This window comes from Kogia breviceps, chromosome 16 (assembly GCF_026419965.1).
Source record: "Kogia breviceps isolate mKogBre1 chromosome 16, mKogBre1 haplotype 1, whole genome shotgun sequence".
Taxonomy (NCBI): domain Eukaryota; kingdom Metazoa; phylum Chordata; class Mammalia; order Artiodactyla; family Physeteridae; genus Kogia; species Kogia breviceps.
In genome coordinates, this window is record NC_081325.1 from 18,351,559 (window position 1) to 18,423,647 (window position 72,089).

General features: G+C 39.2%; 2 long non-coding RNA genes across 2 annotated transcripts; both read right to left on the reverse strand.

The window, feature by feature from the left end:
* Positions 1-6,977: 6,977 nt before the first annotated feature.
* Positions 6,978-19,396, reverse strand: LOC136792779 (uncharacterized). Its single transcript, XR_010837166.1, has 3 exons — positions 19,295-19,396; positions 7,393-7,464; positions 6,978-7,077 (listed from the first exon to the last, which is right to left on the reverse strand). It is a non-coding gene; the product is annotated as an uncharacterized lncRNA (long non-coding RNA).
* Positions 19,397-35,416: 16,020 nt separating this feature from the next.
* LOC131743193 (uncharacterized) lies at positions 35,417-57,708 on the reverse strand. The gene is made up of 6 exons (XR_010837154.1): positions 57,340-57,708; positions 52,522-52,558; positions 48,524-48,636; positions 44,428-44,551; positions 39,342-39,506; positions 35,417-38,243 (listed from the first exon to the last, which is right to left on the reverse strand). It is a non-coding gene; the product is annotated as an uncharacterized lncRNA (long non-coding RNA).
* Positions 57,709-72,089: the final 14,381 nt, after the last annotated feature.

Genomic DNA, 72,089 nt, shown 5'->3' on the forward strand with positions numbered 1-72,089 from the left:
GCAGCAACGAAGACCCAAGACAGCCAAAAATAAATAAATAAATTTATTTTTTAAAAAAGACAGACTAGGGCTTCCCTGGTGGCGCAGTGGTTGAGACCCCGCCTGCTGATGCAGGGGACGCGGGTTCGTGCCCCGGTCCGGGAGGATCCCACATGCCGCGGAGCGGCTGGGCCCGTGAGCCACGGCCACTGAGCCTGCGCGTCCGGAGCCAGTGCTCCACAATGGGAGAGGCCACAGCAATGAGAGGCCCGCGTACTGAAAAACAAACAAACAAAAAAAGACAGACTAAATCCTAAGAGTTCTCATCACAAGGAAATTTTTTCTGTTCCTTTAATTTTGCATCTGCATGAGATGATAGATGTTCACTAAGCTTATTGTGATAATCATTTCACAATGTAAGTCAAAGCATTATTCTGTACACCTTAAACTTATACAGTGCTGTGTGTCAATTACACCTCAATAAAACTGGAAGAAAAAATAAACTATGCACCTGTGATGCTGCCTGAAAAACCACACAGTGTAAAATGGCTTGAGTGGAATGACCTTATTTAAGAAAAAAACTCATACACACAGACATACATATACATTTATATACTTACACTTTTTAATGACCATAAGAATATACCCCAAGCTTTAAATGGAGTTGCCTCCAGGGAATATGACCGAGACAAAGTAAGTTGGAAGTGTGTGAAGAGAGAGAAAGTTTAATTTTCTGCTTTATAAAACTAGTTATTGCTTAAATCTTTATATCTGGTAAATATATGTTTTATAGTCACAAAAATAAAAAGCTTTCAAAAATCATGTTTCACAATAAGGACATGGGAAGCAACTCACAATGTTTTCTCAAGTGAAAAAAAATACAAAATAGCACAAACAATGTAAAAATATTTTACAAACTTTGTAAAAATAAATCATATATGGCATAGAATGTAAGAGAAATATAAAGAGCCAAAAGGAATGAAAATATATCAAAATATTACTGGTTAGTTCTGAGTGGTGAGATTAAGATCAATTTTTTTCTTTTTTTCTGAATTTCGTAAATGTTCTACAATGAACATGAATTACTAACATAACAGAAAAAACATTAAATGTTATTCTTAATACATTAAAATATTTCAAACTGTCAGTTCAATAAGTTAATGGTATTTGCTTTTCTAATGCTAAGATTTACACATTCTGCCAACATTGACACTCACTTTAAACGCTAAGCAGTGTTATTCTGAAGCTTGAGATGTCTAATTTCTACAGACGAGTATCCTTGTAGCTCACTTGTAATGTGCTTGTTCTAATAAAGACTTAAAATATTAAACAAAAGAAGTGACCTTACGTGACAGACCAACACGCAGCTGGCAAAACTGAGGTCCAAAGAGTTAAAGTGGTTTTCCAAAAGCTCAAATCTTTGCATTTAAATGGAAGGACTGAGACGAGACTTGATTCTCCCAGTCCAGTGTTTTTCCATGACATGAGGCTGCTATGTTTTTGGATGAGAATCACTGAAACCACAACAAAAATAGCACTTTAAGAAATATACAGCAAAAGGGCAAATGAACAAAATTTGTATGTAGCTTCATGGAGAACTGTTAAATCCAGCAAAACTCCAGGTTCCACTCTCAAAATGCCATTGGCCTTTCCAAGAATTCTATGTAGAAAAAAATGATTAGATTGGACCTAGAAGAATACTTAAAGAAACTTGATTTTTATTTTAATAGTAACACAATTCAAAGCTTAAATGAAAACATCTGGTTTCACTTTCTTTACTGATTATGATAGCTAGAGATTCTGAGACTAGAAGCATGACTCTGTCATTTATTTGATATGCAAATAAAGCTCTTGGCTTGAGTGTACATCTTATACTTTCAGTTGTGCCCCTTTTAACTATTTATTTTTTATATCCCCTCTTGGGTCCAAAAAAAGTTTGAGGTAGAGTTAGTCATTAAGAAATGCATCCTTCCCACAAAATGCCAACAGGCACAATTCCCCCCAAAAGAGTAGAATAAAGTAGACCTTAATTTACTAGAATCCAGATCACTGGGATAACTGCCAATTCTGCTTTTTTCCACCCTTTCACAAAGGTTGTGACCCAAATCTCAAGATGAAAGGCCAAATTTGGGGGCAGGCTGGTGGAGATAGGGAAGAGGTGGACCACATGGTAGAGGGATCGATTTCTATTGCAGCTATGAAACAGACCCATTTATTAAGAGCCAGGTACTGTGCTGAATGATAATCAAAGATTACCAGGGTCAGATGAGAAACTTGGGGTTGTTCCCAAAGGAATCAGACCCCCAGAACTGTTCTCACACTGCCTGGCTCTCACCAAACACCCTCTTCACATACACACACACCAAAACAAACAAAAACATCCAAAACTGTCAGCCCTCTCATTAATCAACTAAGTTTGATATAACAGAATTAGGCACTTTCACCTTTGCTAATGAAAGCCTCACTTTGGTTCCATGTATCACAAAACCAAACGTGTAATCCTGGATCTCAACGATGAACTACTTCTGGGACTTGCTGCAACACATCCTCACACTTAGAGGGCCTTAGGCCTATCTTTTCCTCACAGGGAATCCTCTCCTAGTTGGGATCTGTGCATATATTCACTGACAGTCCCAGGGTTCCAGAGTTTGACTGTGTATTCATTCATGTCAGGCAACATGACATTTCAGAAGATGGGGGCCTGGGAGGCCCCTCTCCCTCAGTTTTTATTTCACCAGACCTAGATATAGAATTGATAATTCCATCTGAACCAGAAAGAGACACTGAGGGCTTCCCTGGTGGTGAAGTGGTTGAGAGCCCGCCTGCCAATGCAGGGGACATGGGTTCGTGCCCCGGTCTGGGAAGATCCCACATGCTGCGGAGTGGCTGGGCCCTTGAGCCATGGCTGCTGAGCCTGCACATCCGGAGCCTATGCTCCGCAATGGGAGAGGCCACAACAGTGAGAGGCCCGCGTACCACAAAAAAAAAAAGAAAGAGACACTGAGAAGAGAACCCAGGTAATACGGTGCAAATATATACCTTTCCATAGTCGAGTGTATTAGTCTCACTTCACAATACTCCTAAATTTGAGATGGAGAAGGAGACATCCAGAATACTCATTCATTTATTTAAGGAAGCAGAGATTAAATGCATGGGGGGAAAAGAAATGACCCACAAATCACAATTAACTACTGTTTAAATTTTTTTAAATAACCAGTTCATATAGCTAGAATTTTTAAAAATATGTCCTGCAACCTACTTTTATGAGATGAGGGTAAATGAATAATATTTCAACTGGCAACAGGATATTAAACTAGGCAACTGCCAGGTTATACCACTAAATTTGTATCTATTAAGTCCAGTCCTCACATTTCCATGTCCAATGCTGCATAGTAACAACTGTTGCTTCTAAGCCATTGAAGTTCACAGTAGTAACCGTGATGTCCTAAAATGCCTACTAAATAAATCAACTAAATTAAATTCTATTTAGTATAGTCATGCTAATCAATAGATCTCATATTTTTTTCTCATATTTTAACTGATTATAAACTGGCAAGCCACATGATAATATAGTCCAGTTAGTTAAAAATAGCCCAATCCTGAACATTTGAAACCACACTGACTTTACCTACTACAAATATGACAAGTAAAACAGAAGAAGAGACCAAACCACACTGACAACCCAGGAAGCTATAAATGCTGCACCGTCTCATCATCTGATATTACATATTGAAATATTTAAGAATGTCCCGATTTTTATATCCATCCAGATCTCACATCCCTAAATAGACATAAACTATTTTCCAAGTGTAGAAATCAAGCTGGGTCCTCTCACCCTAGCTTTCTGAGAATTCTGACCGCTACTCCACACCTCCCTTCACCACACATGCATTTTCACCACTTGAGACATTGCAAGGTGAGGGAAAGAAAGAGAAAGAAAGAGAAGTCTCATGACCTCAGAAATTGGAAAGAGGAATTAAATTCTTTAAAGGAGAAAAGAACGGAAGTTTTGCTTAATTCAAGTATTGAGCAAAATATTGCTGCTTAATTATTTTTTAAAAGATACACTAGATCTTTTTAGCTATCTATTTCTTTATTTGACTTATAAGAAGTGAAACTATAATGTAATGAAACTTGACCACACAAAAATCACTCTGCCCCACACACCTGATAACATCCCACTCCCCCTTGCCCCCCAAATGATAGCTCGAGCGATAGGGCCTTAATTTGTACTCTTAAATATCAAGCAAACTAAATGCTAAAATGAGGAGCCTAACACGGTTGAACTGGGAAAAACACAAAGTGGAAATTTACCCCCTCTCGGAAAAATAAGTAAAGTATATGTTAAGGAAATGGGTAATTCAGGGAACCAGAGTACTTAAATAAATTCCCAGATGTTTGTGTTGCTGTCTGAACGTTTTAAAAAGGAAACAGCTTTTCATTACTTTATGAATCCTCCCTCATTGTGAAGACAATTTCAAAGCCCCCAGCATTCAGAAGAGAAAGCCTGTTCTTGGAGTTGTCAAGTTCCTGCTGCGGCGGTCACCGCGAAGGTTCCAGGAACCCACAGAAAAAGCTCAGGCCTGCAAACATGTCTGATTTTGACGTCCCAACCCCCAAGTCTGTGTTTATATAATTCATGATTAAGGTGGATTTATGAAGCTCGATAAAATCACATTTCATATTTCCCTGATCAATATTTCAAAACAAGTAAACCAACAGTCATTTTACCATTAACAGCATGGATAGGATAGCCATAAATCCCCACACCTTCCCCTGGACATCACACGTCTTCACTGGGAAGCTTTAACTGCCTCTGGCAGTGCCAATGGATGTGGTTAAAAATCAAGCAGAAAACATCCGCATGTGCACACTCAGCCACATGATTTTCACTGTCTAAGACTCAAAAATTTTTTTCAAACAATTTTCACCCAATTTAGCTTGCCTTTCTAGCCTGTAAATTGCAATACTGCCAAGTTACAAGTTAAAGATTCTGCCAATTTTTCAGTTTTGTGAGCAAGAGAAGTCAGTGTATTTCCCTAAACGGGTAATGTGTGTGTGTCTGTGTGTCTGTGTGTGTGTATTGAATTAACACTTGGTTATAGCAGTATACCACAAGAACATATGGAAACCTTGTTCAAAATTTCCAAAATAACTCGCGCGCACGTGCACGCATACACACCCTTCGTGTATAGGTCATGAAAAAAAAAAGTCAAACCCAGACTGAACTGAGAGGGGCTGGGAGAGATATCATTTGTAAGTTATAAGTGCTAACATACACCGCTATTATTGATTCAGTTTCGGCAGAACAATTTACCACCATCCTAGATCTTTATTCTAATGTGACTCATGTTACACATGTGGGCAAGTGACTAGTTTCAGCCTCCACACAAACAAATTTAACTTCTAGAGAAGTCTCCAAAGCAAATTTATAGCCAAAGACAGACTCAGTTCAGAAGTAGTGGTGGTCATGGTGGCGGAGGTTCTTCTGGGGTAATGTCTCATTTAGGCACAACCATGAGGCTCTGAAGAAGAAAACACGCAGACCGCCCAGCAGGCATGAGGCAGCAGCCATGGAGCCAGCTAATCAGGCTTCCTTCCTCAGACTAGGCTGCTTTTTAAGAAAAAATAAAATATTGAGATAGATTTTTTTTTTTTTTTCTGCGGTATGCGGGCCTCTCACTGTCGTGGCCTCTCCCATTGCGGAGCACAGGCTCCGGACGCGCAGGCCCAGAGGCCATGGCTCACGGGCCCAGCCGCTCCGCAGCATGTGGGATCTTCCCGGACCGGGGCACGAACCCGTGTCCCCTGCATCGGCAGGCGGACTCTCAACCACTGCGCCACCAGGGAAGCCCTGAGATAGATTTTTAACTGCAAATATCTGGGAAATACCTACACTCCACCCAGGGCTTTAATACCCTCCCTTCCTTCCCAAATCTAGGAAAGTGGTGTGCTGTCAAATAAGCAGTACAGATCATAAATAGCCAGATTGTCATTGCAGTGTGAGGAGCAAGAACTTGCATCCATTTTCAGCAGGACTCCAACCATTCTGGAGGGTCAAAAGCCTTAAAAAATAGACATACCATAAACACTGAGACACAGACACACACACACAAAGATTAAAGGATACTCAATGTCACACACTTCATACTAGTGAAAAGATGGAAAATGACCCAAATGTTCAACAATAAGAAATTAGTTTGACAAAATGTGGTATATTCTTCCATAGATTATGATGTAGAAATTTTAAAATGATGTTATAGGACAATACTTAACGACATAGGAAATATTCATGTATATTATTTAATGATAAAAGCAAGTTTAAAACACATTAGGATGTGATCCTAATTTGAAAAAAAAGACTACTGTACAAAGATATGACTGGAATGATAGAAACCAATAACAGCATTATCTCTGGGTAATGATAGGGAAAGTAAATTTTATTTCCTTCTTTGTGCTTTACTGTATTTTCCATATCTTCTACAGTGAAAATATATTATTTTCATCATCAGGTAAAACATAAATTTTTTTTAAATTATTCACATGTCATTCTTACAGAGAAATGGTTTCCTTTCTTCCTTTTTGTCCTATCCTACACCTCCCCCTCCTCCCCCCCAAAAAAACAGCCTGAATTTCACCAGTTTTCCTGACTTCACCTGGGTTCTTTTCCTGATTAAGTCAAGTGGAAACAGTCCTGGAGGAAATTAGACTGTAAAGACCAAATGCTTCATAAATTCATGTTCAAAGAAGGCAAGTAAGACCATAAGTGGCCGAAAGAATTTGGTGATGAAAATAAGCCACTAAATGGATTATTTACTTTAGTCTTTACTGATAAAAAATATTAGCAAGCTTTGCATTCTTCAATTACATTTTGAAGCAGAAATGACGGCATTTTACTCATTTATTCATTCAGTCACTTTAGTCCATTTGGGCTAATATAACAGAATAGCATAGACTGGGTAACTTAGAAACAAGAGAAATTTATTTCTCACTGTTTTGGAGGCTGGGAAGTCCAAGATCTTGGTGCCAGCAGAGTCAGTGTCCAGTGTGGGTCTGCTTCCTGGTTTATAGACAGAAGTCCTTTCACTGTAGCCTCACCTGGTAGAAGGAGCAAGGGAGCTCTCTGGGGTCTCTTTTACAAGGGCAGTAATCTCATTCATGAGGGTTCTACCTTCATAAGCTATCATCTCCTAAAGACCCCACCTTCCAAATACCTTCACATTGGGGATGAGGTTTCAACATAGGAATTTGGCGGGGGGGTGGGACACATTCAGCCCATAGAAGTCATCAAACACTATGCACTTCTTAAGTGCCCACATGGTGCCAGGCTTGGAACACAAGCCTGGTCCTTGGCTCAAATCCCTCACAGGCTGCTGAATTCACAGCTGCACTTGTGGTTTTCAGGGCACCCACCTCTTCCTCACCCATCCTTTTCTTCAGCCACGGTAGCTCTTCTTTATGTGTCAGCCTTCCATTCAAGTTTCCCTGGAATAAAAGATTCCTTGGCTTAAAAAAAATAAAAGAACGTTTGGAACTCTCTGCTCTATTCTTATTTAATCAACTAGATGCTCTGGAGTTGAGTGGCAACCGCTCACCATTTTAAATTAACTCATGGGTAAGACTATTAGCCCAAATGCTCCCCCCACCCCAATATAATGTGTTATAATTGTATGTCATCATCATCTGCTTTGAAAATTTCCCATCAACCTTTCCCGCCCTTTAGCACACCAAATTCCCTAAGTGGGTTTGAATTCTTAACCTTTGCTCGTAGAGTATAACCTCATCCCAGTTAGGGACCAGGGGACTGTTTTTCTTTAGGCCACTGGACTATAATCAAGTGGTCTAGCTCTTTTCCCCAAATTCTGGTCTAGAACTAGAATAAGAACTATTGGAGAGTTTGTTTAAAATGGAGAGTCCGGCTCCACCTCCAGAAAATCTGACTCTATGAGAGTGAAGTGGGATTCTATGTTTTTAACAAGCTGCCCAGGTGTCTTCTAGCTTGATAAACACTTTTGGAGACAAAGATTCTAGCCTTGGTGAGGGAGGCTCAGAATGTTGTTAGATCTCAAGAAACCTTGGGCATCTGTTATAGCACATTTTCATAATTTACCTGTTTATATATTCTATTTCACCCACTAGATTTGAAGCCCCTTTTGGCAAAGTAACTTGCCATAGTCTCTGTATCCACTGGCTCAGTGCAATTCTACTCAGTCCAATAAATGTTTGGCATTAAATTAATTAATGAAACAAAGAACAGCTATAATTCATCAAATTCTGATCCTACTGGACTATATTTTTCCATTAATAGACTACTATTAATAAACCTGTTATTAGAGTTCATATGTTTTTTTCTCCTGTGAGATTCAATTCACCTAAACAATTAGGAACAGCTTTTTTAAAAAAAATTTCTTACAGTTTGAGTTTTAAGAGTGCTCCATGAGGTAAACAGGATAAGAATAGTTATCCAGCTGTTTTAGCTGAGGACACAGGCCAAGGAAGGATAAAATGACTAGCAAGTACTCACAGTTTTTAGTATTTGCACAGGCAAGAATGCAGTGTGTTGTAGTGAAAAAGCATACTCTTTACTGCTGCGTTTGAACTGGAGCCCTGCCATTTACAAACTGTGTGATCTTGAGCAACTTATTTAAATTTTCTGAGCCTCCTTTTTTTTGTGCATGTACTCTATACACAGGGACAGACAGCAGGTTTGTCTGAAGCACTAAATGTGTCTAGGAGAGTGTTTGGCACATAGCAGGAGCTGAGCACACATTGTATTCCTTCCTTCCTGACACACTCTCCACAGCAAGGACTTGGTTGGTCTTCGCCTGGCAGTAGTATGTGCTCAACAAATATTTATTGAATTGATTGATTAACGTAATCCTAGGATTAAAAAAAAACACTAACGTCTTTTCCTTTTACCTATCAAATGTTATCAATCTATAAAATTATAATAGTAACATAATCCCTCCCCCAATCACAAACCCCAGATGGTCTACATACTAATGACAAGCTATATTCAGTCACAACCCAGGGAGAGTGACTTAGAGACTACAAACTGTGAAATAAAGAGGGAGTTTCCATTTAAATATAAGACTATACATATGTTTCTCCATATAATAAAACAAAGCTAATACATCAGCATCTCTTTATTCTGAAATTGTTCTAGCAAGCAAGGATGGTAAAGACAAATTAATCACATGTGTGAATTCAATCTATATAAAACATTCCTACTTACTATGATCTCCTTAATTTTTATATTGGCAACCCTAAAATAACTTATAGGGATACTATAAGTTCACTCAACCCTATTTTTTCCACAGGGATTGAAAGTCCTCAAATGTGAATACTCTTAATATGATTTTCTTTTCAAGGATCATCACCCTCTGGGTTGGGAAAAGCCCTCATGAGAAGAGTGAACAGAACACAGACTTGGAGTCAGATAGCTCTGCTACTTTTACTCGCCAAGTGACCTTGCATAATAAACTCACCAGGCCTCAGTTTCCTCATCTATAAAATAGAAATATAATAGAAATATAAACATCTACTTCATGGAGTTGTTATGAGGGTTAGGAAAGGCAATGTACGTGAAGTGCCTATGAAACACAGCAGGGACTCAATTTATTTTCCCTCCTGCCCCTACCAAAATGCTAGAAATGCATTCAGTGGTTCCAATTAAAAGTACAACATCTAGGTATTTTCATAATTAATCATTAAGACATCAAACTAACATTTTTTTAAAGTCTAGTTAGTTGCAAGACTTTTCCTTTGTCCCTCTAGAGAAGAGTCATTAGCTTATAGCAGTCCTGAGACTCACAAATGTCATGAAGGCACCGGCATTTCCAGAGGGGATAAGGGCTGTGTCAACCCACGAAAGCTTTCTCTTTCCTACGAATGTTCTCCAGATTTCCCCTTTGGACTTCTTTGAGCTACTACCTTGAGCTAAACGCCTCACCCCCATGTTCTGATTTTCTGAGAGTTTAAAGCCTGCCCTGTCTGGTGCCCTTTATATTCCAGGGATGCTGAACAACTTGTATTTATTTCTCTGTATCTTCCATTGGATTGTAAACTCCATGAGGTCAGGACAGTGTCTTCTTCACTATTTTAGGTTTCATCTCAAACGTCAATTTTCTAACTGCAGTATCTTCACAAAATTTTCTGCTAGATGAGTTCTCTTAAAGTTAATTTTTAAGGGGAATTCCCTGGTGGTCCAGTGGTTAGGACTCGAGGGCCCGGGTTTGATCCCTGGTCGAGGAACTAAGATCCCACAAGCCTCACAGCATGGCCAGAAATTAAAAAAAAAAAAAATTTAATTAGTTTTTAAGTTTTTGTTTTTCTTTTCAAGGTGTGAAATATTCACTATGTAGGCAGAATAAGCATAGATTTTTTTTTTTTAATCTACACATGCCTCAGCAGATGCTGGCACAGAATACCAGGTCCTTTAATAAAATAAAAGTGAATCTTCAAATCTTAATACCAGAAGGGAAATCTAGAGGGCATCTGATCTAGTGCAGCGCCATGCCCCCCTTAGCATCATTTCCTGCCACCACCATGAAGGCCCCATGATGCACTGCTCATACTTTAAACCCCTCTTTTGGGTCCAGGTTAATCACCCAAGGCTGTCTCTCTACCCCCTCCCACCCAGTCCTCTCCCCTCTATGTTCCAGAAATGTTGAATTTCTTGTAAGTAGCCCTAAACAGCCATGCTCACTTCACCATATATAAGCCCATGTGTCCCTTTTCACAGCATATTTTAATTGCCTGGTTTTTTCTCTATAGAGGAAATTGGATTGTCAGCCCTGTGAGGTCAGGAAATGTCCTATTAGTTATCCCATTCCTATTCCCGGCATGCAGTGGGCTCTCAATAAATATCTGTTAACTGAATGACCTCCTTTTGGCAAGATTTTCGGGAACACTTGACTAAAGAGTAAACAGAAAACAAATGGTAAAGGATTAAAATACAAGGAACAGCCAGGAAAATACAGATTTGCCATCCTAGTTTGGTCTCTGGGAGCTGGAGTCTTGTGCCATCCACCTTTAGACTGGGCGTATCCACTCTGTCTTCTTAGTCCAGGCAGTAAAACTCCACAGGCCTCTTGTTCTTAGGTACAGGGCTACCCTCACCACCTCCAGCCCTCCACACACAGCTCAAGGCCTGTCTCCTCCTCCTTTCCGTGCCTCCCCTGCCGTCCTCCAGGTAGGCCTCTCACCCCCATCAGACTAGTCCTGCAGGGAAGCTCACCTCCCCGTCACAGGGCACGACCTCCTCCCCCCACCCACCCCGCAGGGCCCACCAGTGTGTGGGACACACCACGTCCCAAGAAGGAGGCACAGACTTGAATGTGCCTGGGATGACTCCTTACCAGGCCTGTGACCAGCTCACAAGAGGGAACGAGGAATGGCTCAAATTCACTTCTACAGGCAAAAATACCTATAGGCTCCTTAGAAAGCAGTCGGCCTTGAGATCACTGCAGATCTGGAAAACGTGTGTAATTCTTTTTTGGTGGAAGCAGAAACCTGACTCTGAGCTAACCCCTGCCCAGAGGCCGCTGGGGCCTGGAAATACCCTTGTGAATTCTCCGCGTCTAGGCCGGGGCCTGGGGGTTCCCTGCCGTCCCGCCATCTGCAGAGGCCTCCCTGAGGGCTAGGCCGGCCCCAACTGGATGACCTGTGGCCCGACTGCGGCCCGCACGCAGAAGGCGGAGACCGCCGCACCGCCTGGGCTGGGAGCGCCGCCGGGTCGCACAGGCCAGGCCCAGCGTGGCCGCTTCGAGCTCTCAGAATCCTGCGACCCGCACCCCAAGCGCTTCCTATGACCGACCAGACCCTCAGGAACAGAGAGTTCCTCCCCGCCAGACTTGCCTGCGCCACGAAGCTCGAGAAGCGGTTCCCCCTGCCGCGCCCCTCGCTCCAGGCCGAGCTTGGAAGCGCCTCTGACTTCGCTGCGGCGCCGGAACCCGCGTGGGCTGCCCTGGGCCGCCGCTGCTCGGTGGCCCCGGCTCAGCGCGCGAAGCCGTCCCCGCTGCCTCGCGCCCCTCGGTGCGAGGCCCAACCGGGACGCCAGGGGTCCTGGGAGCCGTGGCCCTTCCGACCCCTAGACATCCAAACCAGAGACCCCTGGCGATATTCCGGGCCGCGGAGGTGGTGGAGGATGGGGGTTCCATTCACGTCTCCGTTTGCAACAATAATGACACATCCTGGACCCACTGATGCCAGGAACCCCCCGAAGGCAATCCGGTGGCTCCGCCGGCCCTTCAGGCGCGACGTCCAGTTTGCACGAAGTAATCACCAACTTCTGCACTCTGGGAAGGATTTTGAGGGGGAGCCGGGCTGAGCCCCAGACAGCAGCTCCGGGCCGGACTTGGAATATACTTTTTTTTTTTTTCAAATCTGCCCCAGATCCGTGGCTCTGAGCTTACTGTGACCTCAGCGGCCCGCCTTGGGCTCTGCGCGAGCGGGAACCCGGTGCGGGACTCAGGATTCACGCTCGCACCCGGGGCTTGCAGACCACTGGAGGGGAGAGAGGGGAGGTATTCGTATGGGTTCATGTATGGGGTATTTTTCTAGAACGAGATAAATAGATCTCAAAAGAGTAAAAGTCCTGGTCCCGAAGCCACGACCGCGCCCCTAGGTGTCTCCAAAGATCCCCTCCGGGCGCTTGTGTAAAGAGGGGACTTTGGTGCCCTAAGTTTTCCTCAGGCGCGTTGGGTTGAACTTGGGTGCAGCTCTCACGAAGCGCGCATTGCGCCCACGCGCTCACCTAGGCGGGAGCCACGGACTAATTAGGTGCCCCTGTTCTCCCGCTCAGCCGACGGGGCAGCCCGGCTCCAAGGGGCTGAGACCTGCGGCAGACGCCAAAGTCACCCGCCGTGACCGGCCTCGTCATTTAGAAGGAGAAAGGGCAAAAGGGCTGCTCGGAACGCTTTTTTAATTCTTGACAGTTTGAGGCAGGAGCCTTGTAAGCGGAGACGAACGTGCGATAATTCTCTGCTGTTTGAAGAGCAGTGCAAAGTTGCCAAGAAACTCACTACGACGTGACTGTTTACTCCTGCGAATGGGCCGCATAGAAAATATGCTTGGACCAGGTGACCCGGCGAGATCCGCAAAGCCGCTCCCGGCGACTCTCTCCTCCAGCGAGTCCGAGACCGGGGAGACGGGAGCGGGCAGGTGGGTTTCCTCCACCCCTGAGTGCTACAACCTCCTTCTCTATTTTCTCATTTTATTTTTTAAAATTAAAAAGAGAGAGCGCGCGCGCGCACAAGTCTTAAAAGTGGATAGCTGAATAGCGTCTGATAAAATTTGCGCTATGAAAAATATGAGGTCGAGATAGATCAGTGCGTGGGTGAAGGCTGCTCTGGCAGAAACTCGAGAAGTGAGCAGGAGCCCACAGTTTTCGTTTTTACTGTAGAAATCGGTAAACGAAATCAAATGGTAATGGTTACCTATTACAGCCACTGAAAAGTTCGAAATAATTGAATGTGTTTCGGATTTATATGTATATAATCACCATACTTTTAATTTTGTCTAGCTATTTCCATTAAGTTTTAATAAGCTATCAATGTTCCCTGGATAAATTTTGTGAGGGGCTTTTTGGGGTTTTTGTGTGTGTTTTGTTTGGTTGGGTGTTTTTGGTTTTGTTTTTTTTTTTTTTTGCCTGAGTGAAGATTACATGAACCAGAAGCGAAGTTTGTGCATAATTTTCTTAGCCACTGGGAAGTCTGTATCTCCTGCCAAAATTCCAAGGATGGGGAGAAGAAAGGGAGACTAAATACTCATTGAGTACCTACTATGTGCAGACACCCTCATAGGGCTGGCTTTATAAATTTTATTTCATATTAATAATTGTTTATCAATAAGAGCTCTTTTTAAAAAGACCAAACACTTTCTTCTGCATCCGGACCTCAAAGGGACAGCTTCCATAATTTTATTTTATTCGCAAGAATTTTGTTTTTATTACTTCCTTCTTCGAAGTGACGTAACTGCTAAGGTTAGTGGAGAGATCCATGTTTAATGATATTAATGTCTGTTGGTTTAACTGATTACATCTTTTAGTGTTAATCCTGTCTGGGGCTGGGGGTTCGGGGTGGGGAAGTGAAGGTGAGTCAGCACACGGTGAATTTCTCCTAACTCTTTAGGTTCCTGTAAAAATAAAGAAATCCCGAACTGCTCGGGAGGAGAAGCAACTTGTAACTTGGAGGAGAGCACAGTCACTGAAAGCGATGCGGGGGGAGGGAAATGCAAAGCAAAACTTTTTCGTCTCTGTGGATCAAAGGAACCGAAAACATGACCCGTTTTGTAAGGGCTATGCAAACACTGTGGCTTGTGCTGACCACTGATAGAGGCTGAGTTAGACTAGAGGCTACATATGTTACAAAGAATACGATGCAATTGCGTCTGCGGAGCTTTAAAAAAAAAAAATGAGAAGGGAGTTGACAGATGAAGTGGAAAAGGAGAGGAGGAGAATACACCCAGGAGCCTGAGCAACCAGGTAAATCATCAAAAATTCAGTTCCTACAACTAATGAAAAAAACCAATCTCACTGTAGTCCAGGGGAAATGGTTCGCTGACGCAAGGCTGATGGTGAGTCCATTTGTCGTGCTTCTTTTCCGGACTATCAAAAAAGTTATTTCGAGATTCAGCCAAATGTTTTGACTGGGAGACTGAAAACGGGACGAGGCGTTTCCTGCCTTAACGTCCGAGCCCGCAGCAGGGCCCAGAGCGGAGCGCGCTCCGAATCGCGCGCTTCCCGCCCGGGGCTGTTCAGAAAGGACGCTCCCCGCCGCCCTGGGAGAAGCGAGCCCGAGGTCAGGCGGCGGGGGCTGCTCGGATTCCACGTGGGGCCTGAACTTCAGCCTTCCTCTGGGGGAATGCTCCTCTAGTTTTGTTCTGGAAGGGAAAATGGGCTCAGCTCTTCGAGAGCTATCAAGTGTCCCACTCGCTGGACAAACCTGGAAACTCTGGAAGTTCTAAACTGAGCTTCCCTCGTTCCCTGAGTCCCTTTCTATCTTCTTTACCGGCGCTAAAGGGCTGGTTGCCGAGGGGGTGCTCTTTCAGATGATATTTTTTCCACGTAGACCGGAGAAGGGCCGCCGCCCGCTCCGAACGCGACTTGCCGACCTCAGCGCCCTGGGCTCGCGCGGCGCACCGCCCGCCCCTCCACGCCCGCCCAGCCCTGCTCGCGGAGAGAGCCCGAGGGGGGAGTATCTTCTCCGCGGGCCAGAGCTCGGTGCCAGAGCGCTCTCCTGACATAACCTTGCCCAGGGTGGGCCAAGACGTGCACTAACCATCGCTTGGCTCCCCTGCTGCCGCTGCCGTCCCCACTACCGCCGGCAACTGCCTTGGACCCAACCCCCAAGAGCAGAAACTCTTGCCTCACAGCTCCCCTTGGTCCCCGCTTTCCCAGCCCTTTCCGGGATCCCACACCCCCACCCCACTTCTCCCGCCCGTCGGGGCCGAACACTGGCACCGCTCCTCGAGCCCGTTCCGCCGCGCCATTTTAACCCCTTGGACGTTTCCGCTGCGGAGAGGGCGGGAAACAGAGAAGAGCCGCCATCCTCACCTCACCTCACCCCCACGCCACCCCGCCCGGGTCCTCACCTAAGGCGGCCCAGAGGGGAGTATGAAACAACCCGGTGGTGGGCGCGGGTGGGGGACAGGCTACCTCCGGACTCCCGAAACTTTGGCAAAGTCTCGGGAACACTTGTGCTCCCCCAGGACAGTTTTCTTCGCCTCGGGGCGAGCGCGGGGTGTGCGCGAGTTTCTTGGCACTAGCTGCGAAGAGGTTCTCCCTTTCCCCAGCCCCTTTAAGGACATCTGATCTTCAGTCTCCAACTTTCTCCTCTCGTCTACAAGCTTCGTCTGCCGCGGAGAGCGACCCCAGGCGAGGACGGGAAGGGAGAGAGCTAGTGTGGGGTTAACCCAAACCAGGGCGCCCAGAGGTTGGCTGAGGCCCTGCGGGTCGAGGCCCCGCGCGCTCTTAAGCAGGAGGGAGCCCCCGGGGATCCGCGCGGGGCATGTTGCCGCGCCTGAAACAGGCGTTCCCTTTTCCAGATCATATTCCGCATAAAATCTAAAGCCAGATGCATCGCTTGGGCAAGTTACCATTTTACCGCGAAAAGCACAGATTGTTTCCAAACTGGACGCCAGATCAAGGTTTCTGGTGCGGGTTCCAGTGGCCTGCGCAAAGTTGGGCTTTCGATGCCTTAAGGGACTACCCGGACGGGTAACGTTTTAGATGCTGTAGTCTGAAACTAGCCCAAGCAAAGCATCATTTGCGAATGCGAAGATTTTAAATAAAAAGAAAAGGGGGAGGGGGTGCAAAGTAAAGACAACTGCGGGCTTTCAAGGCCGTGTGTGTACTTTTTAAGTGGGGCGGAGGAGAAAAGACCAACTTCATAATTATAGACGCCCAGTTTAGCAAGATAACCTGATGGAATCTCTGTTTCACGAAAATAAGTTACAAGAGGAAAAACTTGTAAGGAAGTGAGAACAGTGGCCACATATGAAACCAAAGGGCGAGCATGGTGAAAGCAGGCATTTTAATCAGTCTGTTGAGTCAAAAATAGCTTTTGCTGAGTTTTTTTTTTTTTTAAAGAAATAGAAGAGTCTTTCCAAAAGTAATAGCCTACGGGTCTATTTCACCTGCAGGTCTCCTCTCATCATTGTATAAAGAAATTTGAGTGGAGTGAGCCATGTTTTTCACAGAACTTTCTGGTATTTGCAGTTGTGGTGAAGAGGGAAGGAATAAAAACGAACAAAATTAGTCTGGGATTGACTGCTGCCTGTTACCGGCAATAACATTAGCAAGAAACCAAGACTGCCTTCTCGAGATTCGCTTAAAAGAATTCAATTTTGCATCTTTTAAAATTATAGCCGTTTTTGAGTCCTTTAGGTGAAATGAATAACCAGAGATGCAAAATCTAAACAATGCACACATGTACATAATTCCAAGTCTACTTATTTACAGAATGAAAGGGCGCGGTGCGAAAGCGCCCCTGCACAGGTAGAGGTGTAACAGCTATGCGCTGCGCCGTGCATTAGGTGCCAGTGAGAGAAAGCACAAACCCAAACTACTCGCACAGAAAACTATGTTTCCACATTCGACTCATTTAGGATCAAATGATTTTTTAACACTTCCCCAAACCCACAGCTATTGCTACAAGAAAGGTACCATGCAATGGAATAAAGTTAGCTGTTTGTGTGGGCAAGGTGGGGCTTTTCGGGCGTTTGGCTACACAACTGTACTGGAGTGACAAGGCGAGCATCTTGCAGGCCAATCTCCGAGTGGTTGTTCATTGCAAGGGCAGGTGGGGGAACGAGGACGCCTTTTAGCTGATCAGACTGTGGCTGTCACCCCTGAGGGGTGGTTGTGGAGGTTACCTTCACCTCATAAAGATACTCATCCTTTTCTTAACTGAAAAAGTCTGCGGCCGCTAAGGCCGCCCACACGGGCCGAGCCTCGTCCAAGTCTGCGCAGGCCGCCTTTGTCCCCGCAGTGGCAGTGACTACCGCGAGGGAGGAGGGCGGGCGCGGAGGTTGTCACCAAAGTTCCCTGAAGTCCTTATACCGCGTAGAACTCTGCTTTTTGCGGGGAAGCGGGCTGCTTATCCAACCTCAGTGGAGCAACAATTCCGTGGGCCTCCACTCCCCGGCGGCCTCTGCGCGCCCTCGCTGTGCTCCCGCTCGCCCGGACCTCTCCCCGGGATCATTCGCCGGGGGCCAACGCTCGTGCCCGCGCCACCCTCCTTTGCCTCTGCGACCCCTCCGCACGGTCCCAATCAGTATCGAATTTCAACTCAAGACCCAGACCAAACATTTCCTTCGGGGCCAGTATATTCTCACACGCGGTGGCTTTTCCCAAGGGAGGAGGAGCGATGGAGCTCCCGGCGGCTCCCAGGGGCCCTGCGGGGACCACCCGCCACCCGGTTTCCACGCAGCCCCCGCGCCCACCCTTGCCTTCCGACCCCAGACCTTGGCCTCCCACCTCCGCGCTCAGGGAAGCCGCCGCGACTAATGCGCCCCGGGTGCTTTCGTTTTGCATTCGCTCCCTTCTCTCCGCAGCTGGGAAGACTGCAGAAGAACAAAGTAGGGGTTTAAAGCGCGTGTCCTGACAAAGTGATGGGTACACCGCTGTTCGGTCCGAAGCGGGCCGGGGGGAGGGGAAAGTTCAGGCTGAGGCCTGGGTACCCCTGTCCCTTGCAGGGGCGAGAAAAGCCAGAAGGCCGTGGCTTGTTTTCTTCGCGCAAAGAAACGTGATTTGTAGATATTGATGCAACAAAATTGGCGCGGAAACGAATTTGCCTTCTTAGGACTGTGTCTTTCAAATACAGAAGAATAGGCAGGGTAGAAAGGCGGGAAGAGAGGAGGCCGGGGCCTTTCACTAAACTGGAAGGAAACCGAGAGAGAAGGCTCGACAGCCGGGATCCAGCTCCCACACCAGGCCCTGAGCACCATCAGGTGTGAGGGGACTAACGCCCAGTCCCATTTGCTGCTGGTCCACTCAGCTCTGCGCTTTGGAAACCCAGCAACCACTGCACAGACTCGCTTTTCTTCATCTCGCCTCCCTCTTTATGGCGAGCAAAGCACACGTATCCTACATCGATAAACCCATGGCCCTTATAAGGTCTCCCCCTTTATTAAAAAAAAAAAAAAAAAAAAAAAAAGCCAAACCTGGAAAGGTTTCTCAAATAGAGGCAAGCTTGCTGCTGCCCCGTGTGGCCCGTGCGAAAGCTCCCCTAGGACTGCACGCTCCCAGTGCAGGGCCAGGAAGCACGGCTCCGGGTAAGGGCCCATGCAGAGTCCCGCCCCCACCCCCGGCCTGCACTTGAGCCCAAACGAGGAGGGGTGCAACGGAAAAGTCTCTCCAAACTCTTTAGAAAATAACATAAGTCTCCCAGACTGTTTACCACACTGTCCAGCTGCCCGGAAAGGTCCGACGCGTTTCCTGCACTCGTCCCAGCTCAGCCCGGGTTTTCCTCCACCCGTGATCTGAAGGGCTAAATTATTTTATTCCGACTCTGTAAAGTTAAACTGCGATCTAAATAAATCACTTAGGGAAATGACCGGAAGCTGCGAAGATAAATTACACTCAAACCACCTACTTGCACTTGGTTTTGTTAAAATAAGGCCTTCCTCTCGTATTTACCGCCCTCCTTGTTTACATCGAGCTCAGGAACAGAGGCTTTAGGCCGGCAAGGGAGCTCAGTTTCATTTCGGGGCGTATGGCGGGGCCTATCATTTCGTCATCAGGTTTTAAAGAAAAGTTCGAATGTTGTTGTCACAGATCTAACTTCCAGTAACTCCTCGAAAACTATATTACCCCCACTGTAGCTCAGGCCTGCAAACTCCTTGGTCCGCAGATGTCCGGGAAGCAGTAAGTAAGTTCGCGCAACGCCCCGCTGCACCTGCGGAGGAGGGAAAGCGTCTCCGCGCGTCTCGGCACTGCCGCACCGTACTTCCCGCGCTCCGCCGGCCAGCCTTCGAGCTGCCGCCAGCCACCCCGGCGTCCCTCAGTCCCCCGCCCACAACCAGTCGTGCGGGGGCCTGGGGGGCCTGGCATCCCAGCTTCTGGGGAAGCGGCCGCGCGAAGGACAAGTCAGGCCCCTGTCTCCCAGCGAGGCCCGAACGCGCGCACACTCCGCGCCGGGGCGGTGGCGCTCCCGAGACTGGGCGGGGTGGGGGAGGAGGGCGGAAGCACGGAAGGCTTGTGAGCACACCCAGGAGTCGCGGACCCCGGCTTCCCCCACCCCCGAGTGACTAGGGTGCGGGTGCCCACGCTGTGCGCGACGCCTGGGCCACGGCCGGAGCCCACGAGCTGGGCGCACAGCTGAGCGAGGCAGCCGCCGCCGCCCCGGAGCCTGGCGGGCGGCGCGGAGCCCCGGGGAGCTGGTTTTCCCGGGCGGGCACGTGACGGGGTTGGCAGCGCTCTGGCCCGGGCAGGGAGGAGGGGGAAGCGGCGAGCAGGAGGCCGGAGGCGGGCGGGCGGCTGGCGCGCTGTGTACTTAGGTCGTGTGCTGGGGCTTTTCTCTCCCAGGAGCCGGCGGAGGGAGGGGAGGGGGAGGGGCCACCGCTCCGCCTTCTCCTTTTCGCAATGTTGACGCAATCTATAAATAGTGGAACAAAAGGACCAACTTCCTCGGAGCTTTGCTGAAACTGCACAAAAAATCGAGCTGGGGGGTTCCCTGGTCCCTGGCGATGGGGCGGGGAGCGCGGCGCCAGGGGAGGGGGCGGGCGCGGCAGCGCGGGCCCCGCCGAGAGGGGACACCTGGCTGAGGCACAGCTGCTGCCCGCCGCGCCGCGCCGCTCCGCGCGAACCCAGGGCTCCGGTCCCTGCGTGGACTCGAGAGCTCGCCCCGACCGGGGGTCTTCCTCCTCCGCCGTTGACAGGTCAGTCCGCACCGCCCCTTTTTACACTGGGTTTTCTTTTCCCTCCCCCAAGCCTCTACTTAGAAGAGAATTGAGGGGGGAAAAATGGAACGAGGCGCAGCAGTGACAGCCACCCAATCTGGAACCCCAGCAGTGCACGGCGAGGTGGCCGAGGGGGCTCAAGGAGATGGTCCGCGCCTGCCCCTCGTCGTACAGCCCGTGGCCGCATCGCGGCCCGCGAGGAAGCCAGGAGTAGCGTGCGCCGCCCAGGCGGCAGGGAGAGTGGAGGCGGGAGCGCCGCGGAGACGCGCGCCGCCAGGCAGGGGGTCGACGGCTGGCTCCCTGCTGCCGCTCCCGCCTGGGGGCCGACCCCCAGCGGAGACGTGCCAGGACCTGGAGGCTGCTGAGCACAACTCGCCCCCTCTGAGCTCGGACCTGGCGTCTCCACCTCGTCCTGCGGTTGCTGTGGGAGGGCTGAACGGAGAAGCGCTGTCGCCGCACGCCACCGCACACCCTGGCTCCGGTGCCCACGCACCCAGCGCGCCGTCAACTGGGGGCTAGGTGAGGACATAAGGCATGCTCTCCTCCAGGAACCCTGACCTGAGGCGCGAGCGCCCGCCGCGCCGCCGTGGCGGTTACACTGGGCGCGGGGGAGGGGGCGGAGCTGGCGCTGTTGACAGCCTTGCTGGAGCGGGGAGGGCGAAAGTTGGGGAGAAGGGGTTGGGGGAGGGAGCGCGCGCGCGCGCGGGATTCGGCTGTGAGGGGGGGCCGGGGTCACGTGACGGGCAGACGCCCCCGCTACAGGCCGACAGTAGGGGTGACGTCACTATCCCCTGACTGCAGGGGGTGGCACTTCCGCTCCCTCCCCCATCCCTGCTCCCCCAGCCCCCAAACCAGCGACTGCAGCCATTTCGAAGTGTGGGAGTGGGCAGAGGGGAGACGGGGGTTTTCGGTATCGCCGTAGCTCCTAGCTGCTTCCCCAGCTGTCCATAGTCCCGGGCCTGGGACCAGAGCGGGTGCCGAGGCCGTCCTCTCCCGACGCGCCCCATTGTGTGAGCGGGCGGCGCAGGGTGGAGGCCTTTGCCGGCCCCCTGCGGCTCCCAGCTCCAGAGGGGGCGGAGACGGCTCCTGAGCGGTCAAGGCCAAGTCCGGCCGCGTCCCGAGAGCTCCATCCGCGCTCAAAAGGTCCGACACTCAACTCCTGGCTGGGAGTAGGTGGCTTTACCCGCGTTCTCCGGCAGCTGGGTGGTTGGGGACCCGCCTAGGGTCCAGCCTCGCGGGTGTGTGATAGGAGCCTGTCACCGCTCTGGAGGACTCGATTCCAGCAGTCGTTATAAGCTATTTGGGGAAACTCCGGGTTTTGGTGACTCAGCGCGGTAAGCGCTATTTATAAGTTTATGCGTTAGTAGCAGCGTTAGTAGCAGGGAAATACACTTCGTTCAGATCCGTCCGCCCAAGAAGGGCAAAGAGCTCTGTTTCGAGGCAACAATTAAAAGACTTAACTTTTTGAAAGAGTAAAGGGTTGACTTAAAGCCTGTGCTGTAAGACAAAGCAGGTCTCCGAGCAGACTTAGTACACGATTTATCTCAAAAAGTTGGAACATCTTCCTGGGTAGATGGAGAATTTTAAGGACACATCATGATGTTAGACCGTCTTTTTTGGGTGGTGTTGCGTGAACCAAGGAGAAATAATTCAGATTAATGACCCAGCAGTCCTAGTAGATGGCAGAATATCAGAACTATGTTGTTTATTAATTTCAGTATTTGTTAAATACATAACACCATTTGGTGGCTGGGCATAAAACAAAGGAAAACTGGATCATGTTGAAAATTCGTATAGGATATTCTCTAACAGGAAGGTGTGTGCTGTATTTATTATCAACACTCTGAGGGAACTATAAACTACACATTTACTACCCAATCTCACCCTCCCAAGAAAGCACTACAAAAATGTATACTACAGCCTGGGGTTCTTCTTCTGTATAAGTGCTGCAGAATTATTAGTCACTGCTTGTTTTACAGGTTTTACTTTACGTTTTATCTTTTCTCCCACCCCCCACCCCAGTTTAGAAATCCAGGAGGTAGATGCTAAAAGAAAGAGCAATTGCTAGGCTGGATTCAGGGAGGCAAGAGTTCACAACCAGCTTGCTTAGCCTACACAGCTTTCTGTAGGTAGCATAGCCTGAGGTGCTTCTTAAAAGAAAGAAGGCAGTTTCCTGGATGGGCAAAAGTGAGACCAGCTAAGAGAGGAAAGCATTTCCCAAGCTGAGCAAGCAAAGCAGTATGTACAAAGGCCTGTAGTGAACAACTACAGCCAAGTAAGAATGGGTGGGATGTGAAAGGAGTAAAGAGAAGGGAAAGAAAGCAGGCTGGAAGAATGGCCAGGTCACACAGAACTTTGTAGTCCATGCTGGGGAGTTTGGACTTTAGCCTGAGACCTACAAGTCTATCTTTTGGGGGAACACATACCCTTTTGAGAACCTAGGGAAAGCAATCTGGTCTCTCTCCAGGAAAGAAAATGCACCTATAGACCTCTACTACAATTTTGCATACAATTTCAAGGGTTTGCGCTGCTTTGTGAGTAAATGACTATTGGGCCTCAGGATTGAAACCTGCAGGAAAGGGAGAACCATGAAAGGATTTTTTTCTAATGGAAATGCATGGTCAAGTATGAAAAGATTACAGGTCCTTGAAAAGATTACACCAGTTGGGGTCGTGGAGACTGGAAGATAGAAAATAAAATATCCTGTGATCTAAGTAAGAATCAACTAGAACCACTGCTGTGTTCCTAGTGGCAGTGGGGATAGAGAGAAGAGGGATTCAAGAAAGGTCTAGAGTTGGAAAGAGTTGGTGGGATGGGAAAGTGACTGGCTGGTGGGGCCAGAGTAAGGGATCCATCCCCATTCTGGTCTGGGGAGGGAGGAGACGTGGGCCTTGGGTTCAGGAGGAGGAACTCTGTTTTGCTTCCTTCATAAGGAATAAAAAGCTGTGGCTGGTTTGGTCCCTTTATAAGACTGAAAAGGCTGTGAACCTTTTCAGTGAAAAAGACAGCACCTTTCCAAAGATTTGAATTCAGAAGGGAGATGAGGGCAGAAAAAGATTAAATCTTGCTTTCCCCTCTTTTTTAAAACTAGGGATACCTAGTGAAGAAGAAAAGGAGAGATGGAGGGCATCAAGCTTTCTTTTTCCCCTGCTCAACCACTAAGCCTTCAAGGAAAAGGACTTTGGCTAGAATGGGTCCCCATAAGGGTGGGTTTTGTTCCTAACAGCACTTCAAAACCACACTCAATCATCCACAATTAGTACCTGGAGGTGCTAAGATCTCAGTCTGGCTAGGGAAACAAGGAAAAGTGGAGGGAAAGTGTTCCTAGTTGTTACAGCTAACCTGAGCTAGAGATTTAATGGAAGCAGGGACTCAAATACAAAACAAACCACCCCCAAAACTTAGTTGTTTAAAACACATTACTTGCTCATGAATATGCAGTATGGGTAGGGCTCTGCAGACAGCTTGTTTCCTGTCCACTGGGAGTCAGCTGGGGCAGCTCATAGGCAGAAGGCTTGCATCATCCGAAGGCGTGTTCACTTCCACGCCTAGCAATCCGTACTCATGTACGGCTGGCACCTTAGCTAGAACTTTCAGCCAGAACACCTGCACAGGGCCTCTCCTTGTGGCGTGGGCTTCCTCACAACAGGGCTCTGGGCTCCAAGGGTCCCAAGACTGAGAGCCAGGTGAAACTGTATCACTTATGACCTAAGCGTAGAAGTCTGGAGCATCCTATCCACATTATGTTTGTTGGAGGCAAATCACTAATGCCATACCAATTCTAGACAGGAGAATCAGACTCTACCTTTTAATGGGAAGAGAATTTGCAACGTGTTTAAAATCACCACACATATTAACTTCAGATAAATAGATGTATAAACAATATATTGTATATGAAAAATGTTTAAACATAAGAAACCAAATAAATATCCTCTTTTTGATATTAGAATGGAATATAAAAACCCAAACATTTCATCATTACAGCAAAGCAAATCGAGAGCCAATCTGAGTGGGCAGTCTCATAACTGTCCCCCATTTTTCTCCCTCATGACCATTCCCTCCCCTCCAGGTCAGGCCTCCTGTACACAGACACTTCTCTCTCTCACAAGCTAGGACACCCACAGTGGCTGCACCTTCAAGGAGATAATCAGGTCCTAAAAGTTTTTCCATTCCCTCCTTGAATTGTCCCTGACTTTGGACCTCATTAGATCATTGGCAAGGCCATCAATGACTTCTCAAAATTAAAAAACAAAATGCTATCGAGATTACTCCTATAATTTTATAATAAACTCATGTTACGTAATTAAAACAAAATGACATTTAAAGGGTTACATGTTTTTGGATGTCAGGATCTTTTTTTTTTTTGGCTGCGTTGGGTCTTTGTTGCTGCGCCCAGGCTTTTTCTAGTTGCGGTGAGTGGGGGCTACTCTTCATTGCGGCACGCGGGCTTCTCATTGCGGTGGCTTCTCATTGCAGAGCATGGACTCTAGAAGCGTAGGCTTCAGTAGATGCAGCATGTGGGCTCAGTAGTTGTGACACATGGGCCCTAGAGCACATGGGCTTCAGTAGTTGTGGCGCACAGGCTTCGCTGCTCTGCAGCACGTGGGATCTTCCCAGACCAGGGCTCGAACCTGTGTCCCCTGCATTGGCAGGCAGATTCTTAACCACTGCGCCACCAGGGAAGTCCCAGATGTCAGGATCTTGACTTTACTTGGGCTTGTTAATTCATAAAACTCAGTAATTCTAAAGTGATGGTTGAGATTTTAGGTATTTTATAAGAATTTGCATGTTTCCTTGAGGTGATATAACACTTGATTATTAACATACAAAATCTGAATGACTCTTCTCCCACTTGTACAATGCACATTGCATGACACATTCTTATTTAGTTGGTAAAGGAGCTCAAGAGTTCTCCCTCTCTCTGAGAAACTGAAGATACTACCTTTCTCTGTGTAATCAAGATAAAATAATCTTATAACCTAGTTATCTTTTTAGATTCTCCCAAAGCTGATATTATTATAATTTATATATCTTTGATGTTCTCATAGAAAACTTCCTCTATGACTTACAGATAGAAATAGTGCTTAGGCCATTTTAATAATTCATACTCTCCTAAAGGCTGTGCTCTATACATTTTGGTAATTTTGCATAATTATTTATGAGTCAAAATCACACTGTGAATTCATGCTATAGAGTATGGGTTTTAAAATAAGTACATTTAGGTAATGAGCAAATGTACATTTATGAACCCTTTTTGTGTGTGTGTGTGTATTTCTTAATGATTTTTGAAGTAGTAAACTTTTTAAAAAAATAAAATGAATTAATATCCTTGTTTTTAAAGTTCCTTATATGGCAGTGATTTTTAAAAAATTGACAGTGTTCACATTAAACTAATAGACTTTGTTATCAGGCCCCAAACTGTTCCTAATTCTCAGTGACTTCATAGCTACCATGGAGGCAGCCCAAAGGAGCTTAAGTAAACACTTTAAAATTACGTAATGCAGTTCTGAAGAAGGAACAAACCTAGCCAAACTATGCCATATAGTTTTACAGAAACTATTTTTCTGTATGCCAGAATGCTTATTAACCTATCTATAGAATGACTTCATAGCAAAGATAACATGAAAGAAAGCTGGAAGTGGGCCAGTCTGTTTTTAGGCCTCTTGAATGAAGGCAGAGTTGAGGAAATTATTTCAAAGCAGTTTTCTAGTGAATGTTTTTCTTAACCTTATAGACTAAGCATTTTGAAGCATTTTGAAAAGTGCTGTAGTAAAAATGGCACATTAAGCAATAAATTCAATATGATTTCAATAAATAAAATATGATATTGCTATGACTACATTAAGAATTGAATACAATCTTACTTTTTATTAAGTAAAATAATTTGGATCCTTTTTGATGTTATCTTTCTTCACCTTTCTATGTGTTCAAGATATAATGTATTTTAAAAGAAATGCTGCCAAAGCCAATAAAAATATATATATTTATTCTGTATCTTAGCAAGGCTCTGTTAAGCATCATGGAGAAGACAGAGAATTATAAGTCCTTGAAATAGTAAAGTTATTAATATGAGTGTATCAGCAAAAATGCAACTTTATCAAACTAAATTAGAGAGTCTTCCCATCAGATTGACAGAGATTGAAAATAAGTGCTAATATGAAAGGATGCTCAACATCACTAATCATTAGAGAAATGCAAATCAAAACGACAATGAAGTATCAACTCACACTAGTCAGAATGGCCATCATCAAAAAATCTACAAACAATGAATGCTGGAGAGAGTGTAGAGAAAAGGGAACCCTCTTGCACTGTTGGTGGGAATGTAAATTGATACAGCCACTATGGAGAACAGTATGGAGGTTAAAAAACTAAAAATAGAACTACCATATGACCCAGCATTCCCACTACTGGGCATATACCCTGAGAAAACCATAATTCAAAAACAGTTGTGTATCACAATGTTCATTGCAGCACTATTTACAATAGCCAGGACATGGAAGCAACCTAAGTGGCCATCAACAGATGAATGGATAAAGAAGATGTGGCACGTATATACGATGGAATATTACTCAGCCATAAAAAGAACCGAAATTGAGTTATTTGTAGTGAGGTGGATGGATGTAGAGTCTGTCATAGAGAGTGAAGTAAGTCAGAAAGAGAAAAACAAATACCATATGCTAACACCTATATATGGAACCTGAAAAAAAAAGTGGTTCTGAAGAACCTAGGGGCGGGGCAGGACAGAAATAAAGACAGATGTAGAGAATGGACTTGAGGACATGGGGAGGGGGAAGAGTAAGCTGGAACAAAGTGAGAGAGTTGCACTGACATATATACACTACCAAATGTAAAATAGATAGATAGTCGGAAGCAGCAGCATAGCACAGGGAGATCAGCTCGGTGCTTTGTGACCACCTAGAGGGGTGGGATAGGGAGGGTGCGAGGGAGACTCAAGAGGGAGGGGATGTGGGAATATATGTATAAATACAGCTGATTCACTCTGTTATACAGCAGAAATACAACAGTGTAAAGCAATTATACTCTAATAAAGATGTTAAAAAAAGAAAGAAAGAAAAGAAGTGCTAACAGCTAGTGTTGCTAAGAATGCAATGAAATTTACAAACTCATCTATTACTATATTACTTTTCTAGAGTAAAAAATGTCCAAATCTTAGATAACAGTAGTTCCACTTCCAGGAACCAATCCTAAAAAAATTAGTCAGATATGAAGTCAAAGATTTATACATGGTCATTACAGCACCTACAGAGAGGAAACAATCTGAATATTCAGTAGTAAAGGAGTGATTAAATAAACCATGGTACATCAATCTAATGGAATTTTTGCAACCACTAAAAATACTTAATGCCACAGAGAAACACTAATATTTAATTTAATGTACAGATAAATCTTTTAGGTTATGAAACTATTTCTCCTCAAGGGTTGGGAGAAAAAATATACCAAAGTATATTATGTAATTATGGTGATTTTTACCTTCTTTTTCATATTTTCTAAAAAGGGCACATATTTTTACAATCAGAAAAAAAATCATTAAAAGATTTCCACCAAAATACGTAAATCAAATGACATATATTTACATTTTCATAACACTAAGATATTTAATAGAGTAATACAACATATTAGTTACTTTTTACATGCACCTTTTCATTTTGCATACTTATAACAATGTCTGCCACTGAATGGCCTCTGTTTCTAAAATTAAATTAGATAAGGTATAAGCAAGTACAGAGTATTATGTGAAGGGTATAATTTGAGGGGTAATCTTTGGTGGAAAAAATTGATTTGAGGAGAATTTGGGATGGTCAAAATCCATCTGTAAAGCCATAATGGCTGGACCTATATCATAATTTTTATAATAGTATTTTTTATTTAATTGTAAAAAAACACATAACAAACTTTACCATCTTAATAATTTTAAAATGTACAGTTCAGTAGTATTAAGTATATTCACATTGTTGTATATAATAGTATTTTAAGGATAGTATTTTTATTGGTTTCATAAAAACAATACATGTTCATTTATAAATAATTCAAACAATATAGAAAGTTACAGGAAGGTTTTTAAATCTGAGATCCCAGATTTTACCATCAATATTAAGTGACCATCGTGGTAGGCATATTTCTATGCACTTATACAATTAAGATAATCTTACTTAAGATGAGAATGTGCATAGTTTTTAAATTTTTAAAGTGTTAAAATTATTTGAATTTGGTAGTGGTAAGATAAGCTGAAGGAATTGCTGAACTCTAGAAAAATGTTTCTTTGCCACAAGAAATCTTATTTCCTAAAATATCCAAAGTTTAAAAAATTAAGAGTTTGGAGATTTTTTTATCTGTATGTTTCCAATTTAGAAATGCAAGTTGACTCTGCTATGAAAAAGATATATTTTTATTTATGTCATTATTTTTTAAAGTGAAGGTTTTAATGTTTCTTTTTTGTAACCTTAATTCCTTTGGTCATTTGGTCTTGACCTCTATTTTAAAATCCAGTGGTCGCAACACACCTCAGTTCTCAATTCCTACTTATTAATTTTGATTCATCACTTAGCTAACTGCTCTTCACTAAGTAGTTTTTTTTTTTTTTTTTAACATGGATTCGTGGATGTTATATTTGTCTTTTTCATCAATTTCTGAATGTCACTTACTTAGATATCATAGTTTGGGGTCATGCTGGCTTTGCCTTAAGACTGCAAACATTTTTCCTTTGTTTTCTAGAAGGCTTTGAATATTGCTTAGAGGAAGTCTAAGGCCAGCATGATTTCCTCCCTCTGATAAGTTAGTTTTCGGCCAGGAGGTCTGAAGTTTTTCCTTCATTCTTCATGGCTAATAGCCTAACCAGTATATGCCTTGATATGAATAGTATATGTCCATTTTTCTTCGAACATTTTATTCTGCAGATTCAGTTCTTTCATGATTTTGTGGAAATTCTCTTCTGTTACATCTTTAAGTGCTTTTTCTGATTCATTTGTTGCAATATGTACTCAGGGAGTTGAATTAGGCTATATCATGTTATCTTTGTCTCACTTGCATATTATCTTGTTTGCAATTACTTTGGTCCACTTTTCTTCTGCATTCACTTATTAAATTCAGTTGTCAACTGGAATTTACTGAGTGCCAGCACAAGTGGTAAATAAGATCACATCCCTTCCTTTATGTGAAGCTATGAAGCTTTTTACTTGAGAATAGGGGAGGGAGAAATAAACATAACGAAGTCAGGTAGTGAGAATAAGAAACCCAGGTAAGGAAATGGAGGGCAAGGGGGAATTGTGCATTTTAGATAATGCAGTGAGAGTAGGCCTCTCCGAGATGACATTTGAAAATAAACGTGAATGGAATGAGGCTGTGAGATAGGCAAAGACCTGGGCAATCCAGATGTAGAGAAGAGCAAGTACAAAGGCCCTGCAGTGGAAAAGTGGTGTGTTCAAGACAGAATGATTATAGAGCTGCATGAGTAATCAGAAACTGGTGAAAGGTGAGACTAGAAAATTGGTTAGGCTGGGTCACAAAAGGGGCTGAAGGCCCTAAAGAGGAGGCTGAATTTTGTTCCAACTGTGATGAGGAGCAAGGAGATGATATATGCTTTAGAGGAGTCACTCTGGCTGCTGCTAAGTATTTCAACAGCAATACATTGAGTATAAAGAATTGGTCAAACTGGTGTTGTCTAACTGAAAAAGGAAAAGGGGAGCACGGAGATAATATAATAACTTCAGGAAGTAACCTAGTCCTGGATAAACTTGGGAAGACCTGAAGTTACTAGAACCCCGGGGCTAGGAGGGGAGACCCAGCAGAGTTGGAACCCTGACCTGGGGCAAGGGGTGCTGCCCACTTGCTGCTGGTGCCTCTGAGAGGTATGCTGGGGGCTGGTTCTAGGAAAGTGGAAAATAGTTGAAATGTGGGGCTAACTGCTGCTGTGAGGGTGGAGGTCCATAACTGGGGCAATGCTGGCAGGTGCAGAAAGCCAACAAGGAGGAGCAAGTTCTTTTTCCCTCTTCTTGACTTTTAGTCTTTTTTTCTGAAGTCGCTTATTGACAGACTGTAGCAAGGATTCGGCTGGCAAAGTATAGAAATGTAGCTTGCAGAGTCCCAGTCCCAGCATCACAGAGTATGGAATGGTTTATTGCTAAGAGATAACAGCCTAACAACTGTTACAAAGAGGAATTAAGGATGACTTCTAGGTTTTTGTCTTGAGCAACTGGATGAAAATAATGCCACTTGTTGACATGGGGGAAACTTGGGGAGAAGTAAATTGAGAGGGAGAAGAAAATCAATGTTTGTTTTGAATGAGTTAACTTTGCAGTCCTTATTAGACATCTGAGTGGAGTTGGTAGATATGGATTCGGAGCTCGACAAAGGTATTAGACATAGAATACAAATTTCAGGAGTCCTAAGAACACAGACAATATTTAAAATCAGAAAAAAAGGATAAGATGACTGAGGGGGAAATTAAATATTATGTTGAAGAAAAAAAAAAGGGCGAGGAATATGCCTGGGAGTCCCAAACATTTGGGAAAAGGAAAATGATCTGGCAAGAAGGTAACTGATGATCTCAACAAGAGCAGTTTAGGTGGAGCTATGGAGACAATAATCCTAATCGGAATGGACTGAAGAGATGATGTATGGTGAGGAAGTGGAAACTGCCAAGTACAAACAACCTTTTAAAAGTCTGTTATAAAAGGGAGCAGAAAAAATGGGCTCTTACTCACCAAGTAAGTGGAGGAGGATATGAGGTCTAGAGTGATGGTATTTTTAGAAGGAAATACTACAGTATGTTTACTGATTGGAATAATCCAGTAAAGAGAGAGAAACTGAGGATGCAGGAAATGGAGGGGGTAATCACAGGAGCACAATCCTTGACTATACAAGATGGGATCCAGGGTACAAGCAGAGGGGCTTGCCTTAGATTAGAGCAGGGAGAGTTGGAAAAGTATATATGAGTACAGATGAAGTCAGGTTGATAGGTATAACGTGGGAAAAGGGAGTTTCTCTTGTGATAGCTTCTATTTATCAATAAAATGAGAGTTTGAAGTGAGGAGCAGGGAAATGTGGGAGATTTAGGAGAGAGGAGACAAAGCATAATCATCTTGATGAATTGACTAGGGAATGTGCTGGGATTGCCAGTCTTTTCTTTTGGTGAGAATTTGATTTCCAGCCATGCTTATTTCATTTCTGGCTGATCCAAATTTATTTATTTATTTATTTTGAAATAATAGTATTATTTTGGCCTTCATTGGCTTAGGTTGCAGACTTTTCTTTTTTCTCGCCGCTTCTGGTAATGTTTTTATAAATTTATTTATTTATTTTTGGCCGCCTTCGGTCTTCGTTGCTGCGCGCGGGCTTTCTCTCATTACTGCGAGCGGGGGCTACTCTTCGTTGCGGTGCGCAAGCTTCTCGTTGACGTAGCTTCTCTTGTTGCGGAGCATGGGCTCTAGGTGCGTGGGCTTCAGTAGTTGTGGCCCACGGGCTCAGCAGTTGTGGTTTGCAGGCTCCAGAGCACAGGCTCAGTAGTTGTGGTGCACGGGCTTAGTTGTTCCGCAGCATGTGGGATCTTCCCGGGCCAGGGCTGAAACCTGTGTCCCCTGCATTGGCAGGCAGATTCCTAACCACTGTCCCACCAGGGAAGTCCCTGGTAAGGTTTTTAAAGGAGTTTTCACTGTTCTTTGTTTCGTGCAAACTATTTTGTAAAGTATTTGGGCAGGAAGATTTTGTGATCAGTCTTCACTCCCCATCTTTATCTGAAAGTCTAGAATAATGTTTTTAAGTAGACTGCACTTCATATTTTTTCAACGCAACCTATATATAACAGATAATAAGTCATAGTAATATTATATGTTGTATTATTATAATAGCCACCATTTACTGAATGCCTAGGTGCCATGTACTATGCTGGGTACTTTACATACATGATTTCTAAAACATAACAACTTTACAAGGTAAGTATTGTTGCCAGTTATTTCCACAAGAAACCTTTTTTACTGGTGGTTTACAGATCACAGAATCTTACTTGAAGCTCATAGTTGGCCAACATAAACAAGGTAAGAATAAATTTTTCTCCCTTTTGTGTCTGTAAAAAATTAGCACTTAAGAGACTGTTCTTTTTGAAGTACAAAATAATAGTTTGCAAAAGTGCACCACACAAACTAAGGGAGATTTTTATGGACAACTTTTTAACATAGGACTATATCATTAATCTCTTGGTGGGAGAGTTGCTAACTGACAGATTCAAGGAACTTGGTAACTTAATTGAGGTATCCCTTCTCTAACCACCTCATCATCAACAAATATACTAAGAGCCTGCTATGTCAAAATAATTAATAAATTATACTAAACCACTATAATTTTACAAGTTATAGGATATGTACCAGTGTTTGTTTTGGAAACTCCATTATTTGGATTTAAATCAATATCAAACTTTTCTTTTGGGCAACAATATTTATACTTGTGATGATACTGAAAACACATCATTGGGACATAAACACGTATCTACGCCAAGTAATAGGTTTCTTTTTCTGATTATAAAAGTAGTACATGTAAGTGAAGAAAAATTTGAAAATATGTTTCAATAAAGAAAAAATATTTTTTAAAGAGACAGCAAGAAAAAAACAACCAATAATTCCTTTATTTAGAGGTAAATGACTATTGGTTGACATATTTCCACACAGTTTTTTAAGCTTATGAAGTTTAAACTGTTTGCTTGAGCACACTTTTTTTTTTTTAAACATCTTTATTGGAGTATAACTGTTTTACAATAGTGTGTTAGTTTTTCCTTTACAACAAAGTGAATCAGTTATACGTATACGTATGTTCCCATATCTCTTCCCTCTTGCATCACCCTCTCTCCCACCCTCCCTATCCCACCCCTCTAGGTGGTCACAAAGCACAGAGGTGATCTTCCTGGAGCACACTTTTTTTTCCTAACGATTTATCAGAAATGTTTCCTCAAGTTATTTAAAACTCTTTAAAAACATTTTCAATGGCTGCATTAATGATCCTTGTGTGGAGTAGTGTTTCCTTAAGTGGTCATTTAAGCTATTTTCCTTACTTTCTTATAAATAATGTTGCTATGAACTTTTTATGCATAAATCTATCTTAGCATTTCAGATTATTTCCTAAATTAGGATGAATTCCTAGAAATAGACTACAAGGCCAACATTTTTAAGCTTCTTCATTTGGTAAAAATTTTGCTGTTAAAAAATATATATATCTTTTAATTCTCTACATATATTTATATTGAAAATAAACCTAAGGAGAAAAAGGTATGAGGCCTACCTTTTAAAATTGAGATTAATGTTTAAATTTAGGCTCAGTGTTTTTGTTTTGCTTTGTTTTTATTTTAATATCTTTAAGGAAAAATCCACTCTTCAAAATATTAGTTACTTCTTTTATCAGGTTTGAAACTTACACTTAATTTGAGATAGAAGTTTAAATGTATACTTATTTCAGCCTAATACTTCTATTTTTCAAGGTTTACCATCTCTTTTTTCCTATTTCCAAATTTGCTCACCCAACAGTGTTGCCTCCTGACTCATCATCAGTTTAATTTCACATGCACACCACTAATTCAGGGTGGTGAATTACACATTCATCTGTGGATAAAAACCTAAATAAAATTACAGATCAAGGTCATTCCCAAATTTAGGAAATTTGGCACAAGAGTTTAAGAGTACCAAAATTAATATTATAGAACAGTTCAATTGTGCTAGACTGAACTTCAGAGCATATGAAGAATAGAACACGTTCACCCAATTCTAAAATTAATTTAGAATGGTGATGGAATCACAAAACTTGGGAAAATCAAACCTCCAGAAGAAATAGAGCCAAAGCAAATAAGATTACTGCTTTGTAGTAGTTATGATTTAATAATTCACTCACCAATACTTATTGAACATCTTTTATGTGTCAAACACTTGCTAGAAGGGAGCTGGAGTAAGCAAAAAGATATAGGCCTGCCCTCCTGGAAGATACATTCTAGTGGAAGAGACAGACAAAAGTAAATGAACAAATAAGTAAAAGTCATAAGTTGTAATCTAGTCACTTTTATTACTTAGTGTTATTTACGTGAGACAAAGAAGTGATCTGAGTTCTCCCCCAAGAATTTTTAAAGCAGTACTGAGTAAGAAAAAAGTTAAAGATTTAGAATTATTAGGAAATAGATGATCTCCACAGATATTTTATGACTCTGATCATTACCATTCCATTACCATTGTGCCCTGTAACCACCCTCTCCAAAAGTACTCTCTCTAATCTGGTCTGACCCAACCTCAGATGTAGCATGTTACAGTAGAAGGTAAAATGTGCCAGATTTGGGGATCAAGAAAACCCAGGTTTTGGCAAGTAGCAATGCTGATATCGAGACCTTAAGTGAGACATTTAATTTTCCAGTGTCAGTTTCCTTTGCAAAATGATGAATTTTGACTAAATGATCTCTGAAATCCCTTCAAGCTTTAAAATTCACTGTCTGTGCATCTCTCCTTAAAACCTTTCTTCCATTATGCTCTTATTTATACTGGGGATGGGGAGGAAATGGCATGAGGAAGGCTACAGACATTGGAAAGAATACAATTGATTCCTGTTTGATAGCAATAAAGGATTTGTAGTTCATAATGATCATTTTCTCATGTTGTTTAATTTTTTGAAAACATGTTTTTAACATCTGCACAGCATTCCAACATATGGATATACCAAAATTTATTTATGCGTTCATATTAAAAACTGTTTCCTAATTTCTGCAATTATCTAAGGATATTTAAAATCCATACTTGCCTATTGGTACTCAAAATACTATTGAAAGCTCTCTGTCTTGTTCCTTTTGGGGAAAAAAAGTTACTGTGATTTCTTCTTCTCATCTACTCCAGACTATACATGGCTTTCTCTTAACGTAAAAACTCTACTTTGGACAATGATATATACAGCCTGTCCTTTCTCCTTTCGAAAATAGCATCATCCCTGAGCAAGGTCCATATTTCTGCAGCTCTCCCAAAGAAAAAGAATGTGAATTCAAGCCAATTCCATGCCTGCATCAAGTCTGGATAATGTATATTTTTAGTTTTAACCAAAGTTGAAATCCACGTATTACCACAAACACAAAAGGGAAGTGCCTTTACACAAATGGATGCTCCTACAAAATAAAACCCGAGAGAAGTTGGAGTCCCTTCGGCAGAGATACAATGTTACACAACACCTGGGGGGATTTATATATATCCATATGTATACATACCTGTAGCCTCTTAATTGTGCTTCAGGAAATGCCATTTACATACATTACAATGTAAATGTTGCCCACGGGAGTTTTACATCACAGGACACTGCAAATATAAGTTTTGTACATTGAATTAATATGGTAAGCTAATTGTCATTAACAGATCAACCCCAAAACGTATACTGGCTCGTTTGTTTCTTGCTAAAATAAACAAGTACTTCAGTACTTAGTTTTCATGGTCTTTCTGTACCTAAGCTTTCAGTACCAAAGTTCCAAGATCTCCCTGGGGGTCTTTTCTCTTTCAGCCCATAGGAAGGGGAGTTTTTAGGGGCGGGGACTCAAAGTAGTACATATAACTTCCATTCTCATTCCATTGGCTGTAACTTAAGTCACATGTCCACAGCTAACTGCAAGGGAGGCTGGGAATAAGCTTATCTGTATGGCCAAGAAGAAGTGAGAACATGGATTTTGATGTCTAGCTAGCAGCCACTGCTCATTGGGTGCTCTCTCTCCACATACACACACACACACACACACATTCTGAAGTGATCACCAAAATTAAATTAACTCATACAATTATGCTTCAAATAGAATAAATTAGTAGTGGAAGAAAGGACCTTTTATTTAAGAACTGTATTCACTTCTACCCTTTCCCTCCTTCAGCCAGAACTAATTGTTAATTAATGCATAACAGTCAACTGAAATCTCAAAATGAGGGGGAAAAAAGCAAATGTTTGCAAGAATTACCTTTATAGACATATAGATAGAGATAGATATAGATTAGAAGGGCGTTGGCTTGGTTTCCTTATCCCATCAACTAGTCAGATTCAGAACTAAGACTCTCAACTGGGCTGCTTGTTTTAAAGGCACAAGGCCATCAAGTTCCCTTTTAATTACACTATTAGTAAATGATGTTTGAAAAATATTCAACTTTTTACACAACAAAGATAACAATTCCACAAACAGTAAATTTAGTGGGGTTTTTTTTTCCTTTGAGTAAGTTGCCATTTTAATCCTCAAAAGTGTTCCCAATTACTCAGTTTTTAATAGAAGCACTGCATGGCTGCACTTTTGAAATCATAAACAGGAAGTGTGGTATATAAATGTCAGTAAGACTAAAACTGAATTCTGTGGTTTGATGTTTTTCTTCCCCTCATATTTTCATGTTAATGTCTGATTTTGTATATACTTAGAATGACTACCTGAAGGAAAAAGGTAATTCATTACCTGATCAGTTTTCTCTGGCAACCTAACAATTTTGGGACATGGAGGAAATACATGGAATACCCTAAATGTTGTACATTTTCATGGAGGAAGGAATGGAAATGACCTAGAAACTGCTGTTGATTTGGCATTGTTAGAAATTGCTTTCATGTATAGGGTGCAGCACTTTATTGTTGCCAGAAGACAGTGTAGATGGAGAAAGAGGCCAGAGAATGAATGACTCTTAATTTAACTATTTGAAAACTATCATAGAAAACACTCTTACACTTTGTACAGTCTTATTCTGAACCTCAGTAATTCCTTGAATGTGTTCCTCTGCACTAAATTCCTTTGTGAGGCAACTAAGGAGTAGCTTAAGTACTGCAAAAATCCAGGATATTATCTCTGGTTCTTCTCTATGAAGAAGCTATGGTTCTTTCTATAGTTAATATTTTCTATATAACATTATTTCAGTGTCTCTGCTACATGGTTCTGTATCTAAACTCCCTTTCAAGGCAGATCACACTGATCCAGAGAATATGTTTCAAAAGGAGGTAGGCAGCCTGCCCATCTATTGAAGGTCTATCTTTCTGCAGCACATGAGGCACTGTTGAACAGCACATACAGTATTTAACACTTGAGGCATTATCTTTTAGTTGAAAATACAACATATATAGAAACGATATAGGAATAGATGAAAAGTAACATACTAAGAGTATATTAATCAAGTACAAACTACAAATAATTGCTAAGGGGATGTGCAAAATGAAGTGATTTAAAACTAGATTGATATGGACAGAAGTTTAGTGGAATCGGAAAATCTCATGTGGGTTTTTTGAAAGTGGCAATGGGTTTGGATTGCCAGAGAGAAAAGATAACCATTTATTCATTCATCAAATATTTACTGAGTGCTTCCTATGTGCTATGTGCTAGGCATTGTTCAAGGCACTAGAGATGCAACAATATACAGAACTACTGCAGAGCAGGAATAGGCAGGTCATCTCACAGACATGATAAGAACAGAGAACACAAATATGGGAGTAGAGAGAAATGAAATACTAGGTCTTAAATACTAGGATGTTTCTAAATGGGAGAAAGATGTTTGGTATGACTTGAACTCCTTTTGTCATCACTGTCAGAACAGACTGCTTTCCCTTCTCAGTTGGTCAGCTCTCTTAGCCTCCTAGATAACTTTATAATGACCAGGATAACACAAGCCAAATAAATACTGCACATATAAAGATTCCCAGCTGAGGTGTATGGAGAGCAAAAAGGGAAAGAACGGCTAGCAGAAGTTGAATTTTACGGCTCCTTTTATCTTTCCAATGGTTTCTATCGTATATTATCAATCTCTTGCCAGCCACGTCTCCCATTTGGTATTTGTCAAAGTCGTGATTCAATATCTGAAGGTTCTGCTCTCCTCCGTTCCTTTCAAGTAGAACCACTGAAAGGAAGGGAGATTCCAGTTAAATTCCTTTTTTCTACTTAATCAGGTTTTCCGTATTCACCGAGCAATACTTCTCTACAGAGTGTTTGATGGAAAGTATTTTATGTTCTGTGTAGACTAGTGGGGAGGGGGATAAGATAGGATGGGGGCTAGGGAGAATACCAAGAGGCTGCAATATAATTCTATACAATACAATACAGGAGGCTATAATACAAACTTGACATTTAAGAGCTTGGATTAAAAGGGCAATTTTAAAAATGAAAAGGGATATATCAAGTACCACTGTAGAGAAGTAGCTTTAAGAAGTAACAAGTTTAGCAATTATTTACCTATGGGAGGGAAAGAAGGAAATGAACCTAAGATTTTAAGTTTGAAGGTCCCAAAATTTGTGTTGTCTCCAACAATAGCCAAGGAATTTGGAAAAAATAGCTTGAAGGAAAAAAATGAACTTAATGTCAGATCTAAGTGGGATATCACTAGAAGACAGAGGACTCAAGCTTTCTCATTTCTCAATAAGCTATTGATGACATGTGAAAGTCATCATTATATAGAAATAGATTGAAACCCTATGGGCTAAAAAGGGAATGCAATAAACAACATCAAATGGCTGCATATGAACTTTGATTGTAAGATGAGGAAGCAATTTCAAAGCAATTTCAAAGGAGGTAATCTAGCTTTGGAACTCTTTCCTTCAGGTCAGACAAAGCTGTCCTTTATTAAACATTATCTCTTCATTTTAGCTGACCCCTTAGTGGGTGAGAATAACAAACTGAATGAATAAAATTAAAAGACTTTGTTTCTCTGGATTATCTCACTCAATGTTCTGAATTTTTAATTGAATGTCCTCCTAGCCAGCTTAAACAAATTATGTGCCTTAAGATAAAACACACAAAATAAATACCTACAACTTTTCTTCGACTATGGTATTCCCGTATAAAGGCTATGGCTTCAAAAAGTATAAAAGGTACATTAATGCCAGTCATCCAAACTATTTAGCCCTTAAATGTGGGGCTTGTTTTAATGTAAAACTGTCAGGCCAACATAAATTTCCATCCCCAGAGCAAATCTTGGCTATGGAACTAAATAAAAAAGTACCTTTAAAGAAGGTTCAGGGCTTCCCTGGTGGCGCAGTGGCTGAGAGTCCGCCTGCCGTTGCAGGGGACACGGGTTCGTGCCCCGGTCCGGGAAGATCCCACATGCCGTGGAGCAGCTGGGCCCGTGAGCCATGGCCGCTGAGGCTGCACGTCCGGAGCCTGTGCTCTGCAACGGGAGAGGCCACAACAGTGAGAGGCCCACGTACCGAAAAAAAAAAAAAAAAAAGAAGGTTCAATTTTAGAATGTGCTATCCTACATGTTTCTTTAAATAGCAAAGGATCAAGTTTGACCCTCCCTGAACTAAGGGTTTTTGTGATACGATTTCTGTAAACAGAAGATTATATCATAAAATATATTCAGCATCTTACCATTATCTAATCTAATATGGCTTTGGATTCCTATATTTATGTAGAAGTATCTTCATAGTAGCTAGCAATGGAACATTTATTTAGTACATGCTGTATGTTGGACACTGTGTTAAGTGCTCAAATATTTATTATTTCATTTAATATTCACAACAGCTTCTTGAGGTATTATTAACCCATTTCACAGATGGGCAAAACCAAGGCCCAAGTAAAGTTATATCTCCAAGATAACATAGATAGTAAGTGGGCAGAGCTAGGATTTAAGTCCAGATCTGTCTTATTCCAATGCTACTTTTTTTTAACATTTTTATTGGAGTATAATTGCTTTATTATAATTGCTTTATTGTGTTAGTTTCTGCTTTATAACAAAGTGAATCAGCTATACATATACATATACCCCCGTATCTCCTCCCTCTTGCATCTCCCTCCCACCCTCCCTATCCCACCCCTCTGGGTGGTCACCAATGCTACCTTTCTTAAGTCCTACTTTGCCTCCAAAAGTTATCTATAAGCAATAAATAAGTAAACAAAAAAATAAATAAAACTTAATTGTTTTGGCTATTCTAGATCTTTTGCATTTCTATACAAATTTTAGAATCAGCTTCTCAGCTTTTTTTTTTTTTTTAAACCCACTGGAATTTTTATTTGGACTGTACTGAACCTTTAGATTGATTTGGGGAGAACTGACATCTTAACAATATAAACCCATGAGCCAGGTAAATCTCTCCAATTATTTAAGTCATCTTTAATTTTTCTCAGTGTTATCTGTAGTTTTCAGTGTACAGGTCTTGCATGCCTTTTTCAGATTTATTCCTAAGAACTTCATATTTTTTATGCTATTGTAAATGTTCCGTATTTTTTGCACTTGCATTTTTAATGTTTGGTGCTAGAATGTAGAAATATAAATGACTGTTATATATTGATCTTGTATCCTACAATCTTGCTAAACTCACTTATTCTGGCAGCTTTTTGTCAATTCCACCAAGTGGAATAGATGGACGACTGTCAGTTTTATTTTCTCTTTTCCAATCTGAAATTGTTTTATTCCTTTTCTTCCCTGATTGTACTGGTCAGAACCTCCAATACTGAATAAAAGTGATAAGAGCAGAAATCCTGAAAACATGCAGTCTTTCATCAGTAGGTAGGAGGTTATCTGTAGGTTTTGTATAGATACCCTTTATCTGGTTGAAGAAGTATCCTTGCATTCCTAGTTTGTTGAGTTTTTAAAATCAGAAATGAAAATTGGGTTTTGTCAAATTTTCTTCTACATCTATTAAGATGATCAATTTTTCTTTTTTAGTTTAATATGGTGAATTATACTCATTGATTTTTGAATGTTAAAACCAATCCTGGGGCTTCCCTGGTGGCGCAGTGGTTGAGAGTCTGCCTGCCGATGCAGGGGACGCGGGTTCGTGCCCCGGTCCGGGAAGATCCCACATGCCCCGGAGCAGCTGGGCCCGTGAGCCATGGCCGCTGAGCCTGCGCGTCTGGAGCCTGTGCTCCGCAAAGGGAGAGGCCACAGCAGTGAGAGGCCCACGTACCACCAAAAAAAAAAAAAAAAAAAAAACCAATCCTGTATTCTTGGGATAAACCCCACTCAATAATACTATCCTTCTTATAAATGGTTGGATTTTGATAAAATTTTGTTGAGAATTTTTACACTTATGTTTGTAAGGGGGATTGGCCTGAGTTTTCTTGTTAATGTCTTTGTGTGGTTTGGGTATCAGGGTAATGCTGGCCTCAAAGAACAAATTGGGAAGTATTCCCTCCTCTTCACGTTTCCGGCAGAGTGTAACTGGTATTATTTTTTTTTCCTAAATGTTTGGAAGGATTTGTCAGTGAAGCCCTATGGACCAGAAGTTTTCTTTGTGGGAATATTTTAAAGTAATAATTCAACTGACAAATGACCGTTCAGGTTATCTATTTCTTCTTGAATGAGCTTTGGTAGTTTATGTCTTTCAAGGACTTTGGCCATTTCATCTAAGTTGACTTTTTATTTTTTTTTTACCTAAAGTTGTTCATAATATCCCCTTATTATCCTTTCAGTATTTGTAGAATTTGTAATGATGTCACCTCCTCTCATTCCTGATTACTTGACTTCCTGATATGTGTCTTCTTTTTTTGTTTGTTTTTCCTGACTAGTCTGGCTAAAAGTTTATCAACTTTACTGACCTCAAGGAACCAGGCTTTGATTCCACAGATATTCTCAATTGATTTTTGTTTTCCATTTCATTGATTTCTACTTTGATCTTTATTATTTCATGATTTATTTTTTGCTTCTTTGTGTTTAACTTGCTCTTTTTTTTCTAGTATCTTAACATCAAGTTGAGGTCATTGATTTGAGATATTTTTTGTATTTTCTAATATAGGCATTTCATTTATTCAAAATTTGATATATTTTTATTTCCTTCAGTTCAAAATACTTTCTAATTTCATTTTTGAGTCCTTCTTTAATCAATGGATTATATGAAAGCATGTTATTTTGTTTCAAAATATTTGGAGTTTTCAGTTCGCTTTCTGTTATTGATTTCTTATTTAATTCCTTTGTGGTCAGGTCATACTTCAGCATGACTTGAATCCTTTAAAATATACTGAGACATGCTTTATGACCTAAAACAAAGATCAGCAAACTTTTTCTATAAAGGGTCAGATAGTAAATATTTTAAGCTTTGTGGGCCACATACAGTCTGTATCAATTTTTTTTTTTAATCTTTCAAAATGTGAAAACCATTCTTAGTTCATAGGCCAATACAAAACCAGGCTAGATTTGGCCCCAGGGCAATAGTTTGCTGACCCCTGGCCTAAAATATGCTCACTCTGGGTAAATGTTTCATGTTAAAGAGAATGTGTATTCTACTACTGTAAGTGGAATGTTCTAGGAAAGTCATTTAGGTAATATTGGTGGGTAGTGTTGTTTAAGTTTACTATATCCTTGCTAGGTTTCAACTTGTTCTAGCAATTATTGAAAGAGGGGTACTGAAATCTCTAACTATAATTGTAGATTTTTGTTTCTCCTTGCAGTTCTATCATTTTTTGCTTCACATATTTTGAACCTACTGTTATTTGGGGCATAAACATTTAGGACTGTTATGTACTCCTGATTAACTGGCCCCTTTATCATCATGAAATGATAATCCTTCATTATCTCTGGTAATATTCTTCACTTTGAAATCTTACTTTGTTTCTATATGTTCTATATCTAGCCACACCAGTTTTCTTTTGACTAGGGTGAGCAACAGCATGGTATATCTTTTTCCATCCTTTCATTCTTAATGTTTTTGTGTTTTCATATGTAAAGTGTGTTGGGTCTTTCTATCAATCTGATAAGTTCTGCCTTTTAATAAGGATTTTTAGATCATTTACGTTTAATGTGATTATTGATATGATTAAAGTCTATCATCTTACTGTTTTCTATTTGTTCCTTTTGTTCTATGTTCCATTTATTTATTGTTCCTTTCTTCCTTTTTCTGCCTTCTTTCAGATTGAATTTTTTATGGTTCCATTTTTTCTCATTTGTTGGCTTATTACCTAATAATGTTTTATTATTCTACTGGTTGCTTGAGGGTTTATAGTCTACACATATAACTTATCACAGCCTACTTTCAAGTGATATTATACCACTTCACATATAGCAAATATCATACTTCTGTTTTTCCCCTCCTGCCCTTTATGCTATTGTTATCATATATTTCACTTATGCATGTTGTAACCCCCATTATATATTATTATTTTTGTTTAAACAGTCGATTTTCTTTTTTTAAATTAATTAATTATTTATTTATTTTTATGGCTGTGTCAGGTCTTTAGTTGCAGCCCGCAGGCTCTTTGTTGTTGCATGCAGGCTTCTCTCTAGTTGTGGCACTTGGGCTCAGTAGTTGTGGTGCGTGGGCTCTAGTTTGCAGCGCGCGGGCTCTCCAGTTGAAGCACACATGCTCAGTAGTTGTGGTGCACTAACATTTATACTAACTGTGGTATAAATGGTATACCACGTGGCATGGTATTTATACTAACCATAGGACTATTACGGTATATAATGCACATTCATTTTAAATTTAAGATAAAATGTGAAACTAAAGAAAATTCTATCTTAGGACCAAGCTTCTAGGGCTATTATTCAATCTTCTCTTTTATTAACCAAACCACACGTTTGTGAAAAAGTCTTGAGGAGCAGTGACTTTGATGACTCTTCACAATTTTGTTTTGGCTGCATCGGGTACTAGTTGCTGCACGCGGGATCTCCGTTGTGGCTCACAGGCTTCTCTCTAGTTGTGGCATGCAGGTTTACTCTCTCTAGTTGTGGCACGCGGCCTCCAGAGTGTGTGGGCTCTGTAGTTTGCAGCACGTGGGTTCTCTAGTTGAGGCGCTCAGGATCAGCAGTAGTGGCACGCAGGCTTAGTTGTCCAGCAGCATGTGGGATCTTAGTCCCCTACCAGGGATCAAACCCGTGTCCCTTGCACTGGAAGGTGGATTCTTTACCACTGGACCACCATGGAAGTCCCTATTCACAATTTTTTAAAATCTCTCCTAAAATTGGATGCTGTCAACAAATGTAGTTTATTCATAGAGGTTTTTATTTAATTTGAATATGTATTTCTGAATTGACCACTATATCCTGTTATTCAGCTCATGAATCATTTCTTATTGTAATCATGAAAAGTGTACTTGATTCCAAGTTTTTAAAACACCCATCATTATTCCTGTGAAGAACAACTTTTACTTACCAGTTCTCACTTTCGTCACTGTCGGTGTGCCTGCGTCAGTCAGAACCTGCAACACTGTCCAATTTTCTGATTCCAATCCAGGATAGAATAAGAATGCATATACACAAGCCTGTTAGAAGTAGACCTAAAATAAAGATAAATAGGCTTATTATGAAGACCCTACCAGAAAATCTACTTCTAAGACTGAATCCTAAGGAAATAAATAAGGCAAATATTTAATGATTATTGATACATTGTTCCTTTTACCAGTAGAGAAAAACTGGTAGGCATCAATATAAATACTCCCAAATAAGAAACTGCTTATGGTACATCCTTATATTCTATAGTAGAATACCTATTCAGTCATTAAAGTACATTATACTTGAATATTTGCTGCTAGGAAATATATATGAACAAAAAACAGGTGTGAAAATTTAATAACGGGGGTTAATAGCGGTTATTTCTGGGTGTGGGATTATTCACCTTTTTCTACCTCTTGCCCATTTGTATCTTAATACCAATTTCTTATAATAGAAAAACACCAAGTTTTCAGAAACTTAGTCAACATGAATAAATACTATTCAAAATGATAAGGTCATCATTTGTTTATTCATTAATTCAACAAATATTTGCAGCATTAAATAAGACCTAGTCCTTGCCCTCATGAATCTTCATTTGTGGGCATGACTAACAGTCTTGGAAATTTTTTATTCCTTGTTCCTCTCTTTCACTGTCATTACTTAATTGCCCAGTCACTCCCTCCCTTACTCATCGAGGACTTTGGCACTTGGCTGCCAGTATCCACTTCCCCTGCATTTTCTGCTATTGTGCGCCATTTCCGTGTCCATACAGACAACCCATCCAACAACCTTGAACTCTGACTCCACCATCTTACAACCACTTCATTCAGCCTTCCAGACCCAGAGCCACACACCAAGAAATTACTCCATGGCCTTAGACACCAATATCTTGATCTCTGACCACAACCGCTTACCACTCCAGCTTTTTTCACTCTATTTACTCACTTAAGACCTGCTTTCTTACCTTATTTTAACCTCTATTCCAAGCATTACTTCCCTAGTGCAAAATCTCATTATTTCCCTCCATGGCTGTAAAAACACACAAAAATACTTCCATTTATTTAAAAAATAAAATGAAATTCAAACACCTTTTATAACATTCCCTTAGTATTTAAAGTAAGAAACAACAACCATGATACCTTATTAGCAAACCATGAAGTTTTATACAGAAACATATATAGCTTGCACTATTTCCAGAGATTAGAAGGCTTGTTAATACCCCTGTACATAAAGGTGTTTAGCATATAGCAGTTATTGCTTAACTATCTGTTCATTTTTGAATAAAGTAAATGTGGCATATTTGAAGATATCCATAATAATTAACTGCATTTTAAACAGTTCAATAAATAATAGGACTCACATTATTTTATAATTAGGGAGGAAATGTTCAAAAGCAAGTCCACAGGTTCAGTTTTAAGGGCAAATAAAAGTTATATACAAAGTATCTTTACATCAAGTAATTTAGAAGAAGCTTTGAACTTTATCATAATTAACAACTATATGTACTAACATTTTTTACATCTAAAGGATTCAACTTCAGGAATTTCAATTTTATGATAGGAAAGGAAATTGGGTATAAGTAAAGGTAGATGGAAGGACCATTAGATTTAGTTACATGCTATAAGAATTTCTTATCAGGAAAAGGTTTCATATCTACTATACTATATTAGTGGTTTTGCAGTTTATTAGAAATATTGCAGTTCAGTCACATCAGCTTTGGGTTGTTTTGCCAATGGCATAAACATCCAATTGTAAAAACCGCATGTTTATAAAAATACATCCTCCAAAGGGGAAAAAAGTTCTTTGGTTAAGTATGTGTGATACTTCTCTACATGGAACATTGAAATGAATTTAATCTTCTGTTTCACTTCAAACATTATTTTTCTTTAAGAGTTTCTTTAAAATCAGGTATATGGTCTGTATATACCATCCCGAGTTCACTGGGTCAAAAGTTAACAGTATGGGGTCATCAAGTAAATTAAATGTTAACAGCAAAAATTAAAGGAGTTAAATTAAAAACATAGGGCCTAATCCTACGATGAAGAAAAGTAAGGAAAAAGTGTTCCCATAAGAGCTGTAAACTGTTCACGTATTTAAAATAAATTACTTCCTCAGAGCTGCCTTAAAAAGTTAATTTGTTTTAAACACGTAAGCATTTCTTTGCCAAAAGAGAATGTGCTGTATTTTACTCTCCTTATTTTCCTATAGATTTGTTCTACACGAAGTAATTTTTTTACATATTAAGAATAGAAATGTAGCATGAGGCTCAACTGTCATAGAGAACAGGTCATACATCCTCAGTCATATCTCCTAGAGACCAGAGAGTCCCAACTTTACTTCTGTTTACTAAAAATGAATAAGAAATAAATGTTAATAGAATCCTGTCCTCCTCAACTTCCGGGACAAGGCTGATCCCAAGTCAATAAAGTCTCTGAGGAAGTTGTCATTTTAAACGTTTTTTACTGAGTGTAAGGTTTATTATTCAATTTTCCTTTGATAAAGGGTCAAGAATAGATCATGACTATTATTTACCAGTCCTTTTTATTATTTAAATTGCTCCCCAAATACACACATTTTTAATGACCAGACAAAAAGTTAACCAATGCTTGTGTATTTTAGACCATATATGGTATATGATTTACCATTTGGGGTGTCACTTTTTGAGATAGGCTCTGTTAAACTGCAGAACAACCAGAGAAGGAAACCAAGACTGTGAAGGGATTAAAATCATAGATGTTTGGAGAATGGAGATTCAGTTGTCCTGTGGTTGAAAGTACTAGAAGTCATACTTAAGGGGTTATCACATGTAGGTGGGAATGAGTTTGTTCTCAGCAGCTCCAGGGTGCAGTTACAAATAGGTGTGTTTTAACTATTAAGATTCTATGACTCCAAACCTGAATAGGCTAAATTTCCTTTACTAAGTAAATTTAAATTATTTTAAAACAATGTTTCAAAACACTGTATTTAATATATCATTTAAGGCCAGCATTTTCACGCTAATTTTTTAGAAAGTAAATAACAAACAAATGGGTTTATCCCTTTCCAGGTATCCTTATTGGTAATGGGTTGTGAGGTGGGTAGTTCATACTTCTTCAGTAAATATTACAATTATTAATTATAAATGACTGTTAGTTCAGTCCTATAATGTTAGTTCCACGAATGTGGAAGCAAAACAATTCTTTATATAGGAGGAAGAAAACCTTATACCTCCATAATCCTAACAGAATCAGAGTTAAAAATATGTACGAATCTGTTATAAATGACTTTCAGAAACTGGGGCTCTAAACCATGCAAAGTAAATTTCCCCAAACAGAAGTATATTTCCTGATCCATGTGTAAATTTTCTCCCCTATAACTACTATGGATATACTCTACAAAGAAACTACTCTAAGAGTAGTTTCTTTTTTTGCCTTTTGTGATTTTTAAAGGGTCATCCAAAAATATTTATGGATAATAAAATACTTATAAACTGATACGTAATTAATTAAAGCATATAGTTAAGAACCATTTAAGTAACTTTTTATTATTATTATTATTTTTAACATCTTTACTGAAGTATAATTGCTTTACATTGTTGTGTTAGTTTCTGCTGTATAACAAAGTGAATCAGCTATACATATACATATATCCCTATATCTCCTCCCTCTTGCGTCTCCCTCCCACCCTCCCTATCCCACCCCTCTGGGTGGTCACAAAGCATTTAGCTGATCTCCCTGTGTTATGTTGCTGCTTCCCACTAGCTATCTGTTTTACATTTGGTAGTGTATATACGTCAATGCCACTCTCCCACTTCGTCCCAGCTTACCCCTCCCGCTCCCCATGTCCTAAGTCCATTCTCTTACTTCTGAGGAGGATTTGATCATTGCTTTTTTTTTTTCTTCTTTTTCACTGCTTTTTAAATGTATCAATTAGCTACAGGGAAAAGAAACTACCAAAGTTACTTCACAGAACAAAGATTCTGTCAATATCCGAAATAAATGACACACTTGCATTTTAAAAAGGGAATGTAAATGGGTGAATAAGTGGGAAAAACTCACCACATTACCAACAGATTTCAGTGAATGTTGTACAGGTTTATGATTAGTGCACTAGATCCTGTGAACCTAATGAAACAGTTGTTGTCTGTCTTGAGGTCTGACACTTCACAGACCTAAAAAAGACAAAAAGTACTTTGATGTATTTGTTAAACAAAAAAAGTACAGAAAAATACTTAGATTTAGTATTTTACCAATATATACAATATTTTTACCAATACACTAACCTGATTAGAAGCTTAATTTGAAATTATCAGGTAAATATTAAATTTGAGAAATTGAAAACTCATAGTAGAATATAAATAGCTATGGATATATGACACAGATTAGAAACATTTTCAAACCAGCCATTGTTAAACCTTATTCTTTTTGCCTTTTATTATAATTCTTCTAGTTTACTAGTTATAATATTCCTGGAGGGGGAAATTCCTAACCATAGCTATTTATAGCACAATGTTTTAAATATATGATAATAAACAAGTACAGTCTTAAAACAAAATACCTGGTTCATAAGTGATACTCAGGTCTTAAAACAAAATACCTTGTTCATAAGTGATACTCAGTAAACATCAGTTTATTTCAGAAAACAGCCTTAACAATCAATATAGAGCAGTTTTAACTCACAGATTATAAGAATACACAGAACATAATAGAGTAAAACAAGTAATTCTCAAATTTGTTTGGGTGGCAGAGCAATTGGTGATCCTGTCTCTCTTTGCTGAGTTCCATTCATTCCCGTTAAATATTAATGCCAGTAACTGTGCTTCTGAAGACACAGAACAAGGACAGACAGAATCCAGGCCATTATGAAACTCTCAAAACCAGAATTGGGGAATTCCCTGGTGGTCCAATGGTTAGGACTCAGCACTTTCACTGCTGTGGCCGGGGGTTCAATCATTGTTCGGGAAACTAAGATCCCGCAAGAGCTACATTCCTTTCTGGAGGATCTAAGAAAGAATCGTTTGCTTGCCTTTTCCAGCTTCTAGAGGTTGCCCTCCTCCCTTGGCTCATGGGCCCCCTTCTATCTTCAAAGCCAGCAATAGCTGGTTGAGTCTTTCTCACATCTCACCACCCTGACACTGACTATTCTGCTTCCTTCTTCCACATTTAGAAAAATTGTGGAATTATATTGAGCCTACTCAGATAATTCAGGATAATCTATTTTTAGGTCCTCTGAGTAGCAGCCTTAATTCTATCTGCAACCTGAATACTCCTTGCCATGTAACATAACATATTCACAGATTCCAGGGATTAGGATACAGACATCTTTAGAAGAACCATTATTATGCCTATCATATAAATGAATCATTTTCCTCTACCTTTCTCCAGGAGCTCCATCGACCATCATCCATCTCTAAAATTACATGCAAACAGCTCACATATGCACATGATTCTAGAGAAAGAATCTGTAACTGTCAACAAATTCTCAACGTTTAAGAATCACTGGAATAGCTCATAGACTATCAGTGTTCCTTAGAAAGATAGTTTGGCAGTGTCAACAATGCCAAATTTTAGACTGGCTTTTACTTTTTTAGCTTTGATCAGAAAACCTTGATATGCGTTGGAAGTTTTTTCTTGTATTTTTCCTCTGTGTGTTTTTAGAAGTAGTTCCAATCATCCTAATTATACCTCTACATCTTGCACTTACAAACATTTTTCCAGTTGGTATGCATCATTTTGTGATGATGCTAATAGTAAATCCAGTGAATTTTCCACAGTTTACTCAATAATCTTACTACTACTAGACATGTCAACCCAACCCCCCTCTTTTGCTATTTTATTTAATATGCTGGAATGGGCATCTTCCTGTATAGATCTTTTTCCATAGTTTAGATTCCTGAAATTGGAATTTCTGGCAGGAAAAACATGACTATTTCTATAATCTTTTTTATTATTGCTAAATTACTTTCCAAAAGGTCTGCTTTAGTTTACATTGCCACCAGCCTTTACTCACTCATACCATCAATGTGAGCAGGTTTTTTAAATGTCTTTCATGCATTGAAAAGAATATTCAGGGGTCATTTAAATTCTTATCAAAGTTATGAGCTAAAAAACTTAGTTCTTCCTTAACTTTTAAATTCAACTTGAAACTCTGGTTAGTCTTTGTAAATTTTAACAGCAATCACTTTTAAGGATGCTTTTTAAGGTCTCTTAAATATTTAGCATTTCGAATTTTATAACTTCTATAACTTCTGCTTTCCTTAAGTACTTAAAGTTTGATTAATAAATAAAACCTCTCCAAGAACTTATTTGAAAAAGAAAAACAAGAAAAACTTGTATTTGTTTTTCTCCTTTTGCTGTGTATTGGTTAACTCTATTTTTCTTATAGACCTATCTCTTTATATATTGAGGGTATTAACCCTTTACCTACTTTATATGTTAAAAATATTTTTTAGTTTGTCATATGTCTTTACTATTATAGCAAATTTTTTTCCAGTGTATACATTTTTTGTGTAGCTACCAATGTTCTCCAAGATTCTGTGTTGAACCTTTTTATCAGTCTACATACCTCCCTCAGTGGTCTCATCCAATCCCACAGTTTAAACTACCATCTACAATTGGTCAACTAGTAAATCTACAGACAACATGCAAACCAGACCTTCCCCCAAATTCTAGACTTCCAAATCAAAAATCCAATCCTAATATCCAGTTACCTCTACAGAGGATGGAAGGATGTACTTGGCCCAAAGGCATATAAAAATCAACATTTCACATATCAAAATCCATCAAACCTGTTCTATTTTCCCTCAGGAAATGGTACCAAGAGACACTCAGTTGCCCACACCAGAAACTTAGGAGTCCTGCTACACGCCTCCTCTCTCTCTTCTCCATGTATTATATAAAGGCTCCTAAACCTCTTTAGTCTTACCTTCCAACTTTTTCCATCCTAGCTAACTCTGCTCTAGCCTCATGGGCATTGAATTTACTGGTCCTTTCTGCTCAGGACATTAACATACACTCCTCCTTTGCCTAGAGTGGTCTCCCTTCCTAAGTCTCAGTTTAACTGTCCCACCTTAGAAAGGCCTTACTTAAATCTCCAGTGTTAGGTCCCCATGGTGTACGCTTTTAGGGCATCCTGTGTTTTTCTGCAATAGTACTTATCACAGTTGTAATTTGTATGATTATTAACTTAATCCTTGTTTCTCTCAGTAGACTACACCATAAAGGGAGGAACTGTGGCTGTTATGCTCATCCCTATATGCTCAGTACCTTGAACAATACATAACACAGAGTAGGTGCTAAATAGTTACCTGGGAATAGTTACATAGTTAATACTGAGTAAGTAAATCCAATCTTGTTTATACTTCATTTCTAATTCTTTGGTTCAAATACTTTTTTATTTCTTGCCTAGATACTACAATAGCCTCTGCAGGACTTTCTATCACCGCTCTTGCATTTTCTAATCTGTTCTCCAATACCCTTGTTAAAGTGAATTTCTAAAATATAAATCTGATCGTATTATTCATTGGTTTAAGATTTTTCAGTTGCATCACTATAAAAGTGATATGTAAGGCCCTTCATGGTTTAACCTCTATCCACTTGATCAGGCTAACCTTTCTCAACTCCTCCAAAGCACCTAGGCAACAAATCACACAACTACCTGAATATTCTTGACCATGCCAGGTTCTTTCTGACTCCTCTATTTTCTTACACTCCAGTGATTCTGCTTTAAATGCTTTCTATGGCCTATTTCTGCTCTCTCTTTTACACTAGTTTCTTGAAGCCTTCGCCAAGGTATCCTTCAAGACACAGCTCAACCACCACCTCCCTCCTAAAAAGCTTTCCTGAGCCACCCGTTCCTTACCTGGGTTAATGTTCTTCCTGTACATTTCAAATTATAATTTTTAAAGAATTTATCTTTCTTCCATTAGACTTTCAGCTCCCTGCTAACAGGGACTACATACTTCTCATCTCTATATATCCAATTCTGATATGGACTTTGGTAAATGTTTGACTAATCTGTGTGCCAGTACATATCAAACCCATCAAAACATACCTACCTTTTGGGAACTGGTATTCCCACTTCTGAGAAATCATCTAATAAATAAACGAATAAATAAGAAAGTTAATTAGGAAAACATAAAAATGTTCACTTCAGAATTATTTATAATAACAAAAAACTGAAAACAACCTAGATGTCCACCAATAAAAGAATGGTAGAATCTGCTAAATGATACATAGCAGAGAAATTTAGAATGAGATTGTAAAAATGATATAGTAACTCAGATGCTTCTTACATATTAAGTGGAAAAAGACAAAGAAAACTATTTCACACTATGATCCTATAAAATTATATGTACAGACATTTACTAACGGAACATGAAAATTGTATGAGTTGTTAATGTGGACTGTGATTTCACTGACTTTATTCAGAACTTTATAAATATTGCTATGATATCTTCTCAATTATAATACAAATAATAATATACATGAGCTTAATTTTATTAACATATATGTACATCTTAGTGTATGCATATTTTAATGTGCATATATACATATATATTTCCTAGCTCTGTCTCCTGAAAGGTCCAAGAAGCAGCAATGAGCATACCTAACCTTGATCTCTAATACCATTCTCCACTAAGAGGAAACAGGGCTCTGTAGAAAAAGCTAACACCAGGGCTAGGGCAGGGTAAGCACAAGCTAAACTTGGAACATCTTATTATACCAGAAAGCAAGGAAGTACTCCCAAAAAATGATATAAGCATACCACAAAGACATAAGACCCAAACTAAAGGTGCTTCCACTAGCTAAATCTGGGACAATTCGAACACCAAAATAATTATATACAGGCTTAAATATTTAGAGGTGAAAGGTCATGATGTGTGTAACTTACATTCAAATGGTTCAAAAACAATGTACAAAATATACACATATAAATAGAAAGAATACAGGAAAACAAGGTAAATACAGAAATGGAAAAACATAGGAATTCATAAGTTAATGCAGATAATAAATAGATGAATAGAGGAGAAGAAAGGGCTCTTTGTTTGCAGTAGAGTGCTGTGGGCTGACTGGTAAATGTGAAAGGAGTATTAGATTTGTTGAGTCATTTTGCAACCATCATGGTAAAATTATATCAGCAATAATGGATGCTATATTTAAATGGGAACTTGGATGAAGAGCAAGCTTTATCTTCAAATATTTCCCCACAAATTGCTTATTTGCCAGGAAGGAAAACAACAGTAACTATACATTGGAAAATTCGGGACATATATGGACCAGGTGGTCAAAATTAACATCATCAATGAGGGACATATGGATATCATGTGCTTCCAGAAGTGGTACCCTGAGAAGGACACAATACCACCTGTTCAGTAGTCCAGTTAAAAACGCAAAACCTCAATTTAATCATGAGGAAACATCAGACAAAAACAAAATATGGAATGTTCTATCAAAAAGGAGGGTGGAGGGAGAAACTGTATTCTTCAAAAATATCAAGGTGATAAAAGATAAAGAAAGGCTGTGGAAATGTTTCAGTAAAAGAAGCTAGAGTCAAGACCCACTAAATGTAGTGCCTGACCCCAGACTGGCTCCTGTACTGGAGGGGGAAATGCTATAAGGACCAACCTACAAAATGCAAATGTGGATGGTAGACTGAAGTATTTTCTCAATGTAAATTTATGAAGTTGACAGGAAATACACACTTAAGTATTTAGGGATCAAGGGCCAGGATGTATGTAACTTAACCTCAAATGGTTCAGAAAAAAATTGCATATAAAGCTATATATATATATATATATATGGAGAGAGACAGAGACCTTGCAAAAGAACAAGTAAATGATATGGGTGTTCTCTGAACTATTTTTATTTTTGCAACTTTTTGTAAATTTGAAATTATTTCCAAGTAAAAAAGTATTTTTTTAAACTAAGTCCACCTCAGAAAAACAAGACCAACAAGAAAATAAAAGCTATTTATGTAGCTTTTACATCTATGCAATTGCATCTATGCAAATTGTTTTTAAAACATTCACCAGTGTATACTGAGTTACTGTTCAAAATGTTTTTCTTTAAGAGGCTTCATTCTTCCTTAAAAGATGAACAGACCTATAGCTTTCACAGTTTTATCTAAATAAGCTAATATGTTGAAGCCAACATTCCATCAGTCGCAGCTTACTCATCAGAAACAGCAGGAGGGAAAAAAAGCATTGAAATTACAAGACCTCTGCTCTCCACACTACCCATATTTACCATTCATTTGCTGGTGATTGCACTGCAGTTTCCAAGTAAAACCTCAAATTTTAAATTATGACTTCACTTTTACTCTTATGACAAGTCAAGAAGAGTATGCAGAAAAACAAACTGGGTGGGTGGAAAGGGGTGGGGAGTAGGGTGATTAACTCTTCACTGTATTGAAAATGAAAGAAAGTTGACAGCTTCTACCCCAGCTGAGTCCCTAAATAACTGAGTTCTTTCTTCTCATAAAGTATATCACTGTGTGGAGTATTAAACTTCAAGGAAGGTATTCTTACTAGTTTTTTACCTGTGAATCTGATGATCTGAAGTACTCTTTTTTTTTTTTTTTCTTTAAAATTCAACTCGGGAATTTGCACCCCCTTGTGGTCAAACATAAAATTCTTCATTTTCAATACACCATTTTTTTTCCAGTTGGGTTCAGGCTTAGGAACCAAGTTACCTGATTTTGTTTTCTCCCATATTAGTGAATCAAGAAGCTTTAATGAAAGATTGTTGGTTTATTAAATAGGATCTTAAAACAGGACTTAAATCTTCTTAAAGTGACCTCTATATAAACTTTAGTATGTGTAAAATGGAGATAATAATTGCACCCACCTCATGAGTTATTATGAGGATTCAAGGAGAAAATGGATATGCATGTTTAGCTGACACATTGCAGGTACTCAATAAATGTTATTATTTATTAATATCATCATCACTTTGGAATTCTCTTGACAGAGTAAATCTTAAAAGGGGACTGGATTTAAAAATTTACCAATTCATGATGTTCTAGTACAATCTTGCAAATAAATTCCCCAAATATACCACTTATCCAAACTTCACCTAGCCGATTCTCTTCACAGGTATATTTTTAAATTACAAAGGATATGTATTTATATCTAGATGATAGAAATTTGGATGGGTTTTACTTTATATTTTAGAGTGGTTTTTTCCCTTTTCCCTTTAACTTTAATAATTAGAAAAAGCAGTAAGACGATTCCATCTTCTTAGGTTACTCTTAACATCTTTATTCATCTGACAGAAATCATTATTTGGCAAAAATAATTCGTCAGGTTGATTTATCATTTTAAGGGGCTCTTGAACACAAATGCTAATTCCTAATGGCCCTAACTGTAGTTTTTAAAAATACCTGTAAAGAAACCATTTTAAAAGATCAGTGTTAATAACTGACTTACAACAATAGCTAACGTTCACTAATATACCAAGCACTGTTCAAATACCTTTAATATATAAGCTCATTTACATCCTTACAACAACCGGTTGAGGTACTAGCATTAATCCTTTTACAAAAGATCAAACTGAGAAAAAGAAACTCATGCAGGGTCACAAAGCTAGTAAACAGCAGAGCTGAGCTCCAACCCAAGCAGTTTGGTTCCAGAGTCTACTCACTTAACCAGTGCACAAACGTACCATAGAGATGTAAGCCCCGTACTACTCAGCTATGTTACGTCTTGATGATGTCAAATTATTAAAATCCATTTCTCTTCCAACTGTACCACAATAATGCAAACCATGCTAGCCTTCTCCCATTTCCTTACTTCTTAGCACTTCAGGCATTCTCACCTGCGTTGTCTAATTTAACCCTGACAATGATGTATATCTTTGTACACTCAGTTATGATTCATCACGAGTGGTTTTACAACAAAAACTAGAAAAAAGTGTAGCAATGCCCCAGATTTTAAACTGTTGGATTCTTTAGAAAATTCATTGTAACTTGGGATCAGGAAAAAAGCAACTAGTTTTAAAATAATCTTTAAATGTAATCATTTAGAATCAATGGCAGTTTGGTGTTTTTTTCCATCTTAACTAGCCTGTGGCAGGTAGGATAATTCTCTCAAGCAAATGAATGATTAAAAGAGATTTGTAAAGAAGGTGTTCCAGTATTGACAACTGATTCATCATCTATTGACTTACCATAGTGCCCAGTTTTTGACGTTGCACAGATTTGCCTAGGTCTTGTGCTTCTACTTACTAGTTATAAGACTTTGGGGCAAGTTTCTTAATCTGAGTCTCAGGTATCCTCTTGTGTAAAATAAAGATAATGCCTACTTCATAGGGCTGATGTGGGCAGTAAACATGATCATTCCGTAAAGCGTTTATTTAGCACCATGGCAGCCCAGAGTACAGTCAATATATATGGTATCTAGCTATTATTACTTTACCAGTGCGTGACACAACAGAAATCCGTCTTGGCAAGATTAAGTTCCCTTACCAACCGTTTTTTTAAAAATCACCCTAAGCGATCCCAAAGACTGCCCAATAACCCATTTACCTCTCCAAAATCGAACATAATGTTTAAGAACAAGAACGCGGTGAGAGAAACTAGATTCAGTGAAGGTGCCTTCACAACAGGAAACCTAGAACCGGGCTCCAGCACACGCGCGCGGACACACACACACACACACACACACACGTTGGGTCCAGCACACGCGCGCGGACACGGACACACACACACACAGGTTGGGTCGCACAGCATGGTAGAGAACGGCCCGGGCTCCAGAATCTGACAGATGCGGACTCGTCCACGTGCTTGCTACCTGTGCTACCTTAGGGAAATTACGTACAAAGTCTCTGAGCCTTGGTTTCCTGGTCTGCAAACGGAGAATGATAATAGTACCTACCTCATGAAGTTGTTCTGAGGCTTAAGCGCGATAGCTCCGGTAAAGCGTTGACTTACAGCAAGAGCTGTACACACAGGCGGGCCTGTTTCAAGTACACGTGTATCCACACACACGGTCTCAGACACATTCCGGAGTTTAGACTCTGGCAATAAGATGCTTTTCTTTTCGCCTAAGCTGCACCCTTATTTGTTTTCCTCGAACAGTAGAATAAATGCCTATCGACTGATACGTCATCTACGGACCCTCGGGCCCACACTCCTCACGGCCCCTCCACCTCTTAGGCTAAGCATAGGAGCTGCACGCACGCGCAAGATGTAGAAGGGCTGCGACCGAGGAAGCGAAGGCGAACGGCGAACACGCGATGATTCTGCGCATGTTCAAGGCGTGGGGGTTGGGGTAGGAGTTTGCGCATGAGCAGAAGTGTCGGGAAAGCTAGAGTACGGAGGTTAGGAGGCGGTATTGACAGCTGTGGAGGCAGCCCGCGTTCCCGGCATGCCCCGGGGCGGCGGGGTTGGCTCTAACGAATTTGAATGAGGAGCCTCAGCGCTTTCGGCGCCATTTTCGAGTGATGCCTGATCTCATCAATCTAGCGGGAGAGACGGGATAACCTGTCGGAGAGCGTAGCGCCACTAGGACTCAGCCGAAAAATTACTAAAAAAATCGCCAAAAATCACTTCGAGCAAAGGGCACTTGGTGGAGCTTCGCCAGGGTTGGCGCAGCCGGTAAGAGCCTGAAGAAGTAGCAGAGCGGGACTCGGGAGGTGGCAGTGGTGGGACCGGCAGGCGGTGGGGGGTGCAGGGAGTGGGAACTGGGTCCGCCTTCATTTTAATCGCAAAAAATGCGAGGAGGTAGGGTTGGGGGTAATTGGGTGTCTTGAGTAGGCAGCGGCGGGCAGAATGTGGCGGGAGCGCGGAGAGTCGGGGGTGTGGGGGGAGGGGAGTTGCAGTTTGAGCGGGACGCGGACGCGCTGCGGCTAAGCGGCCGCCGCCCAGCGGATCTGTCAGCAGGACCCCCCGCCCGGGGCCGAGGACGGGGCGCGGCGGGGCTCGGCAGGCAGAGGCTCCTTGACAGGAGGAGGGGGACGAGCGCCCCCTCCCCCATTGCCGAACCGAGCAGTCTTTTATAGCAGTTTTTCTGGCCCGCTGCGGCTGTCTTCCCGTGACAAGAAACTTAAGGTCGGCGGAAAATTGAGGACCCGGAGTAGCGGGTGCCTCCCGGCCGACGTGCGGACAGTATCCTTCGCGGGACCCAGTCGTGTATATTGTCGTCTTTGATGCCAAAGCATGAGATGCCCTAGCAATGTGAGTTTCTCCACGCCGCCCTCCGGCTCTGCGCGCCTGGGTCTCGGCAGGGGTAGCACTGACCGCGTCTGGCTTTTCCAATTTGGACAAGATGGGGCGGGGGCAGGCTTTTGAGGTTTTAGCGGGCTCCTAGGAAAGATGCTGGACTTTCGCTTTTTGCTCGGGATTTTTGTCATTTGCTCTCACGGTGTCGTCTTTTCTTGAAGGGGGGGCCGGGGGTGTGTTCTTGGGTGAGATGAAAGATGGGGCTTCGACCTTGCGATTTCCTTCTCAGAGTCGCACTTTTCTGAGAAGACTTTTTCCTTCTCCAGTCTTTGAAACGTGTCGCAAGGAAAAAGGCAATCTTTGAAACTGTATTGATGTTTTCCTCCCGAAAAGTCTTTACCCGAAGAACTTAACGGTAATTTTGCAATCCCCACCTTTTCTTGGGAGCTCTCTTGGCTTCGAGGCGGAGGGAAAAGGGCTATTTGTCTTTCCCTTTAGTGATTTTTTTTTCTCGTAGTTTCTACCAGTTTTTACTCGACAACTCTTGAATGATTTGAGCCAGTAACGGCTTTAACTTTAAGTAATACTTTATAGTTAGATAATGGCTTTTGTAAAATTCCTCATTAAAGATGTACCGGATCATGAATCCTTTTTTGCGCTGAAGGCACCCTAGATTAACCCTTTGCTGGTGTGATGTATTGCGTATGGGGCGCGCGACTGAGTTGCGAATATGCAGGAGATGATTTTTGCAGCAGCTATTCAGTTGTTCGAAAAGAGGGATAAGGCTTTCAGTCACACACTCTTTAGGACCGCCTGCCTAAAGTTTTTCCCTCTGGAATTGATGTAACGATTGATTGATTTCTTATTTCTGTGAAGATTGGGGGACCCGCCCTCACTTAGAATCTTTCCCCGAAGAGAGTAGGAGAGCGCAAAGTGATGTTTTTCAAATTGTGTTTAACGGAGCTCCCAAAACACCGAACTTGTTACCCCCTGATTGGCTGGAAGGAAGCGGGACTGGGGGGTTTGAATGTTGAACACTAGATTATAATTCTCGGCTTTCCAAAAAATTATACATTTAGAAAACCACGTTATGAAACATTAAGACGGGGAGTTTTTTTTTTTTAAAGCTGGTGTTTAGTATTTTTTCTTCCATAAAGGATTTTCGAGTGATTTTGAAATGTATATTAAAAGAAAAACCTAGAGAAGACGATTTTCGCAAAATTGTAACTCTGCTCGCTGAAATTACAAGACTTTTATATATTTGCCCCTGTTCTCTATTGGTTAAAAACTGAGTTTAGGATTTAGGATTTTTTTATTCCTCTGACAGAATTTTTTCATCTTAACCTACATGTATTTGTTAGATGCAGATTATGGGAGAATTGTTTCTTTTATTTCCATGAAAAGAAACTTCAATTTTCTTAATGTTAAGAATGAGCACATTCCTCCACAAAAATTGGATACATTTCTTAAACTTTTCACATATAATTTAAAATATATAGGTTTCGCTAATTCAGCCATTGCAATGGACTTAAAACCTTATTTGCAATAAATTTAGGTTGCTTAATTTAGACAGTACAACAGGTAAGTAGCACAGGTGCGTGTGTATGATTCCATTTATAAATTCATTATGAAGAAATATATTGCATAGAACAGTATGGATGTGTTGTGTTTTATTTGGTTAGTTTTCAGTTGTTTAATGTTGCTTGAGACAGCCGTCAGTATATTTCTTTTTATTACCAAGCTTGTCATTCCGTTTAGTTGCATCTTGATAAAAGGCGGGTGTGGTTTTCAAAGAACCTCGGTAAACTCACTGATAAACAAGATAGCCGTAGATGGTTTTTTAAAGATTTTTTAATAGAAATTTATATCTTTTTATGAATAGTAATTGAAATTTTGAAACTTAGAGTTTGTATTCTCACATTAGGTCAGATGTGCATTGTGAGAAAACATTCAAATGAAAAGATCCTACGACTTTTATAAATCTCTGTAGAGCTATAAATATAATTTATATTAATAAGGGGAATAACTGAGTTTATAAGTCATACTATTTTGTATTGCCTTCAAAACAAGAATTGGAATGACACAGCCTGTGTTCATTGCTTTTTTTCAAAGCTGTTTATTTTGAGTCATCTCATGAAAATTTCATAAGAGATGCTAATTATCCTCTCTATAAAATTTGCTTTAATGAAACTGTAGAAGACCCTATTTCTATTTTAAAAATGTATTTTTACCTAAGATACCAGAACCAGTGGGTTTTGCTTTTTCACTGTTTTGGTTTTTGTGTTTTAATTTTCATTCAAATTATTATGTGACTTGGAGAGTTTTGAGGGTAGGATGGGGAGAGGCTTTAAATTCCACCAGGCTGGTTAAATTTAACCATACTTTTTTAGTATTTTGGTTTATGGGGTTTTTTTCGTTTGTTTTTGGAGGTGATAGGTGAAGGACTGTTTTGTTTAATAAGCCATTTTGAAAAGACGTGAAGGGGTTCCTTTATTTAAAATACTACACTAAAGCTTGAGAACACACTAGCACCTAAATAAAATCCACAAGCATTCAAAGTATTTTCCCTTTTATGTGGTGCTAGATAAGAGGAAGATTTTGGTTTTAGACTTGTGGGCGTGTAGGTATGAGTTCCAGCAGATGTATATTATTATATTATGTATATTCTCCATATTTCTCTGCAGAAGTGGATAATTCTAATTTATTTTCTATTGTAAGGGCTAGAAAAGTCTTGTATTACCACAGGAAAACAATGGTAGAGAAAGGTGTTGCTACCGTAGCTCAGCTCTTTTCAAAGCTATGTTTACATATTGTGGGGGAGAGGGAACTAGAGAAGGTAAAGTATCAGTCTTCCTGGTAGCACTGATTTTCATTTGTTTGCCCTTCATACTATTTTATAAAAGTGCGGTTTTAGACTTTGTTTTAATGCTGTTAAGTTGTCTTAGTTGTACATTTACAAAATGTAGCCTCAGGTGTTTGTATGTAACACTGCTTTTTTTCTAATCAGATTAATAATCACTTTTAATGTTTATCTAGAGCTAAGGATGAAAATTTCAAAATACCTTTCATATTCTGGATCCCTTGTTTCATCATGCTTTGTGTGCTACATTCTTGTTTATTTTTTGTTTTGTGGAGACATATATTTTTATCTCTGCTTACTTATTAGTATGTAGTAACTGTTCAGAATGTCACTAAATAACTTCAGTCCAGAGATATTAGTCGGTTGATTTGGTTTACAAAAGGAAAAAAAAAATGCCCAGCGACTGTATAGGAGATTTCTTCTACAGGATACATAAGCTTTCTCCAATTAAAAACATCAGAGTATAAATTTACACACGATTTTGAAATTTTATTTTATAAAAATTTGTCTCTCTTATTTTAAAATACTACTGGGCTAAAATTAGCTCTTGTCTTTTTTTCCTTTTGTTTAATGAACCTTAATAATCTTCACTGATTTCTTTTTAACCCTTTTTTAGAAGAAACAGATTACTGGTATGATTATAACTAGAAAACACATTTTAGAAAGAATTGTCAGAGTATTACTATACATGTTGTTTTGTTCTGTTTTGTTTTAATTCAGAAAACTTAGAAACATTGTGTGCCAGGCAACTAATTTTGGCATGTAATTAGAATTCAAACTATGACTTGCTGAAATTTGGTAGCTCCAAATCTCTTAAGGAAATCAGTAATAAACTACCACTTTCTTTGAAATAAGTGTCAAAAATGAGATTAAGCCGCTTTTGCATTTAATTTTTACAAGTGACAGTAGTAGAACTTTAAAGTCTCGATTGTCTTAATATTATAGGAGTAACATCAGTTGTAGAATGTCACATTACTAATATGTGTTTATATATTTTTCTGATTATTTGCATGAACAAATGATTGTAGAGCCTTCCTAGAAATATTGCTTTCTGGTAGAGAAATGATTTTATCTTGCCTTTTTTTTTTTTCCTTTGCCTGTCTTAAAGATACTTTAAAGGATCTTTCTTTTAGAAAGACAAGTTTAAAGTATTGAAAATATATAAAAGTATTAAATATATATATGATTTATATTCTTAATATTTTTTATCAAATTATGAGAAGTTAAATATACTTTTGTTTAATCCTGTCATATTTCACTAAAGAATCTTTGTGCTGGAAAGACTTGTCGTGGGTTCTGAGTGTAAAAAGCTGTATTTTGTAATAGATTTGAGATTTGAATTTTAATATTTCAAGGTTTTCTTAACATCTTTTTTATCATACACATTTGATTTAATATTTGTCTTCTATCTGAACCTCTTTTTTCTTTATTATCTAGTATTTTTTGTTTCCCTACTATTTAAAAACAACACTTGCAGTGGAGTACATATTGGTTTCTTCTATTCTGTGATTTTTTTTTTATTAAGATATCTTCCTTTACTCTATGCTCACATATAGAAATCTGTCTATATCTTTTGAGGGTGACTATGTACAATTATTCTAATTTTTTTAAATGTCATGGTTTCAGGGTTAGTGTTTGTGAGTTATATATGTGTGTTTTTTGTTATTAATCAGATATTTGGCTGCAGAGGAATAAAGGGTTATTTTATTTTAAATAAAAATGGAAAACTCAGAGCATTGTGGTTCACATATAGTACATTATAAACTTGTGGTAATATAACAATTTAATATTTTTATATAGTTGATTGCCACTAAATTATTAAGATTCAGGTGAAACAAATGAAAACACCCTTACATACATTTAGTTACACCACCTCTACTTGGACACATTAAAAAAAACCAGTGGCCCGATACTCATCCATTTATTACTTATAAATATTTTAATTTGTTTTAAAAGTAATTTCTAAGTTTTGTTCTGTTCGACTGTAATGTCTTAAAACGTTTGGAAATATCAGTATTATTATTCATTCAGGCTTGGCAAAAGACTGAAGTTGAAAATGATGGTAATTTCTGTCACCATTAAAACATACGATAATTTGGGGAGAAAGGTATTTAAAAATTTGTCTGTCACTTTGAGTAATTTCTTAAACTGTGGATTTTATGAGTTTTAGAGGCAACAAACAAACTATATTTCTGTTTTCCGTATGGAGTCCCCTTTACCAATCCTCTTACAACTACCTACATAAGCACACACACTCATCTACACTGCTTTCAAAATGAATGCTCTAAAGAGAAATGAAAGCAGAAACATATTAATCTGATTTGTTTGAAGAGGCTTCGGATGATAAAGCATATTACAGGTGTTTCTAATCGAGATATTTCTATTTTTAAAACATTATTTTCAAGTTAGGGTTTCTTTGAATATAGGCAAGATTGGGGTCCTTTTGAAGATCTTACTTCAGTGTTCAGGGATCCACTGTGAAACCGCAGGAGGCGGAAATCTGTTGAGTGTCTTCATGCTATAATACATGACATTTTTATTGCAGGTTTTGACCTTTAGGAGAGAGCCAATTCTGGAGAACAACCTAACTTCTTTGATTGAACATTCACATAATGCATTGGAACATGATAGGAGGTTAAGGTATACTAATGAATTTTAAAAGCATACAATTTTATATCTTCGCAATATAGTTGAGCTAGACAATTGGTAAAGCCAGAACATTTTAGTGAGCTAAAATCAATATTTACCTATAGACAGCAGTCATCCAGCGAAGTGGCCACAGTTGAGTTCTCTTGGTTTATTAAAACTTCAGATTTTTTTTCGTATAATTGATGTTCTTACCATCTTGTATTAAGTCCAACTCCAAATGAATTTATTTATTCTAAAAATGTGTATATATAATGATCTTTCTTTTTTTTCTTAAAGTTGTTATTACAGTGTTATATGTAAAAAAAAAAGTGGATTTTTCATATTATAAAATGGAAGGTTTAAATCAAATGGAATTTGATGTTTCGCTCTTTGACAGGTATAGTGGTAGATAGACCCTACAAAATCAGATAAGATTAATGAGAATATTTTAAGAGAATTTAAAGTATTCCAAGGACTGTCCTAACCAGAAGTGGCAATTTAGTTGAAACTGAAAAACCCACTTTCTTAAGCAGAAACTAGCATCTTACTCATAGATACCCTGAGTAAAATATTTAAATTGTTCATATCAAAAGTTGCAAACTCTTTAAAAATAAACTGTAGAATTCTAGAACTTCCAGTGACTTTGGTCTTTACCTCCAAAATACTTTATCACAGAACCACTTTTCCAGCATGTTTATTTGCTTTGAAATAAAATTTATTTTATAGTTTTAGCTGAAGTTTTCAGATACTTAGCTGATAAAAATTTTGGCTATTTTCTAACTTGTAATCTGGTATAGTGAAAATTCATTGAACAGTATTACTAACTATTGGTTAAGTTTTGATTAGTAAAGTATAAATTACATGAAACACTAACCATAATATGTTTTTTAAAATACTATTTGCTAAATAAAGTGAGGTTTACTAAAAAATAACATAATATAATTTTTTCTTTAAATATTTTTTCGCCTAAAAATATTTGCTTTATATACTTAAGATATAGGAAATCACAAAGGTTTGTTTTCATAAGTAGAGTGTAATCTTAGTCTTTAAGAGTGAAGTGTATTTATCACCATGGACATAGAACTGCCTTTATCTTTAAAGAACGTTAAAAAAAATTTTAAGTAGATTCTCAGATGCGTGTTTAATAATGTGTTTGAACATTGAGATACATATCAAAATACTTTAAAAATCATATATTTCTGTTTTATTAGATATTAAGTGGTCCAGGAATGTGAATCCATTGACAGTTAAGGTTAAGTAAAACGTTAAAATTTAATAGAAATCAGTTTGATATAAGGGTGGAGTTCAGATATTGGTGTCACTATACTGTAAGGTGCTTGTTTGAGATAAATACAAGGTATAGAAAGTCTTCATAACTTTGATTTGAGAATGTTATAAAAAAGCAGCTTAGTTTGGATAGGATGAAAATGAATACAGTTTTTGCCCTTTAACTTAACCAGTGTTTTCTAGGTTAGAGAACATTAAGATGAAAAGTGAAAAATCCAATTTCTGGGTATCTGGGGGGGAAAAAAAATCCAGGTTCAGTTTATCACTTTCAATTCAGATATCTTTATACACAGCCTTAATGAGTTAAATGGGGAAAGAGAGACAGCTTTTGAATTTATATTGTGGAAAAGTTATAAATTAGAGTTGTTCCTGATTTAGAGAGTTTATGATTTGTGATCTCTGAAGTTGTCAAAACTTATTGTTTAGACACAGGTATTTAGCATCATGAAATTGTCCCACCGATAGCTTATAAACTTCCAAATTTTTAGCTTAGTAAGTAATTTAACATCTAAAAGAGTTGGTGTAGATATTAACAGTTTTCTTCTATTTGGTCAGTTCTTACAGAGTAAGAAACTTTAACCTAATTAGTAGTATGTGTTATTTTAGGAGACAGGTTAATAAGGGCTTTTACTGCTACATGTGATTGGCTATCCCTTAAAGGACATTTTGTAAGGATTTTGGCTGTTTTTAATTTACAAACCTGATTATCTAACTAAGGCTTAACATGTAGTTCATTATAACAGAATTTGGGGGAAAGGATTTATTGTGTTATATTTTTTACAGTGATAGATTTCTATCTTATTTGTGCAATATTTATATTTTTGGAAAAGTGCATTTTCAGGGTTAAATAATGTTTATTTTCAGGAAAATTCTTAATTGTTTCCAAAATACAGTTATACTGTCAGTGTTCTAGTTTTATTGAAATAGTTATCCTTAGGGGGAGAAGAATATTTGGATAAACTAGAATAAGGGTAATTTAACATATCTACATATGAAGGGACTTGAAATTATTCATATCTGTCATTGATGTATAATGCTAGTATATAAGGACAACTTATATTTTAAGCAGTTTGTCAGCTATAAAAATATTCTTTGAGGTTTTATGGTGTTGCTGAGGATTCATTAAGAGTAGATAGAATTTCTTAATGAAAAAATTTTAAATGTTTATTTGAGGCAGTTTTGTACATGTGTGTATTTTATGTTTTCTTTTTCTGACTAGCAAATAGATCCTTAATCTGTTTCAGTTTTCTTCAGATAAGACGTAATGCATCAGAATTGTATTGTTTGATAAGCATTTTCAAAAGGCAGTATTTAATTAATGTCAGGACTTAGTTTTTTTATTTAATATCATTTTGAAGTAGAATTTCAGTTCTCAGCACCACAAACCACACTTTTGATATTTCATTAACATATGTGATTTGGCTTAGTTTTACTTTCCTATTTTCATGGTTAGAGTCACTTGGAAGAGAAACATGCAGCCTGATTCAAATGTAGTTGCTGAGACTGATTAATTGACTGGTTAATCGTTTATTAATTTATTACTGTTTGTAAATGTCTTAATTTTTAAAAATCTTTCTTTGATATTTGCTGTTACTTTTTTATTGGATAGCTTTCATAATAAACAAATATATTTAGTGATTTTGTTATCCTGTGATCCTCAGATTTTTTTTAGTTTTTATTATTAACATTGTAAGTTATTGAGCTGCTGCTAAGCAGAAAAGTCACTTTTTCAATTTTGATAAAAATTAAAGATTGGGGGTTTTTAACAAAATATTATCTGAATTGTAAATATTACCATATTTTATACTTCTTTTATCTCAAACCTAGCCTTCTTGACTAGCTATTTAAGTTTATCAGCCTATTCTTGCATTTAAAAAATAATTTACAGATTTCCTAATTTTTCTGACTTTTTAAATATTTTTCAGAATCAGAAGTACTTAAAATGTTAAAGAATAAGAATTTCTTTTAAATTTAAGGTTATAAGTCTATAAATAGTCATTTAAGTTTAAAGATAATTTGACAGAACAAATATTTCTATTTCTGTTAGTCATCAATTGATATGTACTTACTAAGTTTTTAGCTTTGTATTACACATTCACGGTAGGTTAATTACATGTGGAATTTTTTTTAATAGCTGGAATTTTTGTAAAAACTTTGTGGGCTAAAATCTTACTTATTTGCTAATAGTGTCTGATGTCAAACATATATTGGTGATTAGGTATGTGGAAACTGGGAGACTGGAGCTCTTTATTAAGCATAATATAATTTCATTTCTTGATTAAAGTTTAGATGCTTTCTTATTTTCCAGAAGAATGGCTAGGGAAGATAGTCTTTATGAATTCACCCTGAACCTGGTTAAAACTCTTCTGAGAATTTTGATAATTGAGCAGTTAAATCTAAAGTAGGAGCTGAAGTATCATTACATGTGTCATTATTTTTTTTCCTTAGATGCATTACAGGTTCCATTTCTAATCAAAACATCAATTTTGTCTTTTCTTCCCTCTCCATCCCCCTTTTTAAAGAAAAAATTCCTTCTTAACTAATTTTATCATGTAATGAGAAAAGCAGACTTACTAGGTAGATTGAGCTGAGCCAGTTTTTCCTCTGAGTGTTAGTTGCATATGCTTTTCTCAGCTTGCTGCTTCAGTGGAAGCAACAGTGAATAAACAAGTATCACCACAGCCCTTGTTCTTGCTCTTTACAGTTGGGAGCAGGGTCTGAGAGATTGCTGCTGCTTGTCAGCTATTGTACAGAATAGCATCAATATGCAATAATGGTGGCCAGCAGAGCCTGCACCCACCAGCTTTTACAGACCAAGTGAGAGAGGCCAAACTGTCAGTGTAATCCATATATAATATAATGAATACATTCTTTGACAAAAAGGTATTTTATTCCCAAAGCAGCTTAAAGAGAACAGTAGATGCTTATAGTTCTTAGACTTCTACTGTTTTTTACTATTTACTCTGGTTTTAGTTCATTTAATTTTTATTCGGTTAATTCCATCTGTTTGAATGGAAAACTGTCTTGATTCTGAAAGTATTTATGGTATGTTTCATGCCTTGGTAGGCTAGAATAAATTATTAATAGTTGCTGATAACACAAGTTAGATAGTACACTTGAGGAAAGAAAAGTTGACTATGGCCACATAGGAGTGTTTCTTTCACTTTGGGACCATATGCTAAGCCCCATATTATCTTTATTTTATAGCGCAGTCTAAACAAGGCCAAATTTTTGTTGATTTCACTGTAACTAAAAAGAACAACACCCTGTACTACTTGGTGTTGTGTATAAAGACAAAGCAGGCTGCAGGTGAAAGTGCATAAGTCTTTACTTTTTCTCACTATTAAAATAATGTCGTATATCTGAACTTTGTATATGGAAAGTTCAGATTATTCTAAATCTTTTGGAAATAGGACTCTGTAATTTCAACTAGTATAAAAGAGTGTTTTTGATTTTTAATGATTTGAATTTGCACAGATGTGCATAACCTAAATACTATCTGTATATTTTTTTTCCTCTTTTGTATCCAAATTCCAATAGATTGTAGTTAAAGGGAAGTGAATATTGGATTTCTGTTACAATTCTGATTTCATTTGTAGCATTCTTGGTGGAAAACTACAAATGGTGTTTTTAGTGTGTAAGCCTAATGCCCCATCTTAAAGTCCAACATTTACAATAGCCTTCTTTTAAAAAGGTAACCATGGGGTGTTTGGTTGGTTGGTTGGTTGGTTAGTATGGGGTTTTTTTCCCTAATACTACAGTGTGTTTTCATTAATATGTTGATGTAATTTAACAGATTATATATTAATTACTGTTACCTACCCTTAACCAAAAAAGTGAGTTACATAATGCTTTATATTGAAATACCTTGTTTTTACTACTAATTACTGTGTAAAGTATCTGTGGACCTCCTGTACCAGAATAACCTAGAATAAAGCATTTTTCCAGATGTGCTCAATCAGAATCACTGGAGCTGGACTTAGGAATTTGTGTTTTTTATAAGCACTAAGTGAGTTTTTTTTTTTTTTAGAAGCACCACATGTGAGAACACTGCCCAAAATGAATTGGGGAAGGATTCTTCACACTAATAAACCATTTACATTTTCTGCTTTTTTTCCCTCTAAGCTCAGTAACTAATTATGAATCTTATCATTTCTAACACAGTAGCTCTAGATTAAGTCTTGCTATTTCTTCAGTCATATGAAAAGAATCTATATTATGAGAGCTTATTTTTTTGTTCAACTACCTTGGGCCAAATTTTAAGTATTTGTTTGGAACATTTAGTATACCTCTATTTAACCTGTACTTGATGAATACAGAGGGAATTGACCACTTAAGAATTTTTTATATTTTCAGTTAGATAGTAGCTATCTTAAATGTACTTCTAAATATGTATTGGAGAAAATACAGAAAGGAGAACTTTTCATATGCTGCTTGTGAGAGCATTTGGCAACATCCTACTAAAGTTGAAGATATACATAGGCTTTAACTCAACAATCCCATTCCTAGATGTTTTAGATAAACTAACGCATTTGTAGTAAAGTCTTATTTATTTTTACTTTTAATAGGAAAAAATTGAAAGCAATGTAAATGTTAAGTAACAGGAGAATGGCAAATTTGTGAAATAGTCGTGTGATAAAAAATGTTTATTATATGGCTATTAAAATGAGAGCTATGTGTATCATCACAGATGAATGTCTTCAGCAAACAAAAAAAAGTTGCAAACAATTAGATACAGTATGATAACATTATATGAAGCTTGAAAGCAATGATATATATTGTTTGAAATACTTGAATTTGTAATAATAGTGTAAAAAGTTGCATAGGACTTAAATACCAAATTCAGGATTGTGATTATGTCTTAGGAGAGAGGGGAATGGTATCAAAGGTATGGTACAAAAGGAACTCAACTATATGTGTAGTCTTTTTTTCTTTAAAAAAAAAAGGTAAATAAATAAAAGCAAAGTAAGTATGACAGAATATTAGAATTCAATACAGCTGCATTGGAGGGCCCAGGGGTAGGATGTGGGGATTAATTTTACTATTCTCTTGATTTTTCTGTGAATTTGAAATATTTATTTTTCAAATAAGTTTTAAAAATGTACTGTCCTTTTCGGTGAAGATATTCTACAATAAGATATACACTTGGAATACTCCATTAAGGGCATGGATTGGATTTATTCTATTCTATGTCTTGTAGTAAGTACTTAACTGTTAGTTGGTGTACAAACTACAATTATAATCATGGCCCACAGAAATCAAACAGTCTAACCAACTTACGTTGCTAGGATATTTTTAAATTTTAAATAAATTCTTTTATTTTTGAAGATGAGCCATACTGTTTCCTTCCTTTGCAATACTGGCTTTTAATCCTTCCTACTCTTACAAGTAAAGGACAACCATGGAAATAGTTTCTCTTTTTTTATCACTATTTCGTTTACTCTTTAATTCAGGCAATTTCATGACTGTGTTTTCTTTTCTTTTGGCCATAAATCATAGCATACTGTTTTCAGAAATTTCTTCATGCATTTTAAGCTCCAACTTAAAATTTGTATTTATACTGTATTACAGTAGAATTCTTGGAATTGGGCAGTATACGGATTTGTAGATTTCATGTGTATGTGTGTGAGAGAAAGAGATTGGTCAATGTTGAGGTAATGATACTGAATTTATCTTAAAATATCTGCAATTATATTATGTCTTCCAGAAGCCTCAGTGTGCTCCAAGTTAGATATTGAAGTGTGAGTTTTAGTTACACTTACGTATTTGACTTTTAAACTTCAAGAGGGTGATAGTAATAGAAAAGTGAATTTAAAAAATTAATGATAGTACTCTGTACTGAAATATATAAATGCTGCTGCTCGGTATTTCTAACCTGTGATTGTTCAGTGCTATATAAGGATCAAAAAACAATGATTGTCAACCTCAGTTGAAAATTTTCTAACTTATATAATGCGATCAAATTTTTTAAGTCTTCCCTCTTATTTTTTCCTAGGTGAATAACAACAAAATGAAGACCATAATAAAACAAGCCTGCTACTTAGCCCTGCAATTCTTACCTTGTAAGTATTAACTCACAGTCCCCCTGCCATTGCTGTAAAAAGTTACTGTTTGGTGTCATATTTTGCTTTATTTCTGAGTTTCTTTTCTACCATCCTAGAATGACAACTTTCTAACCTCCCCTGACCCCCAACACATTGAAGTTCGATGTTAATTTAGTCCATTTAAGAGCAAAAATAATGTCATTGCCTTGGGTAAGTTTTCTGTTTGGGAAAGGATTTTACAGCCAGGCCCTATCATCTCTAAATCTGAGAATCATAATTTTAAACCGTTTTCCTTCAAAAGAATTTACAAATAAGTAGTGGTCTTTTTTATTATCATCATTATTCAGGTTTATTGACAGTTATTTTATGGTTTTATAAAGTGGAAGTGTCCTCTCCACTGGAGAAATAGTTTTTTTCATTTATCTGTTTTTACATTTTACTAGATTACACTTCTGACTTCTTTGTGACGTGCTTAAAATTTAGCTGTTAAACTTCAAGAGGTGGGAAAAACAGGAAGGCAATCCCTTTTCCTTCCTTTTATATATACACATGCACACCTCTTAGAATAAGAAACATTTTTACCCTGATTCATTTTACTTTTGAGAAACTTGTAAATGCTAAGGGAATAATTCTAATAGGTTAGCT